At 36.2% G+C, this 72,089-nt stretch overlaps 4 non-coding genes across 4 annotated transcripts; 1 reads left to right on the forward strand and 3 right to left on the reverse strand.

Annotated features, from left to right (window-relative positions):
* Positions 1-14,678: 14,678 nt before the first annotated feature.
* On the forward strand, positions 14,679-14,785 carry LOC128282342 (small nucleolar RNA R71). Its single transcript, XR_008272596.1, has one exon. It is a non-coding gene; the product is annotated as a small nucleolar RNA R71 (small nucleolar RNA).
* Positions 14,786-25,283: 10,498 nt separating this feature from the next.
* Positions 25,284-25,390, reverse strand: LOC128281885 (small nucleolar RNA R71). Its single transcript, XR_008272166.1, has one exon. It is a non-coding gene; the product is annotated as a small nucleolar RNA R71 (small nucleolar RNA).
* Positions 25,391-37,548: 12,158 nt separating this feature from the next.
* On the reverse strand, positions 37,549-37,655 carry LOC128282585 (small nucleolar RNA R71). Its single transcript, XR_008272912.1, has one exon. It is a non-coding gene; the product is annotated as a small nucleolar RNA R71 (small nucleolar RNA).
* Positions 37,656-71,773: 34,118 nt separating this feature from the next.
* Positions 71,774-71,880, reverse strand: LOC128281566 (small nucleolar RNA R71). Its single transcript, XR_008271800.1, has one exon. It is a non-coding gene; the product is annotated as a small nucleolar RNA R71 (small nucleolar RNA).
* Positions 71,881-72,089: the final 209 nt, after the last annotated feature.

Below are 72,089 nucleotides of genomic sequence, written 5' to 3' on the forward strand. Positions count from 1 at the left end.
GACATAGAACCTTGCTTAAGCTCAAGAAATTCCTTCCGTTTTTGATCAACAAATCTCTGACTGATATACTTTTTCTGAAACTCAGTTTGGAAAAACTCCCAAGTTACTTGCTCTCGGGGCACAACAAAAGTCAGAGTACTCCACCAATAGTAGGCGAAATCGCATAGCAAGGAGATAGTACACTTTAGGCATTCATCGGTGTACAAGATAGCTCATCGAGTGCGGGATAGTGTTGTCCAACCAAAATTCAGCTTGCTCGGCATCGTCGCTATCCGTAGCTTTAAATTGATAGCCCCATGTTTTCGATTACATCAACTGGGGCTTATTTGACCTTATTTGGTTTCTGGGAGGTATTGTAGGTCTTGAGGGTGGTATTTGTCGAGAATGGAGGTTGTGGAACAGCCGTATTAGTTCGAATGTATTGCTTGAACCAATCATTCATCATGCTATAAAAAGCTTGCCTAGCCTCATCATTCGGATTACTAGCATTAGGTTGAGAGTCCGCCGTATTTGTCCCTTGTCTTGAGAGCGGCGCTACACTCTCAAGATCATCACTACCGCTTCGGTCGGGATCGGGATCCATTACTATAAATAAACACATTTACAAATGTCAGAAATCACCACACTATCAAATAATCACATAAAATGGCATGGATAGCTAGACCCAAACGCATTACGGTAGTCCTAGAATCGACTAAACCGTAGCTCTGATACCAATAAAATTGTAACACCCGTGCACTGAGTCCGTTCTTGTGTGACCTTAAAACGACCCTAGTCGGAATGTGGTTTCGGGACCACAAAACCGAGGCATAAAAATAATTTAATATTTATTTTATTGCCTATAATATGTGTTAACTCATGTGTGACATTTTGATGTTTTAATTTAGAGTTATAAATGTGAATTTCACTAGAAAGGACCTAGTAGAAAACTTGAAAGTATGATGGGGAAATGTGTGATGACTAATTTAAAGCATGCATGCAAAACAATGGACTTGCATGTCAAATTCCCCCCCCTAATAGCTAGTGGCTGGCCATGACAAGGAAATATGGGCAAGACATGTCATGAAACATGTTTTGTAAGTGCATTATGTAAGGAGAAATAAAATAAGATGCATGGGTAATAAAAAAATAAAAAAAATTGTGTGTGAAGGCTCTCCCCTCCCCATTCTTGTGAGTAGAGGAAAGAGAAGAAAAATTGTTGTTCATCTTTTTTCATTTTCTTTGAGCTGAAATTCTAAGGAAGAAGGAAGGGTTCTTGCTTCATGCTTGGTTTGGAGGGATTAGGAGGAAGTTTGGCCATACTTGTGTCAAGATTAAGGTATGTTTGAGGTTGTGCCATGGGATTCATGCATGTTTTTAGTTGCTAGCTTGATGTTTTATTAGCCCATGGTTCAAATCTTTGCTATGTCATGGAATGATATTCGCCAAAGTGGATGTGGTGTTAATGCCATTGCATGCTAAATATCAAGCTTGATAATGATACATGTGATGGGGATTGAGGACTCTTAGATTTTCTTTTAGCATTTTTGAATGAGATACTAAGTTCTTTGTTTAACCATGACCAAATTGAAGCGGTATGGTGTGGTGGTGTATTCGGCCATGGTATATCCATAAGTCGATTCATGCATGTTGCATGGTAAGTAAGATTTGAGCTTTGGATATGTGTTTATATTTGGATATAAGCAACTTGAGATTTGGCCCTTGCACCTACATGAATATATGTTTGCACATGATGTATTGGTATGACATGTATACTATTTCAAGGTGTATATTTGCTTGTGATGATGTTTGGTTATGAAGGAAATGATAGATGTGTATTGAGTTACAATATGGAATCGTTAGTTAGTAAAATGTATGCTGTTTTTTTTGTGTGGTATTAAGTGTATAATTGGCCTCAACATGGACATGCATATTCGGCCACATGAGGGAAATGGTGTGCATGCATTGGTTAGAGGCAAGCATATTGATGCCTATTCTTGGCTTAGAAAATCCGGCTAAGGAGAGTACTAACTAATGTGTTGAGTTGATTCATGATTTCCGTACATATGTGACTTTAATGTCTAATGAAAATATGTGGGCTAAGTAACTTGAATTCCTCTTCGATGCTCAAATGATAAAACCAATTTATTTGTTAAATTAAGCTCAAGAGCAAAGGGAGCTAAATCCGATAAGGGAAGGCAAAAGTCGTCGAATAGCCGTCGAAATCGTTCGACCACGTCCGAGGTAAGTTCTCGAGTAATGGAACTTAGATTATGATTTGATTAGATCATGCTCTTTGTGTGTGGCTATTGAGCGAAATTGCAAATGTGATAAGTGACTTGTGTTTGAATTTTTCTAATGAGAATGAAATACTGAATGTGTCATGATTTATTGATAATTGTGCTTGGCTATTTGAATGATGTCGGGCTAAGTCCCAAGGCTTTGTGTTAAGTGACCATATCCGGACTAAGATCCGAAGGCGTTAAATGCGAGTTAATAAATCCGGGTTAAGCAGAAGGCATTTGTGCGAGTTACTAAACTGGGTTAAGTCCGAAGGCATTAAATGCGAGTTACTATAACCGGGTTTGTCCCGAAGGCATTTGAGCTAGTCGTTATATCCGGTTAAATTCGAAGGTACGTGATTCGAGAACGGCGTTCTTGCTGTAAAATTTCAGTTAATACGCTTGAAAAATTCCAGCAATGAGGTATGTTCGTATGTGCTTGAAATTAGTTGATTCCTTGAATGATATTAAGCTCGATCGAGTAATGAGCTTCGGTATTTGGCTAAGATGATCCCTTATGTATGAATATAGGGGTTGGAATGTGAAATAAGTATGACATTGAGAATTTGTTCATACGAAATTATCCGTTAGCTATATGATTGCTATGCTTTTGTTGTCTTGGAATCCTTGCTCAAACTTACTAAGCATAAATTGCTTACTCGTTTCTCTGTTTCTCTGTTTTATAGATTTTGCTCGTTAGCTATCGGATTCGGGATCATCGAGTCGAAGTCATCCACACTATCAAAGCCCTTTTGGTATTCTTTTAGTTGAACTCGGATATGGCATGTATAGGACTACCCTTTGCTGTTTTTCAAATCGTTTTGTGATGTATGTGTGTACTGACCATGCGAAAATGGCTCGTAAAAGTGGGGTATGGCATTAGACTATTTGTGTTTATGTATATATGTATGGTTTCATGATGTGAGCATGGACTGGAATGGAAGTGTTAGGCAAATGATCAGCCATTGGAATGGCTAAATATGAGTATATGTGGACCTATGTATGACAAAACTCTAGTTGGTCCATGGAAACCACGAAATAGGTAAAGTTTACCTTGAAAACAGATACGGACAGCAGCAGTGGTGAGCATTTGAAAAATCACTAAAATTTGTAGGAAAGGAATTAAATAGTGAATAAATTATGTAAATGAACCTTGATGAATCTACTTTCATATGGAAGAAACGAAACTGTCATATGAGTTATATGTTAAGAGATATTAAAGTTCTCGTGAAACAGGGCCAGAACAGTTTCTGGATCCCCTATTCCGACTTTGGAAGTTCATTGTAAATTAACCAGAGATGATTAGGAGTCATGCCATATATGTATAGATTCCTCTTTGAGTCTTGCTTCTAAAGAAACAAACAGCATCAGTATTGAAGACCTGTACGGAAGATATCAATTAAGTAATGCATAAAGGTCAGTGTAGTCGAACCTTGGAATAGGGAGACTTTAACTAATAAACTGTACTAATTGGCTTGACCAATAATTCTAGAAAAAAATCTGTAGATGGACATATGAGTCTAGTTTAGGGAAAAATTACGAAACTGATTTTGAGTTTGAAACTCAAGATATGATCTTTAAAGGCGACAGTGGCGCAGTAATCAGCTTGTCTGGAAATTTTTAAATGGACGGTGAAAATGATTAAGTTAAGTTTGTGTGCACCTTGTGTTCGACTCGATAACGGACTCAGTGCACGGGTGTTACGATTACTGGAGTCGAACACAAGGTGCACATGACTTAACTTAATTATTTTCACAAATCCATTTAAAATTTCCAGACAAGCTGGTTACTGCATCACTGTCCCCTTAAAAATCATATCTTGAGTTTCAAAGCTCGGAAATCAGTTTTGTAATTTTTCCCTGAAACTACACTCATAATTCCATCTACATATTTTTTTCTAGAATTTTTGGTTGGGCCAATTAGTACAGTTTATTAGTTAAAGTCTCCCCTAATCCAGGGTTCGACTACACTGACCTTCACGCATTACGAATTGGATATCTCCCTGTACAGGGCTTCAATACTGATGTAGTTTGTTTCTATAGAAACTAGACTCAAATAGGAATCTATACATATATGGTATGACTCCTAATTGTCTCTGATTAATTTATAGTGAATTTCCAAATTCGGAACAGGGGATCCAGAAACCGTTCTGGCCCTGTTCCACGAGAACTTTAATATCTCCTAACATATAACTCATATGACCATTTCGTTTCTTCCATTTGAAAGTAGATTCATCAAGGTTCATTTACATAATTTATTCCCCATTTAATTCCATTCCTACAAATTTTAGTGATTTTTCAAATCCACACCACTGCTGCTGTCAGCATCTGTTTTCAAGGTAAACTTTGCCTATTTCGTGGTTTCCATGGACCAACTAGAGTTTTGTCATACATAGGTCCACATATAATCATATTTAGCCATTCCAATGGCTGATCATTTGCCCAACACTTCCATTCCAGTCCATAGTCACATCATGAAACCATACATATATACATAAACACAAATGGTCTAATGCCATACTCCACTTCTACGAGCCATTTTCGCATGGCCGTACACACATACATCACAAAAAGTACTTGAAAAACAACAAAGGGTAGTCCTATACATGCCATTTCAAAGCTCAACCAAAATTGTACCAAAAAGGGGGCTTTGATAGTGTGGGAGACTTCGACTTCCAAAAATCCCGAGTCCGATAGCTGACTAGCCAAAATCTATAAAACAAAGAAACAAAGAAACGGAGTAAGCAATTTATGCTTAGTAAGTTTGAGCGAAGAATTTAAGCACAACAGAGGTACAACATACATATAGCTAAACGGATAATTTCGTATATACATACTTTCAAATCATTTCTACTTTACATTCCAACCCCTATGTTCATACATAAGGATCATCTTAGTCAAATACCGAAGCTCATTACTCAAGCGAGCGAATATTATTCAAGGAACTCAACTATTCCAATGCACATACGAACATACCTCATTGCTGGAATTTTTCAAGCGTATTAATTGGGATTTTTACAGCAAGATTGCTCATTCCCAAATCACGTACCTTCGGAATTTAACCGGATGTAGCGACTAGCTCGATTGTCTTCGGGACATAGCCCGGTTATAGTAATTCGCACAATTGCCTTCGGGAATTAGCCCGGATTTAGTAACTCGCACAAATGCCTTCGGGACTTAACCTGGTTTTGGTAACTCGCACAAATGCCTTCGGGACTTAACCCGGTTTTGGTAACTCGCACAAATGCCTTCGGGAATTGACCCGGATTTAGTCACTTAGCACAAAAGCCTTCGGGACTTAGCCCGGACATCATTCGAATATACATGCACATTTAACACTAAATCATGACACATTCGTATTTCATTTTCATTAGCAAAACTCAAATACAATACACTTATCACTCTTGCACATTTCGGTTCAATATCCACACACAAAGAGCATGATTTCTATTTACTTGAGACATGATCTAATCAAATCATAATTTAAGCTCTATTACTCAAGAACTTACCTCGGATGTTGTCGAATGATTCCGATGGCTATTCGACCACTTTTTCCTTCCCTTTATCGGATTTAGCTCCCCTTTGCTCTTGAGCTTAATTTAACAAATAAATTGATTTAATCATTTGAGCATTGAAAGAGGAATTCAAGGTACTTAGCCCACATATTTTCTTTGGACATTAAAGTCACATATGTACGGAAATCATCAATCAAACTCAACACATTAGTTAGTACTCTCCTTAGCCGAATTTTTCTAGGTCGAGATAAAGCCTTCAACATGCTTACTTATGGCCGAACAACACATCAACCTATGTACTCATTCATGTGGCCGATTATGCATGTTGATGTTGAGGCCAATTACATGTTTAATACCACACATGAACGGCATACATTTTACTAACTAATGCATTACATATTGTAGTTCAATACACATCTATCATTTACTTCATAACTGAAACATCATCATAAGTAAATATATACCTTGAGATAGTATATATGTCATACCAATACATCATGTGCAAACATAGATACATATAGGTGCAAGGGCCGAATCTCAAGTTGCTTATATCCAAATATAAACATATATCCAAAGCTCAAATCTTACCTACCATGCAAGATGCATAAATCTTACTTATGGATATACCATGGCCGAATACACCACAACACCATACCGTTTCAATTTTGGTCATGGTTAAACAAAGAACTTAATGTCTCACTCAAAAATGCTAAAAGAAAATCCAAGAGTCCTCAATCCACCATCACATGTATCATTATCAAGCTTTATATTTAGCATGCAATGGCATTAACACAACATCCACCTTGGCCGAATACCATCCCATGACATAGCAAGGATTTGAACCATGGCTAATAAGAACATCAAGTTAGCAACCAAAAACATGCATGAATCTCATGGCACAACATCAAACATACCTTAATCTTGATACAAGTATGGCCAAACCTCTTCCTAATCCTCTTCCAAACCAAACATGAAGCAAAAACTCCTCCTTCTTCCTTAGAATTTTCGCCAAGAGAGAATGAAAAGGATGAACAAAATTTTTTTCTTTTCTTCAACTCACGGCAAGGGGGGAACACGCACCATTCTCTTTTTTTTCTTCCTTCCATTATTCAATTCCCATGCTCATTATTTTATTTTTTCTTACATACACCATTGTCACAACATGTTTTATGACATGTTTTGCCCATAATCCTTGTCATGGCGGCCACTAGCTATTAGGGGGAAATTTGACATGCAAGTCCTCCCTTTTGATTACATGCACTATTAGGTCCTTATAGATTAGCCTATCACATTTCAAAAATGTCACACAAGTCCTAATAACTGAATTCACATGCAATCGACTAAATCGAAGCTTGAAATTTTCACACATTCATAAATACATATTATAGACAATAAATATTACGCTCAAACATTTCGGTGACTCGGTTTAGCGGTCCCGAAACCACTTCCCGACTAGGGTCAATTTTGGGCTGTCACACTATCGATTGGCTTTGCCATCAGAATTGTTAAAGATTCACGACGTATTTCATGTGTCCATGCTACGTTGATGTAGATCAGACCCTTCACACTTGATTGCGCCGATAGAGATTGAGATTCATCCGGACATGACTTACGGTGAAGAGTCAGTCAAGATATTGGCTCGGGAAGTCAAATAGTTAAGAAATAAGAGTATTGCACTTGTGAAAGTTTTGTGGCATAGAAATGGAGTCGAAGAAGCCACATGGTAACCCGAGGAGACTATGAGAGATCAATACTCGAACTTATTCGCTGGTAAGATTTTTGGGGATGAAAATCCCTAAAGGGAGGAGAAATGTAACAGGCTGATTTAGGGCCTAGTCAAAATAGTGGTCTCGAGACCAAAAATTTGTAGTCGAATAAATTATTTTATAATCTCTTAGATGTTATAGCATGTTTTTAGGAGTGCATGAAAAATTTGGTGAGTTAATTGTGACGTTTGTGAGCCCGAATGTTAAAAAGGACTAAATCGCATAAAATGTAAAAGTCCTATTTTGATTTATAAAAGTGCCAAATAGATAGACAACTTAAATTAGGGGTCTTTAAAGGGCAATTAGGCCCTTTAGGGAGGCATGGCCGGCCATAGAAGATAAGGGTGGTCAAATTTTCTAAATTTGGTAGGTTAGGTGGCTTATTTTGACTAAAATAAGAGAAATCAAAAGAAAGATCATATCATCCTTTATTTTTTCATCCTCTTTCTCCACCAAAAATCAGCCATTGAAGTAGGTTTGAAAGATGAAAACTTTTAGCAACTTTAAGCCTTCACAAATCAAGAAACACCGAATCTAAACCTAAATCGGGGAAAAGCCAAGCAAAGCGACTAAATCGACTAGTCGCCACATTTTGTAATCTGAGGTAAGTTGTATGTAAATAATACAACTGCATTGATAATATATGCGTTTGAATTGCATGGAAATTATTATAGCATGAATTACTTGATTATGGAAATAAGATAATATGAGAGAATAGAGATAGTAGAATTCTCGAATGAACCTTAGGAAATAAATTGGATATTCATGCCATGACGTTTCGGCCACATTATGAAAGCCAGTGTAAGACCATGTCTAGATATTGCATCGGCATTGAGATGAGTGCTAGTGTAAGACATCTCAGGGACGTGCATCAGCCTCGAGACGTAAGCCAGTGTCAGACATGTTTGGGACATGCATCGGCCTCAAGAGGTGTCAGTGTAAGACCATGTTTAGGACATGGCATCGGAACAGATATGCTAAAGCTTGTGTAAACCCATGTATGGGACATGGCATCGACACCTGCACCAATGTTTGAAACTAAATGAGTATCTGATAATGTCCCAAATGGTTCAATGGTGAAAGTATGATTACAAGTTAACAAGGAAAGTATAACCGTGTTGTGAGTGGTATAGGTACCTATATGATATGTATGAAATGTGAGCTCAATATATGCTACATGAGGTGTATTGAATATTGATGAGTAAGTTTTACTTATGCCACTTGTGTATTATGATGCTTATTGATGGATGATAAAGTTATGTTGTATATTTATTTATGTGCAACTTAATAAGCTTTATGCTTACTCCCTCTCCTTTTTCATTTTCTTATAGTGCCACCTATCTAGCTTAAGGACCAAAGGAAGTCAGAAATATCGATCACACTATCTATCGAAGTTTTCGGTATAGTTTGATTTATGTTTTTGAATATGGCATGTATAGGGCTTAGACTTTACTAATTTTTGTGTCATTGAGAACTGGCCAAATGCGTTGGCTTGGGTTGGAAACCCTTCATTTTGTATTAAGCCTTGAATGCTGTCTATTATTCATTTTGATTTAGATGCAAAGTTGTTATTTTCATGGATGAGTAAAATGTACAAATGGAATGTTATTTATTGTGGCTGATTTGGTTGTATGAGATAGCTTTATAATGGTTATGGTTTTCATTGAGCAAGTTGTGTAAATAAGGGTGGCTAAAAGGCTTTGTAAATAGCCTTATATTGTCCACACTGGTAGACACACGAGCGTGTGTCTAGGCTGTGTGTGACACACGGTCTACCTTATGGGTGTGTGGTCTGGCTTTCAAGTCAGTATGCATGATAGTAAACACAAGGGCAGAGACATGACTGTGTGTCTCAGCCGTGTAGCGAACGCGGCCTAGCACACGGGCGTGTGCCTTGGCCTTGTGACATTTTGGGGATGCTGACATCTGAAATAGAATGTCCATGTTTTTGCACACGAGCTAGGACACGGGCGTCTGCCAGGCCGTGTGAAAACCCTTTTAGGTATGCATTTAAAATTAATGGCTACACGAGCGTGTTGCCCTTCTACACGGGCATGTGCCCTGTTCCAGAGCCAGATTTTCTATAGATAGTTTAAGAACCCAGGTTGATCCCGAATAGTTTTCAATAGTTGATTTGGGGTTTGTAGGCCCATAATAAGAAGTTTAAAGTAGAAATTGAAAAGTTCTTAAGTGGACCAAGTCTTGACGACTTAGGGAACGTTTATGTACATGAGATCGAATTGGGTAATGCCCAGTATTACACTCCAGGGTGGGTTATGAGTTTGGGGTGTTACAATTAATTATAAAAAATAATAAAAACAAAATGAAAGTAAAAAAATTAAAGAAATGAAAAATAAAAACAAAACTGTTAACTCAAACATCTCGGAGGTCAACGGATAGCTTGTCACGATCCACGTGAGATCCCCAATAGTGCTTTAAGTGTTGTCCATTAACTTTGAATGCGACCCTCATTTTTAGGTATTTGATATTAACAGCTCCATGCGGGTATACTTAAGCTACTTCAAATGGACCTGACCAGCGAGATGTTAATTTACCAAGGAACAATTTAAGCCTAGATTTTAACAACAACACCTATTGCTCTAGTTCAAATTGCCTTGGCATAATTTTGTTATCATGCCAGTGCTTGGTCTTCTCCTTGTATAGTTTATCATTTTCGTATGCATGTGCCCTGAATTCTTCCATTTCATTCAGCTCTAACAACCTTTTATGGCCAACAGCGACCCAATCCATGTTCAGCTTTTTAATAGCTCAAAATGCTTTGTGCTCAAGCTTAATAGGTAGATGACATGGCTTACCATAAACAAGGTTAAAAGGTGACATCCCCAATGGTGTTTAAGTACAGTACAATAGGCCCACAAAGCTTCATCCAGTCTGGAGGACTAATCCTTACAAGTTGGGTTCACCACTTTTTCTAGAATTTTCTTAAATTCTCTGCTAGAAAGCTTAGCTTGTCCATTTGTTTGGGGATGGTATGCCATGGAAACCTTATATTTCACCCCATACCGATGCAAGTCATTAGCCACTAGCCTACAGTCAAATTGAGATCCTTCATCACTAATAATGGCTCTAGGCTTACCGAATCTTGTGAAAATATTCTTGTGCAAGAACTTCATTATTGACTTTGCATCATTAGTAGGAAGCGCAACAACTTCGACCCACTTAGAGACATGGTCCACTGCCAACAATATGTACAGGTTGCCCACTGATGATGGAAATTGACCCATAAATTCCATTCCCCATACATCAAACAACTCAATCTTCAGAATGACTTGCAGGGGCATTTCGTGTCTCCTACATAGATTTCCTATCCTCTAACAATAGTCACACGAATAATAAAATTCACGAGCATCTTTGAATAGACTCGACCAATAAAATCCTGACTGAAGTACTTTGGCAGCAGTTCTCATTCCTCCAAAGTATCCTTCATAAGGAGCTAAATGAAAATGCTACAGAATGCTATGTATTTCTTTATCAAGGATACACCTCCTACTTATCTGATTAGCATAATGCTTAAATAGGAAGGGTTCATCCCAATAATAGTGTTTGGCATCATAAACAAATTTCTATCTTCTTTGGTTGTTGAGGACAAGTGGCATCACACCACTTACTAAAAAGTTCACTATATTAGCATACCAATGTAATGCCATGGTAACTAACAACTACTCATCTAGAAAGTCTTTATTAATAAGTTTGTCATTGCCATCTTCATTTCCAGATTCTAACCTTGACAATTGATTAGCCACATATTTTTCAGTCCCTTTTCGATCTTTAATTTCCAAGTCAAACTCCTGCAACAAGAGTATCAACCTAACCAATCTTGGCTTGGCATCTTTCTTGCTCACCAAATACTTAATAGCAAAGTGATCTGTGTAGACTGTGACATTGGTACCAACTAGATAAGAGTGGCATTTATTGAATGCGGACACCAGAGCCAATAACTCATTTTCTATGGTGGTATAGTTTAGCTACGCATCTGTCAGGGTTCTACTCGCATAATATATTGCACGTAGTATTTTATCTTTCCTTTACCCCAACACTGCTCCCACAGCATAATCACTGGTATCACATATGAGTTCAAAAGGTAGTGTCCACTCTAGAGCTATTACAATTGGTGCTGCTACCAACCGTTTCTTCAATTCCTTGAAAGCAACCAAGCAATGTTCATCAAAATTGAAAGGTCTATTTTTCTCCAGCAAGGTGCACAAGGGCTTAGATATCTTCGAGAAATCCTTAATGAATCTTCTGTAAAATCCTGCATGACCTAAAGAACTTCGAATACCCTTAACACTAGTGAGAGGTGCCAATTCTTCTATTACTTTAATTTTTGCTTTGTCCACTTCAATCCCTCGCTGCGATATCCTACGCCTCAGAACAATTCCTTCACGAACCACGAAGTGACATTTTTCCCAGTTCAAAACAAGATTCATTACTTCATAATGACACAAAACCAATTCCATATTTTTTAAACAATCCTCAAAATCATTTCCAAACAAAAAGAAATCGTCCATGAAGACTTCAAAAAAAGTTTCCACCATGTCCAAGAATAAGACCATCATACAACGTTGAAAGGTTGAAAACATAACCCGAATGGCATTCGTCAAAATGCAAAATTTCTATAAGGACACGTGAAGGTGGTCTTCTCTTGATCATTAGGAGCTATGGCAATTTGATTATACCCTGAATAACCATCCAAAAAGCAATAGAAAGCCTCCCAAGCTAATCTATCTAACATCTGATTAATAAATGGTAGAGGAAAATGGTCATTCCTAGTTAAGCTTGCGATAGTCCATGCATACTCTCCAGCTTGTGACAAAACGAGTCAAAATAAGCTCATCATTATCATTACTCACTATTGTGACACCTCTTTTCTTGGGTACACATTGTACAGGACTCATCATGAGCTATTTGAAATTGGATAAATAATGTTAGCATCAAGCCACTTGATAATCTCTTTCTTGACAACTTATTTCATGATCGAATTCAGTCTTCACTATTGTTCAATAGAATTGCTATGGCAATCCTCCAACAAAATTTTATGCATGCAGAGAGGAGGGCTAATTCCCTTTATATCACCAAAGGTCCATTTTAATGCCTTCTTAGATTGCTGGAAGACTTCAACAACTTGACATCTTGCTCGGGTGTCAACTCAATAGAAATTACTACTGTCAAAGTGTTGTTGTCTCCCAAATATGCATATTTTAAATGTTATAGCAAAGGTTTCAAGTCCAGTGTGGGAGGTTCCTCTATAGAAGGTTTAGGAGGATTAAAAGTGCAACTTGATAAATCCAAGGATTCAAACTTCTTCCCTGGTGTAGCCACAAACTGTTTGGCTTCCATAAGTTCACCAATGTCCTCAAAAATTACTACGACACTCCGCTTAAGTGAGTCTTTGTCACTATTAGAATTTTTGTGGAAAATATTTGTAAACTCTTCCTCTACTATTGTTTCTATCAACCCAATGGCGTGGCATTATTCTTTCTCAACAACACATTTCAAGGCATCAAATACATTGAAAGTAATCTACTAATCATTTACATTCATCATTAGTTTGCCTTTCTGTACATCAATTAAAGTTCTTCCAGTAGCAAGAAAAGGTCTTCTAAGAATTATTGACATATCCTGGTCAGGGTTACATTCTAAAATAAGGAAATCTACAGGAAAAATAAATTGATCTACTCTTGCTAGCACATCTTCAATTTTACCTTCTGGATGTGCGTCGGATCCTTCGGCCAGTTGCAATATAACCGTAGTAGGTCTTGCTTTCCCAATTCCTGGATCCCTAAAAATAGACATAGGCATTAGATTTACACTCGCTCCTAAATCAGATAATGCCTTACGAACATAATGATTTCTAGTTGAACATGGGATAGTGAAACTCCCTAGGTCCTTCAACTTTGGAGGTAATTTATTCATCAACATTAATGTGCACCCTTTAGTGAGAGCAACAGTCTCAAATTCTTCTAATCTACGCTTCTTTGATAGTATAGCTTTCATAAACTTCACATAACTAGGCATCTGCTCCAAAGCTTCTACTAGCAATATGTTAATGCAGAGTTGCTTAAAACCACCCAAAAATCTTTTCAACTGGACATCCTGTTTAGCATTATGGAATCATTAAGGAAAAGGTAGAAATGGTCATCCTTGAGGTTACTGATATTGTTTTGCTATGGCATTTTTGTAGGCAACATGATCTGATTCTACTACGACATTCTTCTATTTACCCTTTTTAGGTGCAATATGATTTTCAGTTGATTTTGAATTCTTTCCATGGTTGAGTTCGGAGTTGTCCTCTTCTATAGTGGTGTCTTGAACAATATCGTCCAACTGTGTCTCACTTCTAAGAGTAATGGCTTTGCACTATTCCTTCCTTTTTGTTCTTGGATTCTCGTTATTCTTTGGTAAGGCTCCATGTGGCCTCGATTTTAAAGCAAGCGCTATCTGCCCCAATTGATTGTCAAGAGCTCTGAGGGACGCTGCCTGGCTCTAAATTAGAACATCATTCTTGGCCATGTATTCTTTCAATAGGGCTTCAATAGAGGTAAAAGATGATGCTTGACCCTGTTGAACATTTTTCCTCAGTATAGGATGATTACAACCAAGCAATGCACTATTAGCATTTTGTCTTGCAACATTGTTTAAATTCCCTACAAAGTTCAGATGCTGTTTCCACCCTCGATTGTAGGTGTTGGAATAGGGGTTATTATTTCGGTTAAAATTACCCATGTAATATACAGATGCTGGGTTTGATAGGCATCCATCAAACACATGATCTTCATCGCAATAAACACATGATAGTTTAGCCGATTTTAATAGTTTAGCCGATTTTATCTTCTGAACTGTAGTGGGCCTCTTCAATGTTTTGATCATAGTAGCTAAAGAAAATATTTGGGCTATCAACAAAGTGATTGCATCCAACTCCATGGTACCAAAACTTTCTTACCCGTCTCAACTCTTGTAGTAGCATTTTGATAATCATAGTTGGCATATTTTTCCAAAATCGCATATTGTTCATTATAAGATTTATCCAACAAGGTACCATTGGCGGCAGCATCAACTACCATCCTTGTATGTGCATTCAACCCATTATAAAATATTTCTATCTGTGTCCAATGTTAGAATCTATGCATCGAACATTTCTGGAGTAATTCTTTAAATCGTTCCCAAGCTTTATATAGCATTTCATCCTCCAATTTTCAAAAAGATGTGATGTCATTTCTAAGCTTGGGATTCATATTTGGTGGATTATACCGTAGAAAAACCTCTGGGAAAGATCATTCCATGATGCCACTATTCCTGATGGCAAAGCATTCGGCCATTCCCTTGTACGGTCTCTTAAAGAATATGGAAACAATTTAAGCTGCAAGGCATCGTTAGGAACACCCTGTTGTCTAAATAAGTCATAGACTTTTAGAAAAAGTCTTAAATGCAGTTTTGGATCTTTAGTGGGTAATTTACCAAACTGTCCTACTGTTTGCAACATCTGATCCATTACTGGTTTCAACTTGTATTGTCGAGCTTGTATGTTTGGTCTTACTATTCCTGGATTCAAATCATCTAAAATTGGAACAACATGTTCCCAAATTGGTCTATCTCGATCATCTATCACATGATGAAAAAGAGGATTAACATCCTGACCAATAGGATCATCATTGAAACCAGGATCATTTCCTTCCCTATCCATATTACGAAACTCCCTTTTTCTCCTTTGCAAAGTTCTTTCAATCTTTAGGCCAAAAGGATATTCTTTGTTAGCAGGAATTCCTTTTCTCATAAACTGACAACAAACCTATGGAAATTAAATACAACTAAGTTAAATAGGACTAAGAAAACAAAATAAAATTTCAAAACTAAATTTCACCAATCGCCAATCCTCGACAACGGTGCCAAAAACTTGTCATATGTGAATACGATATGCAAATTGTGCAAGCGTACATGTCGAGCAAGTAATAAAGTGATGAGTGGGATCATTTTCATAGGGGTCAGAATAGTATAATTTGGTTGAGTTATCAAAGTAAGGTATAATTAATTTTATGACAAATAGAATGATAAGAATATTTTGGTGATTTGAAGGAATAATGACGTGTGCAATATGTTTAATTGATAAATACTGGAAAATGTAATGGAAAAGATACTATGGCAAAGGATAGAGGGTCTACGATCTTGATTTAGAAGGTCAGGATTACTCAAAATCTACCCTTATTGGCAGTAATGCCTTGGCAAAACCATACTCAATCTACCGCTTAGAAGAGTTCAAAAATGGTCTATTTCTTTCGAGAACAAGACCTCAAGTTACCTTGCCTTAAGTGATATATGTCTATAGGCCTTTAGCACAGTACTAGAAACACAAAAATTTACACACTTTTTCATACCCTTTTTAACTTAAATTCATGCAAATTCGGTTAAATTCTTGTCGAAAAATAATTAATTTTTATAAAATAATTAAAGTACATGTAAAATATGAACATGTTGAAATTTATTTAATTTCATAATTATTTTTTATGAATTTTGGTTATTTTCGATAGATTTGCGCAAAGGGCGAAAAATGGCTCGACAAACACTACTAGAAGCACAAAACTGAGAAGCAATTTGAAGTATCGAGGCAAATTAATTTCCAGCCTAAGACGGTCTAATTATGTATATTAATTCATAATATAAATAAATTTAATTTATACCTAATTTAATTTGGGCTAAATAAATTATTATTAATTAATTATGGAAAAAGTGGTCCAGTTGAACCGAACCGATTGAACTGAACCGGCCAAGGATTGGGCAGCCCAAAACCGTCCATATGCTGATCGAAATCAGATAATTATCTGATTAATTATCTTGCAAAGAAGCCCTTGAATACTTGTCAAAGTTGCATTCAAGCCCCTCCACAATTGGTGGCTTTATGGATTTGCCCCAATCCACATTTAGCAAAGTTGAAGCCATCAACTTTGCCACATAGATTGCCGGCCAAGGGGTGGCTCTTTGGCTGCCATTTTTAGAAAATTTTAGCTGCCACATTCAGCTATAAAAACTCCCCCTTGGCTGATCATTCAAGGCACACCTCCATTCATTCACATCTCTTCTCTCCTCTCTCACTTTCTCCTCTAATTTTTCCATTTCAAGTCCCTTGCTCTTATGTCAATTTCTCCCCTTGGGAAAGGTTTATTCTTCAGCCATTTTATAGCAACATTTAAGTGTTCATAGCAGCCCTGATCAGCGAGGACAACAAAGAACAAAGACGAAGCAACCTAGTCAAGCCACGAAAAAACACCGGATTTGATTCTTATTCCCTATCTTTTTAATTTTTGTTGCTGTTATGATGAACATATGTATGAATATTTATGTTTTTGGAATGGTTAATTTAATCAATTTAGCTTGAATTTAATTCGTGTTGGTTTGATTGCATTTCATCTACTTAAATTATTAAAATTGTGTTTATGCTGTTATAGACCTCGGTAAAATGCTTGATTAAGTAAAATCATGTAACACCCCGAATTTGGGCCTAAAAGTATTCGGCCTTGAGTGTGGGTCCGTAAGGAGGTTGTATATAGGTATTTAATTGTGCAATGAAATGACACAAATAAATGTCTACTTTGGTGGTTAATGGCCCTGAGAAGTGTAGGAGAAATCTTGGGTTCAAACTTGGGCTTTAGCAAAAATTTTGGTATTAAGTGAATAAACCCTGGATGCTTGGATGATGGCCTTTTAAATTATTGTGTTAAATAAATGACACAAAAAGCCTAGTGGTCTATTTGTAAATGGCATGTGGAGTGTACATGGGGTCTGAGGTTCAAGTCTTGGCTCTTACAATTCATTTTGGTTTTTCTCTTAAGTGAATCTAGATGCTGGCACATATGTCTTAAAGTTAATTGTGGACGTTTTTAACACAGAAAGAGCTTGTGGTGGAGTGGCAAGGTGGCGTGTTGTATAACTGTGAGGTCTAAGGTTCAAGTCTTGGGATGCACAGTGGAGTATTTATTTTTCTATTTGAGCTATGTAGGAGGTGGAGTTGGACTGAAAGAATGAGGAATTTTCCTATTGATTGAAAGTAATCCCACATTGGGAAGTTAACATGAGAATTGGTGAGAAGCTGGCTTTAAATAGAGCGAACCAGATGAGTTGTGAGGAAGACTAAATGCAAGATGTGCCAAGGTTGGTGATCGTCGACTTCGGCGTGTTCTCATAAACAGGTGTGTATTTCACACTACTCTAGCTGTAGAACGGCAAATGCTGGAATGCCGAAATGCCAGTCACACGGCGATGGCAGCCACACCAGTGTGCGAGCGCATGTGTGGGAGCTTTGACGTGATGGTTGAGGAAATCATGAGAGCTCTCGTGGGCTTAGGTTGCTTTGGGCCGGGAAGGGCCATGTGGGCCCAATGGTCCTATGGGCCCAAGTGGATAAATTGTATATTGTCTAGTAAGTAGGGGTGTGCAAAATTTAGGTAAAACCAAAAAAATTCGATTAATAGACCGAATTCGGTTAATCGTCGGTTAACCGAATTCTTTCAGTCGGGGGTCGATTAATAATTTTTTAAATTTTTGGTTAACGGTTAATTCGGTTCGAAACCGGTCGGTTAACCGAAAAAATTTCGGTTAACCGAAAAAATAACAAATAAAATCATAATATATAAATAACTTATTATTTACCCAAACCCAATCCAACATAAAAACCCAATCTAATATTTAAACCCAACTACCCAACTACCCAACCTAATTTCCCAACCCAATAAATTTTATTACAAATAATAATAAATAAAAATAAAAATCTAAAAGTAAAAGCTAATAAAACAAAAACATAGACAGACACTCACTAGTCTCTACTATTGTCGACAGAAAGCAAAAGCCCCCAACCTTTCAAAGTTTCAAATCCCTAATTGCAAAATTAAAATCTCTCAAAACTTTCAAAATCTCCCAAAACAGTAAAACCTTCAAAACTTTGAGCTAGGGCTGGCCGCTGGTGAGTGGTGACTGGTGTTGTCGTCGAAGCAGTCAAGCCGCTATTACCTGTACTCGACTCCAGGTAAGAAAACTCTTTGTTTTCTTGATTTTTGAGATTTTTTATGATCTTATTTAATATTTTTTTAATGATATTTAATCATATTTGTATTTAAAATTTAAAATCAAGTATCAATATTGAATATCTGATTTATTAAGTATAAACCTAAAAAATAATTTTTTATTGTTGTATGAAATGATGAGTATGTTGTATGCCAAACTGAAGAGCTTGGGGCTATTGACAAAAACCTCAAAGATTCCTTTAATTTTTATTACTAAGTATCAAGTGTCATGGCTGAAACAAAAGCCTATTGACAAAAGCCTCTTTCAGCCCTTGGGGCTACATTTTTCGGTTTGTCATTATTTATAGCACTCATATTTTCTGTTTATAAACTCAAAAATCCGAATGCATTTCATTTGATAAGAAATTGATATCCCTTAATCAAAATTTCAATTCAAGTATCATATATATATATATATATATAAATCAATAAATTTTGTTCCCAATTTAAGAAACTTGAATATTACCACAAATCTTATTATATATAACACATAATCAAAACAGTTTCCTTATTTAATACTTATAGTCAAAGTTCATGGAAAAACTATGGGTCTTGTACTCTGCTTTCCTTATTTACAATCTTCTAATTAAATTTATTTAGTTTAAGATTCATTGACTTATTGTTGTAATTTTTTCTTATTTTTATTTTTTGTCGAAGGGTAAATTATCCTATTAACGTAATTTATTTATTTTAAGATTAATTGATTCATTGAGATCTGTATGTATGTGTTGTAAAAAAAAAATTATGTGGCTGTTAATATATGTGCCTGCATTATCCTATTAACTATTTTTTTTAACAAATTGGCTTCTTGTTTGCAAGAAGTTATTAGACATGGATAAAAGCAGAATTTATTTCTCTAAAACTCAACATCAAATGTTTAATATTATAAATGTATTTTAATTTATTATATAATTTTTTTCTTGCAGAATGTCCACCGAACCAATAACTATTGAGGGTAGTATTAGACCTCTTACTTCGATAGATTCTGAAAATTCGGGAATTGGAGCTTCAAGCCAAGCAAAGGGGACTACTGGGAAAAGAAAAGCCACTCCTCAAAGGTCAGAAGTTTGGTCTCACTTCACTAATATTATTAATAGTGAGGGTGCAAGTAAGGCTAAATGTAATTATTGTCAAAAGGAATTTTGTTGCGATATGAAAAAAAATGGTACAGGGTCATTGAAATATCATATTGGTTCATGTAAGAAAAATCCTAGCAATGTTGTTGACACTAGTCAAGGACAATTAGTTTTACCTAGAAAGGGAGTTGAAGGGGGGGGAGGGGAGGGCATCTTTCAACTTGGAGATTTGATCAAGAAGCATGTAGGAAAGGATTAGCACAAATGATTGTGATTGATGAATTACCTTTCAAGTTTGTTGAAAGTGAAGGCTTTAAGAAATTTATGTTTGTGGCATGTCCTAGGTTTCATATTCCTTCACGAACTACTATGACTAGGGATGTTTATCAATTGTATTTAGATGAAAGGGTCAAGATAAAACAACTTTTGAAAAGTTCTTGTTCTAGAGTTTGCTTAACTACTGACACATGGACTTCTTTTCAAAGAGTTAATTATTTGTGTATCACTGCTCACTTTATTGATAACGATTGGAAATTGAATAAAAAGATTTTAAACTTTTGTCCAATTTCTAGTCATAAGGGTGAGTCCATTGGGATGTTGATTGAGAAATGCTTGTTGAATTGGGGGATTGATAAGTTGTTTACTGTTACTGTTGATAATGCAAGTTCAAATGATGTTTCTATTGGTTATTTAAGAAAGAAATTTAACCCTCGAAGGGGTTTAGTTCAAAATGGTAAATATCTTCATCTGAGATGCATGGCACACATTGTGAATTTGATTCTTGTTGAAGGCTTAAAGGAAATGAATAAATCTGTTGAACGTGTTAGGGGGGCTGTTAGATATGTGAGACAATCTCCAGCTAGATTACAAAAATTTAAGGAGTGTGTTGTGGTGGAAAAGATAGAGTGCAAGAAGATGTTGTGCCTTGATGTTTGTACTAGGTAGAACTCAACCTACTTAATGTTAGACACTGCACAGAACTTTGAGAGAGCTTTTGAGAGATTTGAGGAGCAAGATACAAACTTTAGGGCTGAACTTGAAAGAGGGGAGGGTTGGCCTAGTGTGGATGATTGGGATAATGTTAGAAACTTGAGGGATTTCTCGGAACACTTTTATGAAGTCACTTTGCGTTTATCTGGCACTTCATATGTCATGTCCAATAATTTTTTTGATGAGCTTTCTGAAATTGATATTCTTTTACGAGATGCTCAGTTAAATAGTAATGTTGATTTCAATGTTATGGCAATCAAGATGAAAGAGAAGTATGATAAGTATTGGGGTGATATTGATAAGATGAATTTGCTTATGTTTGTTGCTTGTATTTTGAATCCTAGAAAAAAACTGAAGTATCTTGAATTTGCACTTAGTGAAATGTCTAGTTCTAAAAAAGCTTGTGAAATGATGCAAAAATTGAAGGAATCTTTGTATGAATTGTTTGATGAGTATAAGCCTCCACTTCATAGTACTTGTAGCCAATCGAGTGTGCCAACACATGTTTCTCGGGGTAAACCACAACAAAAAATGAAAAGGCGAATGAAAGCTTTGTATAAAAAGCGTGAGCTGGAAATTTGTGGTGAGGATAAAATGTCTAAGTTGGATAAATATTTAGCTGAGGCTAATGAGGAATTTGTTGAATATTTTGATATTTTATTGTGGTGGAAAGTGAACAGCCCTAGATTTCCCACTCTTTCAAAAATGGCCAAAGATGTGTTAGCTATACTGGTTTCTACGGTTGCTTCGGAGTCTGCATTTAGCACCGGGGGACGTGTGCTTGATCAATATAGGAATTCTTTAACTCCTAAAATTGTACAAGCTCTTGTGTGTACTCAAGATTAGATTCGAAAATCATTATCACAAGAAGACATAAAAAAGATTGAAGAACAAATCCAAGAGCTTGACAAGATTGAAAATGGTATATTTATTGTTTTATTTTAATAGTTTCAATTTTTTTACCATATCACTCCTATTTATTTAATTGATTCAATGTTTAGACTTTTCTTGGAATGCATCGAGCCTACCCTAAATTCATGAGCTTTCGTGAGTTGAAGGGTATGCTTACTTTCTTATTCTTGTTAACTTATAATCTATTTGTTTGTTTATATTATTTGATTTTTTTAAATGCATATATTTCTATTATATGCTATTTTTTTTGTAGGTTTAATGCAAATAGAGATATTTGGAGAGAAGAAACGGATACAAATGGAGAATATTAAAGACTTACATTTCAATTATGTGTTAATTTCAAGACTTATGTAATGTTTTTAATTATGTTGTGATTCAAAGACTTATGTAATGTTTTTTATTATGTAGTGATTCAAAGACTTATGTAATGTTTTTAATTATGTAGTGATTTAATTCGGTTAATTCGGTTAATTAAGTTAATTCGGTTAATTCGATTAATTCGGTTAATTCGGTTAATTTTTAACCAAAAATAAAAAACATATAATTTTCGGTTAATTCGGTTAACCGATCGAATTAACCGAAAAAATTTCGGTTCGGTTATTTTTTTCAAAAAAAATTTGGTTTGGTTAACAGTTAAAAATTTTAAAAGGTCGGTTAATTCGATTAATGGTATTTCGGGTCGGTTAACCGACTAAACACTCCTAGTAGTAAGTATAGGATTAGACTATGTGAATCTCATATCTGTAGGATAGAATTACTGAAATGGCCCTGTAGGGAAGAATTACTGAAATACCCTTGGTTTACAAAATTACCGAAATATCCTCGATTAGCAAAATTACCAAAATACCCTTGGTTTGTAAAATTACCAAAATACCCTTGGTTTGTAAAATTACCAAAATACCCCTAATTTGTGAAATTATCAAAATACCCTTGACTTGTAAAATTACCGAAATACCCTCAATTTGTAAAGTTACCAAAATACCCCTAATTTGGAAAATTACCAAAATACCCTTGATTTGGAAAATTACAAAAATATCCCTGATTTACAAAATAACAGAAATACCCATGACTTTCAAAATTTATAGAAATACCATTGGTTTGCAAAATTATTGAAATACCCTTGGTTTGTAGATTTACCAAAACACCCTTGTAGGGTGAAATGACTAAAATACCCTTAAAATGTAAAAAGACCGTAATGCCCCTGTAGGGTAAAATAACCGTAAAGCTCCTGTAGGGTAAAGTGACGCTAATACCTTTGTATGGTAAAATGACGATTATACCCTTATGTTCCATATGACTGATGTGCTTGGGATTTACATATATGATTGCACTGAGTATGACTTTCCATACACATAATATTTATGGCACGACATACTGCATGGGGTAAGGATTTTGATATGGAGGAAGTTCTGTACGGGTGAGTATGTCACATTCACTGTTACTGGTGGCTATGCCACAATTACTGATACAGGTGGCTTTGCCACATTTACTGTTTCTGGCAGCTATGCTACATCATTATTTCTGGTAGCTTTGCTGCGGTATTGGTGTGATGGCTGGGTGGGTCGATTTATATCCCCACATGGTGTGTTGGTTGGCACGGGCGTGTGCTGGTTGGATTTGGGTGGGATTCATAATTGCATTACATCGTCTTCAGATTATTCTTGCATTGGGCTTAGGCCTACATCACTCTTGTATAGGGCTTAGGCCCGCATCGCTTGATCTTGAATAGGGCTTTGGCCTAGACTGTACTGATACTATATTATTCACTATTTGTTTGTTATTGGGATTACACACTGAGTTTTCGTAAACTCACCCCGTTTCTAACTGTGCAGGTAATCCCTAAGCTTAGATGGTTTGGAGCTGCGAGGGACTCGGAGATGGCCAAAGTACTGCTTATGTTTCTTTTATTTGCAATTAGATTTCGTTTTAGGTTTTAATTTATGTAATAAAGCCGTTGGTGGGTTCTAATTTTTAATTTTGATTTTGATTTCTTATACTCAACTACTAGTCTAGGAAAACACGAGTTTTGAAAATAGCACGACTTTCTAAAGAACACGAGCTTTCAACAACAAAGTCTTTAAAATGCTTCCGCGATTTAAATTGAAGTAATATACCAAAGGCAAACAAATTGGTAAACATTTTGATCGAGAACTTTTGTTAAATAATAATAAAAGGATCTAGATTCAGTAACGGATTCTTACCGGAAAGATCAAGTTTTGAAAAACACTTTGATGTGACTCGCCAGATTCGGCCATAACGTCTAGGTTGGGTTTGGGGTGTTACAAATCATGCCTAAGTTATTCTTGCATTACAATTGTGAGGTAGCTAATGAATTAATTATTTAAACGGATTGAAATTGTAATTAATTGACACAATACTTAATCAGTGCATGTTTATTCTTCTAAGGTAGCTGAAGGTTAAGTTAGCAACGTATCTGGCGATACACTTGCCTTGCATAACTTGCAAGATTATTGTAATTAAATAGTTTCAAGGTAACAATACCTTGTTACCTCACGTAGTCTTTTATATGCTCTTTAGATTTTATTAATTATTTGAATTGACATAGGGATATGCAAGAGATTAGTTCAATTTAATGAGTATGTATGTGCCATAACATGTTTGCTTATTAAAATATGTTTAATCATTTGAATTAACATAGGGATATGTTAAGAGATGAATGGATTTGTGTAGGTGAATATGTTCATAAGTTAGAAAATTACCGAGTTGCCATGAATTTATTCTTAACAACATAAGCATGAGCTTAATAATTGTAAGTTAAAGAAATGTAATTAAATCAAAACAATTATGTCATCTTGATTAAATCATATTTTGAAATCGTGCATTTGAGATTTGTTTCTTTAGTTAATTAGTTTAAAATCTTATTTTTCTTAATCACCCTTTTTAAAATGAAATATTTTTCTTCACCAAAGTGTTTTAAATTTTGTTCATAAATAATCCTTTTCACACTCCCTGTGGGTATGATAACTCGACATTTACTTGTCACTTTGTTACTTGTTGTGATTGTGTACACTTGCACATATCCGTCGTTCCAAGTTTTTGGCGCCATTGCCGGGGACTGTTTTAAAAAGTCATTATTTGTGAACATTTTGGTTTATTTTTCCCGTTTAATTTTTAATTTAATTAATTTTTCTGTGATTATTTCAGGTGTTTATGAGTAATGACCGAATTATTGACCTACTCCCTATAAACCCTGAGATTGAATGAACTTTTCGATAGTAAAGAAGACAAGCAAATTAGAGAAGAACCGAAGATATGGACTTCAAAAATTTGATCCAAGGAAATGGAGCAAAACCTGCTCAAAATCCTATCCTTATTGCTAATGATAGGGATAGAGCTTTAAGACAGTATGTCGTGCCAGTATTTAATGATCTTAATCTGGGTATTAGGAGACTTGAAATTGAGGCACAACAGCCGAGATGCTTTAGACAGTGGGCCAATTCAGTGGAATGTCTACCAAAGATCCTCACCTACACTTAAGACTATTTATGAAGGTGGGCAATTCTTTCAAATTTGCCAGAGTACCTGAAGATGTATTACGATTGAAGTTGTTCCCATATTCACTGAGGGACAGAGCTCGAGCCTGGTTGAACTCATTACCACCGAACTCAATTTTCACTTAGCAAGAGTTAGCAGAAAGATTCCTTATAAAGTATTTCCCGCCTAGCAAGAATGCTAAGTTGAGGAACAAGATCACTACCTTCCAACAAATGGATAATGAGTCCTTGTATGAGGCATGGGAAAGATACAAAGAGTTATTACGAAAGTGCCCTCATCATAGAATCCCGTATTGCATCCAACTTGAGACATTTTATAATGGCCTCAATGCTCACACAAGGATGGTAGTGGATGCTTTTGCTAATGGTGCTCTCTTTTCTAGGTCTTATAATGAGGATTATGAAATCATTGAAAGGATTGCCAGCAACAATTACCAATGGCCAACTAATCGAGTAACATCAGGAAGACGAGTTGCTGGAATACATGAAGTAGAGGCTCTTACTTCACTCGCATCTCAAGTATCATCAATATCCTCAATGTTAAAAAACCTTACTAGTAATGGGTCTAATAGTTTTGCAGCACAGCCACCAACCCAATTTGAAAGTATAGCCTGTGTTTACTGTGGGGAAGGACATTTGTTCAAAGAATGTCCATCAAACCCAGAATCCATGTACTACATAGGTAACCAAAACCAAAATCGAGGAAGACAATCTAATTTTTATAGCCCATTGTGGCGAAATCACCCCAATCTTTCCTGGAGTAACCAATGGGCTAGAACCATTAACACTTATGCCCACCCTGGACCAACCCAGCTACCTAGTTTTTCCCCAACAAGTTTAGAAACCAACCTAAGCTGAACCATCCAATAGCTTAGAAAATCTATTGAAGGCATACATGGTCAAGAATGATGCCTTAATCCAAAGCCAAACAGCTCTATTGAAAAACCTAGAAAATGAAATGGGCTAGCTTGCAACTGAACCCAAGAACTGACCACCAGGTGCTTTATCTAGTAATACGGAGAATCCAAGGAATTCGGGGAAGGAGAATTACAAAGCATTGACATTGAGGCGTGAAAAGACAGTAGAGCCCAACACCATCGAAGCTAAAAAGGAGCAAGCTGACGTTCAAGATTCAGAGGAAATTCAACCGAGTGTTGAAATTCCAGTTTCACAAGAACAAGAATCTGTAAAACCCGTCAATGTAATTTCAGAATAAACTAATTCTGATCAACTAACAACTCCGTTAGATGCAAAATTGCCACAAAGGATGAATCAACCAATTTCAGTAAAGAAACCACTACCACCCCACCCTCAAAGACTTTAGAAGAAGAAGTAGGAAATTTAATTCAAGAAGTTCCTAGACGTACTCAAGCAACTTCATATCAACATTTCGTTGGTTGAAACACTTGAGCAAATGCCGAACTACGTCAAATTCATGAAGGGTATCCTGTCCAAAAAACAAAGACTTGGAGAATTTGAGATGGTAGCTCTGACGAAGGAATGTAGTGCATATCTTCAAGACAAATTACCCTCAAAGTTGAAGGATCCTGGATGTTTTACCATATCTTGCAACATTAGGGCAACAAATTGTGGTAAGGCATTATGTGACTTAGGTGCGAGTATTAACTTAATGCATATGTCAATATTTAGGGAGTTGGGGATAAGTGAAGTTAGACCAGCTACGATTACACTTCAATTAGTAGATCAATCTTTAGCACATCCAGAAGGAAAAATCGAGGATGTATTGGTACGTGTAGATAAATTTGTCTTCTCTGCTGATTTTGTTATCCTAGAATTTGAAGCAGACAAAGAAGTGTCAATTATCTTAGGAAGATCATTCTTAGCAACCGGAAGGACCCTTATTGATATACAGAAGGGCGAGCTTACTATGCGTGTTCAGGATGATCAAGTAACATTTAACGTTTTTAAGTCTATGAGATTTTCTGACACAATTAATAATTGTTCTGCAGTGTCCGATTTAGAGGATTTAATAGTGAAGAAGGAGCTGAACTATGTTGAGGATCCATTGAAACAAATTTTGACATCAGATCCTCTGAATAATGAAGAGGAGGATGAGTACTTTAGCATTGTTACAAGCTAATCAAAAGCGATTTAATCCGCAATCCTATTTTGAATCTTTGGAATTAGAGAAAAGGGATTATGCCCAACCAAAAGTGTCAATCGAGGAGCCACCTAAATTAGAACTCAAGGTACTACCTTCACATTTGAAATATGTTTATTTAGGTAACGCTTCTACTCTACCTGTGATTGTTTCAGGAGAATTAACTAGTGAGCAAAAAGAGAAACTCATCTTTGTATTGAAATAATTTAAGAAGGCTATTGGATGGACCTTAGTCGATATTCATAAAATTAGTCCATTTGTATGCACGCACAAGATTATCCTTGAAGATGGCGAAAAAGGGACGATTGATGGAAACGAAGATTGAACCCCATCATGAAGGACATAGTAAAGAAATAAATCATCAAGTGGTTAGATGCAGGTATAATTTGCCCGATCTCAGACAGTTCATAGGTAAGTCTGGTCCAGTGCATGCCAAATAAAGAAGGTATCACGGTCGTTGAAAATGAGAATAACGAGTTGATACTGACTAGAACGGCTACGGGATGGAAAATTTTCATCAACTACCAGAAGCTGAACAAGGTAACTAGGAAAGATCACTTTCCTTTACCGTTTTTGGACCAGATGCTGGATAGACTCGCAGGGCGAGACTACTATTATTTTCTCAATGGATACTCGGGGTATAATAAGATTACAGTAGCACCAGAAGATCAACACAAGATAACATTCACCTGCCCGTACGGTACATTTTCTTTTAGACGCATGCCATTTGGTTTATGTAATGCACCTGCTACATTTCAAAGATGTATGATGTCTATTTTTACTGATATGGTTGAGAAGTATTTGGAAGTTTTTTGGATGATTTTCCACTAGTTAGAGACAATTATGACAATTTCTTAGCCAATCTACTGAAGGTACTAAGGCAATGCGAAGAAACAAACCTAGTACTCAATTGGGAAAAGTGCCACTTTATGGTACGAGAAAGGATTGTTCTAGGGCATCAAATAACAAGACATGGAATAGAGGTTGATAAAGCAAAGGTAGATGTTATTGAGAAACTCCCACCTCCAACATCTGTAAAGGGTGTTAGGAGCTTTTTGGGTCACGCCGGTTTCTATCGAAGATTTATCAAGACTTGTCCAAAATTTCTAAGCCCTTATATAAATTATTGGAAAAGGACTCGACGTTCAAGTTTGATGAAGAATGCTTAAAGGCTTTCAAAGATTTGAAAAGTCAATTAGTTACAGCAACCATAATCATCACACTGGACTGGGATTTTCCATTCGAATTGATGTGTGATGCAAGTTAGTTCGCGATAGGAGCTGTCATGGGCCAGCGAAGGAACAAAGTTTTTCATCCCATCTACTACACAAGTCGAACTCTGACAGAAGCTCAACTAAATTATATGGTAACAGAAAAAGAGTTATTTGCTTTTGTGTTTGCTTTTGACAAGTTCCGATCTTATCTTGTAGGTACCAAAGTGACTGTCTATACGGACCACTCAGCAATTAAGTACTTACTTTCTAAGAAAGATGCTAAGTCGAGGTTGATCCGATGGGTTCTTCTACTTTACGAGTTCAATTTAAAAATTCAAGATCGAAAGGGAGTGGAAAATCAAGTATCAAATCACTTGTCCATATTAAAGCCGTAAGAAGGGAACTCTCCTCTTATACCAATTCAAGAGACGTTTCTGGATGAACACATACTGAAGGTAAATCATGTCCATAATACCCTTTGGTTTGTTGATATTGCTAACTATTTAGCTTGTGGTCTGATGCCGTTTGATAAGATATATCATCAAAGGAAAAAGTTTCTTCACGATGTGGAGTACTATTTCTGGGAAGAACAATACTTGTTTAAAAAGTGCGCAGATCAAATGATCAGGAGATGCATGGAAAAAGATAAAGTAGAAAAGATTCTATATCATTGTCACTCAGCTCCAAGTGGGGGACACTTTGGAGGTACTCATATTGCAGCCAAAGTATTGCAAGCTAGATTCTTTTTGCCAACACTGTTCAAGGATGCATATGCGTACGTAAAGAGTTGTGATCAATGTCAAAGGGTTGGAAATGTCACCAATAGAAATGAGATGCCTCGAACAAATATCATTGAGGTAGAATTGTTTGATTTATAGGGTATTGACATTCTTGGTCCTTTTCCACCGTCTTTGGTCACAAGTACATATTAGTAGCAGTAGACTCTGTGTCTAAGTGAGTCGAGGCTGAAGCTTATCCAACAAATAATGCTAAGGTTGTAATTAAGTTTTTGTAGAAACACGTGTTCACAAGGTTTGGAACCCCAAGAGCTCTTACAAGTGATGAAGGGTCCCATTTTGTGAACAAGTGGTTGAAATGGTTATTGGATAAACATGAAGTGAAACATAAGGTCGCTACAGCTTACCATCGGTAGACAAATGGGCAAGCTGAACTGGCAAAGAAAGAGATCAAAGGCATAATTGAGAAGGTAGTTTGCCCGGACCGACGAGATAGGTCCAAAAGATTAGATGATGCTTTATAAGCTTACAGAACAACATACAAGACACCTTTAGGGATGTCACCCTACAGGTTGGTCTTTGGGAAAGCCTGTCATCTACCCTTGGAGTTAGAGCACAAAGCTTACTGGGCCCTACGACAACTCAACTTGGATTCGAAGCTTGCTAAAGAGAAATGGATGCTCCAACTCAATGAGCTAGAGGAAATCTGAATGTTCTCATATGAAAATGCCAAATTACTTAAGGAGTGTGACAACCCGAATTAGGGCCTAATCGGAATAGTGGTTTCGTGACCACAAATCCGAGATAGAAATAATTGTTTTATAATTATTTTGGGGTTTATGATATGATTGCATGATTGTGTGAAAATTTCGTGATGAAATTTTATGCCTAAAGTGCTTAAATTGAAAGTAGGGACTAAATCGAATAAGTTGCAAAATTTGCATCCCAGAAGTTTTTAGTATGAAATTGTTTTGGAATATTAATTAGGAGGTCTTAAATAGAAATTTGACCAATTTTAAGTTCATGGACAAAATTAGGACATGGAAGGAATTTTTGAAAGTCTAGTAAGGAAGGGCATTTTGGTCATTTGGATATTAAATGAAATAAAATGGGAAAAATAACACAAAATTGATCATCATCCTCCTTAGTTGCTGCGAATTCTCCCTCTCTCCATAGCTAGGGTTTCTTCAATTTTCAAGCTCCATAGTAAGTGATTCCAAGCCCGCTTTTAATGTTCTTTACGTTTTTGGAATCTCGGAAGCTCGATTAAGCTTATGCTAGTAATAATTTAACTTAGGGTTCACATTTGGAAAAATACCCATAGGTGAAATTTGTGTATTTTGATGTTTTATGATAGAATATGAGGTTTTAAATTATGTTAAATAACTTGTGCTACTCGGTTTTAAGTGAAAGCGAGTAAAAGCAAGATAATCGGTAAAAATACCTATTGTTCATAACTATATGATAGAGTGAGAATTTGATGTTGTTGTAGAAGAGAAAATGTTCAGCATATCATAAAATATAAGCATAAGGGCTGAAATTAAATTCCGAGCCTAGGGGCAAAATTGTAATTTTGAAAAGTTAGGGGCAAAATGTAATTTTTCCATGATGTGATTTTGGATTGAAATAAATAGTATGAGTATTAAATGAGCTAAATGTGTTATTATAGATCAAGAAAGACGCGAATTGATCTCGAGCGGGGAAGGAAAAAGTTTTGGACTAAATTGCAAAATTTCCACATTTTGCACCAAGGTAAGTTTGTATGTAAATATTACAATAATTTCATGTACATTCTTATATTTCAGCCTATTATATAAATATACTAGCTGATGTTAAAATATAAATCGACTATTGGAAGAATGGAAATAAATATAGAGAGAGATCCGGTTGAACATTCTGGAGAGATCGAATGAAATAGAGGGCGTAGCTAGGTCACATGTATGATCTTGAGTGCACATCATGTGTACAAGAAAGCTACGAGACACCTGTAGTAGCTAGGTCACATGTGTGATACGAGATGTATCCCATGTAGACAAGAGAGCTACGTGAAAGATAAATGTAGCTAGGTCGCATGCGTGATTCCAAGTGAAGGACACCATGTAGACAAGAGAGCTACGAGACAAATCGGTTGGGTCACATGAGTGGTACTAAGTGTTCACCATGTGTACAAGAGAGCCGAACTAAACGAAGTATGATGGTGGGGCTATGTGCTGAAACCATTAAATATCGAGGATTGATCCGAATTGTTCAACGGGATGGTTTTGTGGTGATATTGTGGTTTGGACCTACACTTATGGTGAATGAAATGTGGTGAAAATGATTTGTGGTATATACATATATAAGATAAAATGAGGTTAGCATAAAGAATGTGTGAAAGAGTGAAATTAGCATTAAAACTGTTTTTAGATGGTAGCAGTGACGTGATTTTGAAAAATCACCAAAAATAGGAGGAATATAATTAGAGGTTGAATGAGATTTGAAATTAAAGTTTAATGAGTCTACTTTCATATAAAAGAAACAGAGCAAGCAAAGGAATTCTATATTTTGAGATATTTACAATTGTATGTGACTTGCTCAGGATGAATACGTGATCCCCTGTTCCAACTTTGAGAAATCATTAAAAATTGTACAAAGCAAATTAAGAAATATAGTTTACATGCCTAAATTCCTTATTGAGACTAGTTTTAAATGAAATAGACTTCAGGGTTGTTTGAATTGTGTACTGAGAGAAATTAAATTTGTAGTGAACAGAGGTCAGATCAGTCGAGCTGTGTAACAGGGGAAAATTTAACTAATAAACTGTACTAATCGGCTGAACCAAAAATTATAGAAAAAAATTTAGCAAAAAGCTTTATGAGTCTAGATTCAGGGAAATTTTACGGATTTGAATTTCGAGTTTTGTAACTCGAGTTATGATTTATTTAGTGAATATGACGCAGCAGAGACAGCTTAATCAAAGTGGAATGAATAGTGAAGTTAAAGTAGATATACTTGAATTGTTGTGTAAACATGTTAGATTTTTTTTTAATTAGTATTTACATACTTACTTACTAAGCTATAAGCTTACTTTGTTTCTTTCTTTTGTCTTATAGTGTTCTTGACTTGCTCAGAGTTAAGGATCGTGAAGATCTACCCGCACTATCATACTTTAGGGTATTTGAACTAAACGTTTTGAATTATGGCATGTATAGTAGGCTTAATTATTTTGTTACGTGTCATATTTGTCTAGGTTTAAAATATTAGTTACAGTACTCGACCAGCTAATTTGTACAAGCCATTAAAGTTGACTAATATTGTTCAAGACATATATTATACGATGCACTATCAAATTGGATGACATATTTATATTTCGGTTATGTTTAATGGTATGTGTTATGTTCTGGTAATACCTTGTATCCTGTTCCGGCGACGGTAACGGGTAAGGGGTGTTACAAGGAGAGACTTAAGAAATGACATGACAAGCACATTCGAGTTCAAGAATTTGAAGCAGGTTAGCAAGTCTTGTTATTTAATTCCAGATTAAGGTTCTTTCTAGGTAAATTAAAATCACGTTGGTCCGGTCCATTTACAATTCATCAAGTCTATCCATACGGAGTTGTTGAACTCCAAGGTAAGGGAGGTAATTTTCAAGTTAATTCTCAGCATCTGAAACATTACTGGGGAGATAAGACTGAACAGAATCAAATTTTGTTCATTTTATCAGATGTTTAAATTTTCTTATTTTGCTTTTTAATAAATGATTTAGGGTATATTTTTGGAAATAGTATGTTTAAATAAATTCTGTCTAGGAGATTGGAACTTAAGCGGGACCGCTTGTGACTCCCCAATCATTCTTGGGAATTGATTTTAACATAATTTTCCGAGAAACTATTCTCTAAATAAAATTAAATTTTTGGTTTTTTCAAATAAGAGGGTCAATTTTTATCCAAGTTTTAAATTGCAACTCAATTTCAAATTTTCATTAAGTCTAGGGACTTAATTGAAGTGTTTTTAAAATTTGGTTGCTCTTTTGTAAATAATAAAAATTAGATGCCTCTTTTGTAAATATTTTTAAAAGGCTTCTAGAAAAAAATTTAGTTAAAATGATAATTATTAATATATAATTATATCCATTATAATATATATTAATTATTATCAACTTTATCTGAGTTAGGATTAGTTTTAATTTAATTATATTTTATTTGATAAGTTTTTTTAAGATGATAATCTTTAATATATAATTATATCTATTATAATTTATATATTAATTTTATCAATTTAGCATAAAATTAGGATTAGTTTATCTTATTTTTAAATAAAATAATAGCGTTAATAAATTAATATGCATATATTTAATTATTAATTGTTGTTAACCTGGATTAGAATTAGAACTTAGAGTTTTTACCTATTAAATTTCTCTAAGAATTCTATTTTTAAGTCCTATTCTCTTCATTATAAATACCACTTTTTCATCATTCATCACTCAAAATCCTAAAGCACCAAAAATCTTCAAGTGCCAAAACCTCCTAGCTAAAAAGCAGCCATTTGGCCAGTAGCCCTAGCTCCATCGCATGTCAGCAGCCCACCTCATGAACAATCGCAGACACTTGCCTGAACGCAGCTTGCATTGCTGGCCGCCGTCTGCTGCCCACACCAGGGCCTCATCCTGCACATTGCTACCTGCGACCAGGTCCCGCGCGCACTCACGCTAGGTCTGTTCGACTAGGATCTGCATGCTGCTCGTATATCCAGCCTAGCATGCGCGCATTGCTGCTTACTCCAACACCTACTGCGCACTACTACCTCACACACCCGAACGACACCACCCTCTCACCCATCCTTAGCCAAATCCTCCAACCTACTTCCATTTTACCTCTTTTTCTTTCTAACTATTTATTTTTTAGGAGTTCTACAAAAAAAAAAAAGTGGTAAGACCGAATTTTCTCTTAAATTTTTAATTTGATTTAATTATTTAATTTTTCAATTTATTGAATAATTAATCATTTTTATTTAATTAAATTTTTGAGAAAATAAATTTTTTCCATCTTTTTTTCACGTTAATCATGCCTCACAAGAGAATTCGTACCTACACCCAAATTGATGAAACACAAAACAAGTTCCATTGTAAAGAAGCCAAAGCAAGATACGAGAGTATCTTCAAAAATCAACAGATACATCTAGAGAAAGGCTTTACATTGAAAGAGAGCAACTACAAAGATTTTATGGCACGTATTCATCAAGTTGCTGAAACCCTCAATTGGAAATTGTTTTGTGAGAAGAGACCTAGTGTGGATGAGGAACTAGTTCGCGAGTTCTATGCGAATTTAACCTCAAGCGAGTTGACAGAAGTTCCAGTTCGCAGAATCAAGGCACCAATAACTTCAAATGCTATTAATGAGTTCTTTGAATTACCTAATTTAAAAAAAAAATGATTATTCTTCCTTGATGAGCAAATCAAGCCTGAAAATTTGCAAGATATTCTTGAGGAACTTACAGTTCCAGCTTCTAAGTGGATTGTGTCAAAGCAAGGAATCCACACTTGTTGAAGAGAATATCTGACACCACTCACAAAGGTATGGATCTATTTCATCCATTACAGCCTTATGCCTAGCTCACATAGGACTACAATTTCATTAGAATGAATGGTCTTATTATACTCGATCTTAACTGGAAAGACCATTTATGTAGGAAAAATCATCCTGAGAGAGATAGGGAAATGTGCCGTTAGACATTCTGGCCCAGCCTACTTTCCCTTTACGATAATAATTCTGTGCTTGAAAGCTAAAATTCTTGAAAACGTAAAGAAGACAGGTTATAGCTAAGGCACAATCACAGATTGGGACCTTTACCGAATAGCTGAAGATTCTATTCTTCAACAGTGAATTGAAGAAAGTGAGGATCCTGAAAAAGAGAAAGAAGATCCCACAGAGATCGAACTAATCCAATCGGCTAAAGTCCCTTATAAGGTGGAACCACTGGAACCAGAAGTTGAACCTGATGATGAAACCTCAATGATCAGAGCTCAGCCGCCTAGCCCAGATCTTCGAGATGAGATGTCAAAGTTGATGGACATAATGTAGCATATGGAATGGCAGCAACAAGCTTACTGGAGATACTAAAAAATAAGGGATGACTCGATGAGAAGTGCTCTTAAAAAGATTTACAATGACCCATTTAGTTTTGGGCCTGAATTTCCAGATTTTATATTTGAACCATGGAGCCCATTATCAAAGAAGGAGAAAAGTGATTCATGCAAAGGCAATAATGATGGAGCAAAAGATGAGTCAAATTCAGAAGGGTCTGCAAATAAATAAAAGGGGGGATCTTGACCTTATTTTATATTTGTTCTTAGGTCATGATAAATCGTAATTTATACATATTTTTACCCCATGTTTAATGCAATTTATGGATGATTTTCCATTAGAATTGGTGAATTCGATGCTTCTAATGCTTTATTTTCATGTTTTATACTTAAGAGAGCATATGAGAGCAAAAGGAACGAGAAACGAGCCAAAAACGGAGAAAATAGGCCAAAGTATGAAATCAACATGGCCTGAACCTCCTCACACAGGCAGACCACACGACCGTGTCAATTTGGCAGGCTCGAGCACGGCTTGAAGTAATCGCACAGGGGCGTGTCCCTGTCGAGCCCAAGTTGAGTCCAATTTGGAAAAGGCTAATTTTGAGGATTTCTAGGCATTCTAAAGCCTATAAATACACCCTAGAAGAGGAAAGTAAGGGACATACAGGGAGAAAGGAAGGAATTACTCAAAGGAAGTCAATTGATCCATCTTAGAAGCCGGATTCATCATCAAGACTGAATATCTCTCCTTAATTTCCCCTTCAGGAGTTTTGGGTTTTCTTTATGTTTTGTACTCTTTATTATTCTGAGATGTTTTCTTATTTAGTTATGAACTAAATCCCCTAAATACCTAAAGGGAATGAAACCTAAAATGAATCTTGTTATTTTTTTTTGAATTGTATGATAAATATTTAACTTGTTCTTAATTATGTGTTCTTAATTCTTGTTTTGATATCCCAGGATACTGATTCAAGATAAGTTCTTATTTAAAAGAGGAATAGACCCTGTCTAAGAGTACATTTGTCATAATTAAGCGGAGTTGTTTGCGCGCCTAGACATAGGGTGACAAGATTTTGCTAGATTAGGGTGAAACCTAATAAGGAGATCCATAGATCGAGTTAATGCAACCCTAGGGTGTTAATTAGAGAAAGGTCTCAATTATTCAATCTAGGGATTAGATGTTATTAGTCTTGAATAGGGATAATAACATAACTTAGGGATCTCTACGGAACAAGTTAAATGAATAAATTGTCCGATTCAGAGCCAGAATAACAAGTACATACTAGGTGGATTTTTCCTTAGGTATTGTCTTAATTCAATCTATTTTCCCAAAAGCAACTCCCTAATTCCATTCTCTGTGAATTTTTAGTTTAGATAATTAGTTAGTTAAAACAAAAACCTCTTTATTCTTAGGCTAGATAATAAAAAGACAGTCATTACTAGTACTTTTAGTTCCTTTGGGTTCGATAATCCGATCTTGCTAAAACTATACTACTGTTCGATATGTACACTTGCCTACATAGCGATAATAGTTAGTTTCAAGAACGATTAATTATAAATATTTAAAACTTATCACGGAATCACGCGATCAAGTTTTTGGCACCGTTGCCGAGGAACTAAGATATTAGGAACGCTCAATTTTTATTACTTTAGCCATTTATTTTTCTTGCAATTTAATTTAATTTTTTATTATGTATTAATTTACTTTTTCTTTCTCTTGGCAGGTTTTTATAGTTTACGACTAGAAGAAACCCATCAAGACCACTACTTTTTGACGAAGAAATCGATCGCACAGTTCGCAGAAACGAAAGAAAAATAAGGCGAAGCTTAAGATACAGAGAGTACGAGCAAGAGGACGATACTCAACCCCCAACCAAAGAGATGGCTGAAAACCAAGACAATCAACTACCTCCTATAATTATGGTTAATCAAAATCCTTCCCCATGCACTATGTATGATTATGCTAAACCTTCTTTAAGAGGAACTGAATCGAGCATAGTTAGACCTATTGTAGTTGCAAATACTTTTGAACTAAAACCTAACACTATTCAAATGATACAGAAATTTGTTTAGTTTGATGGTTTGTAGGATGAGGATCCTAACACTCACTTAGCAAACTTTTTGGAACTATGCGATACATTTAAAATTAATGGTGTTTCTGATGATGCCATTCGTCTTCGGTTATTCCCTTTTTTCATTGAGGAACAAAGCTAAATAGTGATTGAACTCATTACCACGAGGGTCAATCACTACTTGGGAACAAATGACAGAAAATTTTCTATTAAAATATTTCCCACCGGCTAAAACAGCCAAGTTACGTGATGATATCTCTTTGTTTGTGCAGATGGACTTAGAAACTCTTTACGATGCATGGGAGAGATACAAGGACCTACTGAGAAGGTGCCCTCACCATGGGTTACTGCTTTGGCTTCAGGTTCAAACATTCCATAATGGCCTGAATCCTTTGACTCGGCAAATGGTTGACGCAGCTACTGGTGAAACCATCAATAATAAAACACCTAACGATGCTTATGAGTTTATAGAGGAGATGTCACTAAATAACTATCAGTGGCAAGTCATGAGGACAAAACCAACGAAAATAGCCAGTGTTTATAACATCGATTCAGTCACTATGCTCTCTAATCAGGTAGAACTCTTGAATAAGAAAATTGATGGTTTTCTTAGTTCTTCACAGGTTCACCCAGTAATGCAGTGCGAAGCAAGTGGAGGTGGATCACATTCGGAATACCAACCTTATGGCCACAACATGGATAATGAGCAGTTAAATTACATGGGTAATAATTCTCGATCTCAAAACAATCCATATAGTAACACTTACAATGCAAGTTGGAGGAACCACCCAAATTTCTCATGGGGAGGCCAAGGAAATCAGAGACCACCTCCAGGCTACCAACAACCACCCTACCAATAGGAAAAGAAGCCGAACCTTGAAGACATGCTCTAAAAGTTTATATCGGTGTCAAAAGCTCATTTCCAGAACACCGAGACAGCACTCAAAAATCAACAAGCATCGATCCAAGGGCTCGAATCTCAAATAGGCCATCTTTCTAAACTAATCTCCGAATGACTACAAGGTAGCTTGTCAAGTAATACTGAACCCAACCCAAGGAAACAACTCAATGCGATTAATGTTCAAAATGAAGAAGGATTCGTTGAACCTGAGCCAGAACCGAGGCAAGAAAATATGGTAAGTAGAGGTCAAGGTGAGGTAGGTTATAATAAAAACAAATTAGTGAATGTCGAATATAAACCTTGTGTGCCATACCCCAACGCGACAAAGAAAGACCGCTCAGATGAACAATTTGGTAAATTCCTTAAACTCTTAAAAAAATTACACATTAACTTACCGTTTATTGAAACCCTATCGCAGATGCCAAACACAATGAAATTTTTAAAGGAGCTTTTAGCAAATAAGCGGAAGTTGGACAAGGCATCGCATGTCGAGCTAAATGCAGTTTGCTTAGCTATTCTGTAAAATAAGCTACCAAACAAATTAAAAGATCAAGGGAGTTTTACAATTCCTTGCTTAATTGGTAGTTTAGATGTTAATAATGCATTAGCTGATTTAGGGGCTAGTATCAACGTCAAGCCATACAAAATGTTCAAACAATTAGGTCTTGGGAAACCCAAACAGACTAGGATGAGCATTCAATTAGCAGATAAAACTATAAGATTTCCTAGGGGTATTATTGAAGATGTGCTAGTTAAAGTCGATAAATTTATATTTCCCGTGGACTTCATTATTCTAGACATAGAAGAGGATAGCAACACTCCTTTAATTCTAGGAAGGCCCTTTTTAGTAACTGCTAAAATAATCATTGATGTTGGCACAATTGAACTCACACTCCGTGTGGGAGACGAAACAATCACCCTTCAAGCTCGCAATTCTGGCAACACATCAGAAATTGAAGGTGATCATTTACCCCATTCTACTAAAACTGACAATTGGTACAACCTACTTTGCAGGAAATGAGTCTGAAGGAAGCACATGAGTCATTCTCAAGCATTAGTAGAGGACCTACTCGTAAGGAACGAAGGCTGCAAATAGAGGAGCTAGATGAATGGTGAACACATAAATCGAGAACACACGATAAACCAAAACTACGCTAGAACGAGCTCGATACCTCTCCAAATCAACTTAAGGTTGGAGATAAAGTCTTACTAGATACCGCAGATCCTCACATTGTCACTACCACATTGAATGAAGAAATCGCTCTTACGGTAATCAGCATTTTCCCGTTCGGTACAGTCAAGGTGAGTCATCCCAAGTTCGGCACTTTTAAGGTAAACAACACCCGTCTAAAACCTTATTTTGATGAGATTAATAGCAGGAATGAGGAGAATAAACTCCTCAAACCACCATGATCATTCAACGGAGAGGTAAGTCAAGCTTAGACTATAAATAAGTGCTTCTCGGGAGGCAACCCAAGCGCTAACTGTATTAACTTCTTTTAAATTTAGTCTTCAACACCTAACTTACTAACGGAGCTCTTGAATATAGGTTTTCCACAGAGACACGACCAATAACACAGGATTGCTTAGGACTGTGTGAACACAGGGCAACAATTCTCCCAAACACGAGCTACGATAAAATGCCACGGCCATGCTACATGGCCATGTTCAAGCTTGCCAAAACAACATTGGTGTACGACACGTCCGTGTGGAAGAACCGTAGGTGAACTTGTTAAAACAGCACGGGCGCGCGACACGCCTGTGTCTAGCACCCGTGGTTGAACCTGTTAGATTGACACGGGGGTGGGAGAAGCGGACAACGCCAAAAACGGTTGTGCGACACAACCGTGTGCACCCATACGCCCAAAGAACATGGGCATGTACTAATTGTCAGACGCACCCAAATTCAAAATTCGCGAATCACACGGGCTGAAATTGGGGAACACGGGCGTGTTACCTGGCCGTGTGCCCCAAAATCTATAAATACCCTACACTATTCATTGTCTTCCCCACGCAAAAACCCTAACCCTAGCCGCTACAAATCCACACGACCTCCCCGCCATGCCCGTGCGCCACTCCCAACTTTGTTCTCGACACTTAGTCTCTTTCCTTTAGCGTTTGTTTACTCCTTTCTCTTTTATTTCATGATTTATAATGCTATTTATCATAGTAATCTATATTTTTCATGTTATTTTCATCTTTCTATCACACAAATTTCATTTATAGAACAAGTTATCATCTTTTTCATGTTCAAATTCTTACTCATTACATGATTTCTTTACTCCATTTAATTAGTTAGAAGTGAATATTCATGGTTAGGATAGTTGAAATAATCATGCCTTTTGTGTTGACATTTCTATTCTTTCATATCGTATGTTGCATTCCATTCTTTGCCATTTTTACTTATATCACCATGCTAATGCCACAAAAATAGGTCATTGAACTTATTGTTTTAGTTAAACTTAGTAGTTGTGGCTGAACATATTTATGCATTTTTATTTCAAATTTAGTCACATTTTTTTCCTTGTCTACTCATCAACACGAATTAATGTTTCCACTAGCAGGTATACAATGTCATCTTCACGTGGTAAAAAGGCCACTGTCCCTGCTTCAAAGAAAAGGAAGGGAGCGTCATCTTCCTCTGGTCCTACCGTGGAAGTTCGTCACCCTTTCCTGAGGTTCCCCATCTGACCCTAAGAAGAACTATTCCAAATACTCTGGACCCGACCTTTAATTGCGGTCCGTTGCATCAACTGGGCTACAGTAGAACAAGTTCAGTTGGCTAAAATGATTCGGGCCCTCTTAACCACTGACCCTTGGGAGCTGTTCTTTTGGATCATCGAGCTAACATACCTCGAGATCATGATGGAACTATGCTCAACATTCCATCTTCAGACCGTAATGATGAACTACGATGATCTCGGCATGGTCCAATTTCGCCTAGGCAGATTAGTCAGCCAGCTCAGCATCCCAGAATTCGGTACGGTGTTGGGTTTATGTACGGAGCAATTCAAGGAGGAGAATGACTTACATGCTCTCAACTGCCACATCCATCATTATCCTTTACTGTGTTGGGATGCACTAGTACCAGGTGGGGCCACCTATAATCCTAGCCTCTCCAAAGCATGGGCTCTCCCTCCATCTTTGAGATACCTACACGCCATTTTGGCTCACACGATTACAGGATGGCAAGAGAGCACTAGCATCGTCAACACTCACGATGCCTACTTTTTATGGTGTATGTTGCACAGGTACGTCATCAACCTTGCCTATTTCATCGCCTTAGCGATTCAGCACCAGACGGAGTGGCATCGGAAGGGGGTCATCTCTATTGGCCCCTAAGTTACTCAATTGGCTCGACACTTCGGGCTCCTCAGCACCGCAGCCCAAGAATCATCCTTAACCCTCATTGGCCAGATGTCTCCACAAGGCATCTCAAGCATGCTTAGCATGAGGATGATCGAAAAGCACCGAGGAACCTACCCTCCTCAATATTGTCTCACCCAATTTACCGAAGAGGAGGCCTACAAGGATATTCCTGATGATGTCCCTCCACAGCACGAGGACCAATCGACTCAGCCACCACCACCCTCTTGTCTAGTTCATACGCGGCTTCATATGCTGACATCTTTGAGCATCTCACTCGATTTGAGCAATAGTGTTTTCAACGATTTGACAACATTGATGCTACTTTATAGCAGATTTGTCAGCACCTCCACATCTCATCGCCAGCCCCACCTCGCGAACCATCCAGTGATGAAGATGTTTAAAAACATTTAGTTATTATTTTATGTTTTTAATTTTTATTAAAACTACTTTTTATTTTTATTTAATTTTAGAATTTTATTTTTAATTATCAATTTCGGTTATTTCTTTATGAGTAATTATTCTTCCTAATATCCTCTAAAAAGTTCCTAATTTTATCACAGTTATATAGAGCTCTTAAGCTCATCATCGCATAGGAACTACAAACTCCACCAGGAAAGGCTCTCCACGACTGCCATGTCCTGATCGACCATGACCATAGCTACCACTAGATATAATATTCTTTTGGCGCAGGACTTATGGACTAATGAACCTCTACCACCGTCGAAGTATCCTCCTCCACTCTCGCACCGATTACTCTCCAAAACTCCAGTTTGAGCAATTCATCATACAAAAAGTTTCACTTCTCTCCCTATCATATTTTTATATTCTAATATCTATCTTTGTACATTGAGGGCAATGTACATCTTAAGTGTGGGGGGTATTTATTTCATTATCAGAAAAATCCCTGAATGACTGCCTTGTTCTCTTGAAATGCTCTCATATCATATTTAGGATAAATTTTGATTGATTTATGATTTTGATTGATATAACTTGAATTAAAACATAGGAATTTATGCATTGATTGTTTAAACTTTAAGACATTAGAGAATCAAACATGATAAGTTGATTTTTAAGAATTTAAAATCTTAGGTTGTTTCCCCAAAGTTTAGGTATTACTTTGAGTTGGAATTCACAAGTTTTAAACATCAAAAAGCCATAATTCTTGTGAGATTTTTAGCCTTTTGAGCATCTGTTAATTCTTTCATGCTCACTTTTATTATTTCTTTGAGTGCGTCAGTATCAAACTGTTATTCTAGAACTTGCTTGATTATGCATGTCAAGACCACACCATTTGATTTGATATGTCAAAGTGATTAAGGCACTTAGGATTAACCCACTCATGTCGTGAAAAGCCTACCTCCACAATTAACCCTTAGTAAACCTCGTTGAGCTAACAAGCCATTTCTTGTATTACCCTTAATATTAACCCTTAACCCATTATTGTTGAAATCCCCTAAATTAATTTAATCCCTATTTTTGTCGAGATTTGAGTTGAATAAATTGCTTAGCTATGTCTTGTTCTTAATAGTTAGTCTATGTTATTTAACTCGTTCTTAAAAAAAAACATGTATACATATTAGTAGTGATCTTTTGTTTGTAAGCTTTAGTATTTAAATTCCATAGTCAGAGAATGAGTTATGTTGTACGTAAGTGATGATTAAATATTTTTCTAGTTAAGTAATTTTTCAACTCATTCTCGATTCTAACCCTTTCTTTTAGCTTGTGACTACACCCCCTATCCAAGCCTGACTACAACCATCTAAAGACCTTTTGATTGATATGTCATCTCAATTTATAGTGGTGGAGATTTGATTTTCATGCAAGCCTATGGTAATGACTTTTCATTATTGACTATTGAGTGCTTCATTTATTGTCCTTAAACACCTCGAGTGATTTGAGTGAATCGTTAGTGAGGATGTAAAACTCTGTGACATTTTGAATGCAAGGTAATTACCTAGACGAGGGGAGAAGCCTATGTTTTCAAAATAAAATGCTCAACTTGGAGTGTTTGAAGCTTTGATGTTCTTTAAGTTGAATTCTCAATGTATGATTACCTGTGGATTATTTGAGATATAATCGACAGAAATTATAAGTTGAGAAGAATTTATTTTGATTATGAGTTGAGAATTTTGCTTGAGGACAAGCAAATACTTAAGTGTGGGGGTATTTGATAAACCGTAATTTATACATATTTTTACCCCATGTTTAACGTATTTTATGGATGATTTCCCATTAGAATTGGTGAATTCGATGCTCCTAATGCTTTAATTTCATGTTTTATACTTAGGAGAGCATATGAGAGCGAAAGGAACGAGAAACGGGCCAAAAACAGAGAAAATGGGCCAAAGTACGAAATCAACATGGCCTGGACCTCCTCACACGGGCGGACCACACGTCCGTGTCAATTTGGCAGGCTCGAGCACGGCCTGAAGTAATCGCACACGGGCGTGTAACACGGGCGTGTCCCTACCAAGCCCAAATTGAGTCCAATTCGAAAAAAGGCTAATTTTGAGCGTTTTTAGGCATTCTAAAGCCTATAAATACACCTTAGAGGAGGAAAGTAAGGGGCACACGAGGAGGAAGGAAGGAATTACTCAAAGGAAGCCGATTGATCCATCTCAGAAGCCGGGTTCATCATTAAGACTGAAGATCTCTCCTCAATTTCCCCTTCAGGAGTTTTCGGTTTTCTTTATGTTTTGTATTCTTTATTATTCTGAGACGTTTTCTTATTTAGTTATGAACTAAATCCCCTAAATACCTAAGGGGAATGAAACCTAAGACAAATCTTGTTATTATTTTCTGAATTGTATGATAAATATTTAACTTGTTCTTAATTATGTGTTCTTAATTCTTGTTTTGATATCCCAGGATACTGATTCAAGATAAGCTCTTATTCAGAGGAGGAATAGACCCTATCTAAGAGTACATTTTTCATAATTAAGTGGAGTTGTTTGCGCACCTAGACATAGGGTGAGAAGATTTTGCCGGATTAGGTGAAACCTACTAAGGGGATCCATAGATCGAGTTAATGCAACCCTAGGGTGTTGATTAGAGAAAGGTCTCAATTATTCAATCTAGGGATTAGACGTTAGTTGTCTTGAATAGGGATAATAACATAATTTAGGGATCTCTACGGAACAAGTTAAATGAATAAATCGTCCGATTCGGAGCCAGAATAACAAGTACAGTTTAGGTGGATTTTCCTTTAGGTATTGTCTTAATTCAATCAATTTTCCCCAAAGCAATTCCCCAATTCTATTCTCTGTGATTTCTTAGTCTAAATAATTAGTTAGTTAAAACAAAACCTCTTTATTCTTAGGCTAGATAATAAAAAGACAGTCATTACTAGTACTTTTAGTTCCTTTGGGTTCGACAATTCGGTCTTGCTAAAACTATACTACTGTTCGATAGGTACACTTGCCTACATCGCGATAATAGTTAGTTTCAAGAATGATTAATTATAAATATTTAAAACCTATAACGAAATCACGCGATCAAGTCATTTTAGGATTAGGTTTAATTAGAAATTTTTACTTTTACAGAATAAGAAAGGAAAATCATAAATAAAATTTGAATAAGCCGCAAAGTATAAAGTGTGGCAATAGGTATATACATATCTAGGATTGGATCTAGAGAGAGCTTGGTACTTAAGCAGTCAATTTGACTCACCTCCTCTTTTCTAGAATCCTACTTAGTGTATAGTATCTATTCACTTTACACAATGAGGACATTGTTCATCTTAAGTGGGGGAACCGAAAAATTGAATTTGAATTATTTCAACTCAGAATAAAATTTTTCTTTTAATTATGATTAGGGTATATTTTGTTCAATAATTTGAAATTTTGTTAAGTATGCTAAACTTCAGTATAAATAAAGTTCTATTATTTCAATAAATTATTATGTTAGCTTAATAATGATATGAATATATTTCTAATAAAGCATGCAGATCGTACCATAAATTTTTAATGCCTTACCAAAGTTAGGTGTGCATGAAAGTTTAAATCTTTAGAATTGACTTAGTAGTTTCTCGAGGTGAAATCCTAGGAAGCATGGAACATTGAAAATGATTTAGGCAACTTTTGTTAGACCGTTTGAGCCTTTGAAGCCAACCATGATGAAATTTTTATCCTTTGAAACCTGACTTTGAGACTATATGGCGTGATTTTATTTGAACCCTTGCAAATTTAGCCATCACTTCTCTCTTAACTATCTTAAAATTGTCCCAAACACTAGACTCAGTACTATTCGAAGTATTCTTTAAAAATAAGTTTGAGGGAGTTGAAAAGAAAAAAAGAAGTATTGAATGCTCTAAAATTGTACTACATTCAGCAAAATGCTCGATCTAAAAAAAAAGAAAAATAAAGAAGAACATGAGTTCTTAAAATAAGATGTACAAAAGAGCATGTGAAAGCAAAGAAAGTTAATGTATTGAAGGTAATTACTTCAAAGGTCCGATGCAAGTTGAGTCTAGGGTTTAAAAGCCCAAATTTATCTATCTTTTACCTACCCTTAAGCCCAACCATGTTACAACCTTGTTAAAGACCTATTGATTCAAAAGTTCCAATGCTACCTACATTAGTGGAGAGAAATTGCTACGTACAACATATGAAGACATAAGTTAAACTTAATGATTGTAGCTTAATCTTGAATAAAGGGAATAAAATCACATTGGTAAGGTTTAACATGACTTTCTTAGGAAGCGTTTAGTCTAATTCTTGCTATAATAATAGTTGTTGAGATTAATTTGAACGATATGTATACTTAAGTAGCATAACTATCAAATTTCTTGTCTTTGAGCACAAGTATATTAAATTCATAATTTTAGGAAAAATGTTGTTCTGAAGGAATTTTTCAAAGGTGTTTCCGAGAAATTCTTTACAAAATTTTTGCATTACTCGGGACGAGCAATGAATTAAGTTTGGGAGTGTGGAAACACAAAAATTTGCACACTTTTTCATACCCTTTTTAACTTAAATTCATGCGAATTTGGTTAAATTCTTGTCGAAAAATAATTAATTTTTATAAAATAATTAAAGTGCACGTAAAAAATTAACATGCTGAAATTTATTTAATTTCATAATTATTTTTGATGAATTTTAGTTATTTTCGACAGATTTGCACAAAGGGCGAAAAATGGCTCGACAGACACTGCTAGAAGCACAAAATCGAGAAGCAATTTAAAGTATCGAGGAAAATTAATTTCCAGCCTAAAACGGTCCAATTATGTATATTAATTCATAATATAATTAATTTTAATTTATACTCAGTTTAATTTGGGCTAAATAAATTATTATTAATTAATTATGGAAAAAGTGGTTCAGTTGAACTGAACCAATTGAACTAAACCGGCCAAGGATTGGGCAGCCCAAAATCGTCCATATGCTGACCAAAATCAGCTTATTATCTGATTAATTAAGCTTGTGAAGAATCCGTTGAATACTTGTTAAAGTTGCATTCAAGCCCCTCCACAATTGGTGGCTTTATGGATTTGCCGCAAGCCATATTTAGCAAAGTTGAAGCCATCAACTTTGCCACATAGATGGCCGGCCAAGGGGTGGCTCTTTGGCTGCTATTTTTATAAAAAATTTTCTGCCACATTCAGCTATAAAAACCCCCATTGGCTGATAATTCAAGGCACACCTCAATTCATTCACATCTTTTCTCTCCTCTCTCACTTTCTCCTCTAATTTTTCCATTTCAAGTCCTTTGCTCTTGTGCCGATTTCTCCCCTTGGGAAAGGGTTATTCTTCAGCCATTTTGGAGCAACATTTAAGTGTTCATAGTAGCCTTGATCGGTGAGGACAACAAAGAACGAAGACGGAGCAACCTAGTCAAGCCACAGAAAAACACTAGATTTGATTCTTGTTCCCTATCTCTTTAATTTCTGTTGTTATTATGATGAACATATCTATGAATATTTATATTGTTGGAATGGTTAATTTAATCAATTTAGCTTGAATTTAATTCACATTGGTTTGATTGCATTTCATCTACTTAAATTATTAAAATTGTGTTTATGCTGTTATAGGCCTCAGTAAAATGCTTGATTAAGAAAAATCATGCCTAAGTTATTCTTGCATTACAATTGTAAGGTAGCTAATGAATTAATTATTTAAATAGATTGAAATTGTAATTAATTGACACAACACTAAATTCGTGCATGTTTATTCTTCTAAGGTAGCTGAAGGTTAAATTTAGCAACGTATCTGGCGATACACTTGCCTTGTATAACTTGTAAAATTATCATGATTAAACTATTTCAAGGTAAGAATACCTCGTTACCTCACGTAGTCTATAAGCTCTTTAGATTTTATTAATCGTTGACTTGACATAGGGATGTGCAAGAGATTAGTTCAATTTAATGAGTATGTATGTTCCATAACATATTTGCTTATTAAAATATGCTTTAATCGTTTGTTTATAAGTTAGCAAATTACCAAGTTACCATGAATTTATTCGTAACAACATAAGCATGAGCTTAATAATTCTAAGTTAAAGAAATGTAATTAAATCAACACAATTATGTCCTCTTGATTAAAGCATATTTTGAAATCGTGCATTTGAGATTCATTTCTTTAGTTATTTAGTTTAAAATCATATTTTTCTTAATCACCCTTTTTAAAAAAAATATTTTTCTTCACCAAAGTGTTTTAAATTGCATTCATAAATAATCCTTTTCACAGTCTCTATCGGTACGACAACTTGATATTTACTTGTCACTTTATTACTTGTTGCAATTGTGTACACTTGCACATATCCATCATTCCAGGTACTCTATACTATTTTATTTTCTCTCCGTGTGAACGCTACTCTATGTCTAGAGGCTGCTACAAGTATTCGGTCGAACATTTGCTCATATCATTCAATTTTGAACTCATTAACCTAACCTTGTTAGAATCAGATTAATTTAATGAACATCTTGTACATTCATCTACATCTAGAGTTTGCAAACATGTAATTTTATAAAAAAAAAACCATTGAATGAAACATTATATTAAAGCAGATCTATGCTTCAGTCATTAAAGAAAATAAGAGTTTCATCAAGTAATCTCAACCCTATGATGTTTAGCTCATGGGGTGGAAATTAAAATTCAAATCTAAAATAACATTCAACATTATTTTCATAAAATTAATTCACAAAGAGTAATCAAGAAATAACAGAAGAACTTCGGGAAGAGAGCTTTCGCTTACTCAACCCACACTCCAGCAATGCACTGTCTTGTGGTGGCTAAGAGGGATTGCCTTCATCTTTTGCTTTTCATCTCTATTCAACCACTGCCCTCTATTCCCCCCTTCTACGCTACCTTCAGGGTTTCTTCTTTTGGATTTTATAATGGTTTTCCCTAGGGTAAATCAAATAGTTCATGATTTTCTTTTCTTTTTGTCGAGTAGATATATTTAGTACAAGTTCAACTGGGCCTAAAACCGGTATGCTTTGAGAGCTGACTAGATACTTCTTGGCATTTCCAAGGCATTTTTGTTGAAAAACTATCCAACCATTTGCCTCGGCAAACCTTTACTCCATTACTTCTTGTTTCTGAACCTGCACCTGCCAATACACCACCACACACAACCCTTCCAAAAGCAATTAAAAAAAACTAACATTGAAGTACAGTCCAAGCTCCTAATAATAATGTTAAAACAAGAAAAATACTAATGAAATGTCCTAAAATTCAACTAAATGTACTTAAGTATAGGCAATTAGCTAGATCTAAAGGCATGAAATATAACTCTTTTCAAGAGTTATAAACAAACCTATAAGTTTTAATGGCAAATGTGAAGAGTACAAAGTGTGCAAGTTACTAAGATCCATTTATGTTCTTAAGCAACCCTCTAAATAGTGGCATATAAGATACCATCAAACTATCATTTCGTATCATTTTTCTTTGGCTGAAGTAGACCACCATGTGTTTGTCAAAAGAGAAAATGGTAAGTTTCAAATCTTATCACTTTATATGGATGACATACTATTGGCTGGAAATGACAAGGAGTACATAGCAATGGTAAAAAGTTGGTTGTCCTTCATTTTTAAAATAAAAGACATATGAGAAGTGACTTACATTCTTAGGGTAAAGATTACTTGAGATATCTTTTAAAAAGCTAGTAGCTCTTCCAAAGTAGTCATACATTAAGAATATCCTCGAGTGATTTAAAATGCAAGACTACAATCCAATTGATAGTCTTATTGTAAAAGGCAAAAGCTTGAGAAAATGTCTTAAATGGAGAAATTCCTTACTCTAATGTAGTTAGAAGCTTTTTATATGCAACAATGTGTACAAGGCCTAATATTTGTTATGTTGTTGGATTAGTAAGCATATATCAATTTAATCCAAAACAACCCTATTGGAAGGTAGCAAAAAGTATACTAATGTATATGAAAGGCATTACAAATTATTCTTTGTGTTATCAAGAATGTGACTTCAACCTAATAAAATATAAAAAACACTAATTGGTAAGGAGATTTGGATGAAAGAAAGTCAACATCTAGATATGTTTTCTTATTAAACAATGGTGCAATCTCCTAGAGTAGCATGAAACAAACTTATATTACATTATCCATAATGGAAGCTGAGTTTATTGCAATTTTATTTGCAATGCAAGAGGTTGTTTGGCTTAAATGACGCTTGACTCATTTGGGATTCAGTAAAAATGCATCAAGAGTGGTAGTAAATTGTAATATTCAAGCTACAATTGATTCACTAAAGATCTCAAATACTATTCAAGAACTAAACACAGAGATATGAAGTACAATTTCGTACAAGACATGGTTGCACATAAAGAATTCAAAATATAATATATATATATATACATATATATCTACACAAAAGTTTGTTGTAGACCTATTTACGAAAATAATTGCTAGAGTTATATTTAGTGAGCATCCTAGATCTCTAAGGTTGCGTAAAAATTTGATATACTAGTTGCATTGAGTATCATGAACAATTTTCCAATCATAATGCCTACTAAGTTTAATACTTTATTTCATGAAAGCATACACATGTGCTTATGCATGTTAAATACATATATAAGATTAAAAGTATGTTGTAACACCCCTTACTCGAGTCTGAGGCCGGGACTGAGTACGAGGCATTACTAAACTTAAACACATCCATTCCAACATTTACAAATCATAAAAACTTGATCAAACTTAAAACATTTCAAACCTTGTCTAGCATTCTTTATTACAGGCCTACGAGGCCCAAAACAAGCTTTAAGGACGATTCGGAACCAAACCGGATCCTTCTTAACATGGCCGTATTGAAGGCCCGTGCAGGTCACACGGCCTAAAAACATCGGAACACATCCGTGTCCCTAATCCATGTGGAATTAATTCCTAACTCAAACCTACAGGGGTTTTCACATGGCCTGGCACACACCCGTGTCCATGGCCTGTGTCCCTCACACAGCCATGACACGCCCGTGTCTCAGCTATATCCAAAAACCTTGACATTCTATTTCTGATGTCAGCAACCATTTAAGGGCACACGGCTAAAGCACACGCCCGTGTGCTAGGCTGTGTGGTGAATTTAAATTCCACATTTAAGGTGCAAACTTCGTACGGGCTGGGCACACGTCCATGCCTAGAGGCTGTGTCCTCGATACGGCTAAGACACATGGTCGTGTCTCTACCCGTATGTTTACTACCATGCATACTGACTTGAAATTTTAAGGTGTAGGGGACACATGGTCGGACAACACGCCCATGGGGCTGATCGTGTATCACACACGGCCTAGACACACATCCGTGTGTCTACCCTTGTGGACAAAACAAGGCTATCTACCAAGCCTTTTTGCCAACCTTACTTGCACCAACCTATACAACAACAAATATCTCCAATTCTCTGTAACACCCCGAACCCGAGACCGTCGCCGGAGTCGAACACGAGGTGTTAACAGAGTTCAAACCACTTATTGAGAATTTCCCAGACAAGCTGCCAATCTGTGTACTAGTCGCTTCAAAAATCATATCTTGAGTTTTACAACTTGAAAATAAGTTTCGTAATTTTTCCCTGAAACTAGACTCATATGTCCATCTACAGATTTTTTTCTAGAATTTTTGGTCAAGCCAATTAGTACAGTTTATTAGTTAAATTCTCCCCTGTTGCAGGGATCGACTACACTGACCTTTGTGCGTTACGAATTGGATATCTCCCTGTACAGGGATTCAATACTGATTTCGTTTGTTTCTTTAGAAACTAGACTCAGAGAGGAATCTACACATATATGGCATGACTCCTAATTATCTCTGGTTAATTTACAATGATTTTCCAAAGTCGGAATAGGGGATCCAGAAACCGTTCTGGCCCTGTTTCACGAGAACTTTAATATCTCTTAAAATACAGCTCATATGGTCGTTTTTTTTCATCCATATGAAAATAGACCCATCAAGCTTCGAGGACGTAATTTTTTTAGCTATTAATTCCACTTCTACTATTTTTAGTGATTTTTCAATCTCATCTCACTGCTGCTGTCCGCAACAGTTACTGCAGTAGACTATGCCAATTTCATGAATTTTTCCTTGGCCTTAATCATCCATCATACATGACACAAATTATGGCCACCTTAACAAAATTTGAGTTTCTAAGACTCGTGGCTATAGGTTCTACCATCCCACTCGACGACCACATGGGCCATTTTCACATGGCTTAAAGTTTACAACCCACAATTCGACAAAATATAATAGCCTATACATGCCAAATGTTCTTCAACAACAAAAAAACAATACCACAAGATTTCAGCCGGTGTGATGACTTCAACGACGGTTCCGAGCACGCAACAATACGAGTCCAAGAGACCTAAAATGGGTGACAAGAAAACACCGAGTGAGTTTACAACTCAGTAAGTCATAAGCATTCGTCAATCCACCGATAAAGTTACTACTACATGTACAACAAATGAGGCTAGGTACTCGTCCATATCGAATCTATACCATAATACCTCGGACCTTTCGGTCCAATCTCGCACTAATTCATACATCCACATTTCATATTCTACACAACAAGATAATCAAGCATTTTTACACATTAACTCAATTTCCAGCACAACCATACAATTTCAATCATCACATAGATTTAAGGCTTACCAAATTCAACCCCGAGCATGAACATATTTTCTATTCGTCAAGAGCTCGAGGTACTTACCCGATCCGCTGTCCGGATTAGCTCGATAATGTCGCACACTCAGTGCCAATTGTAATGCAAGAACATATAGTGAATCCGCACACTTAGTGCTATATGTATTCAACTCGCACACTTAGTGCTATACAATCAAACTCGCACACTTAGTGCTGTACAATTTTAAACCCGCACACTTAGTGCCAATCTTGTCACCGTGTCCATTTATACCCGCACACTTAGTGCCGAGACCAATACCTTATGTATTTTGCTGCCTTTATACATTCAACAATGGCATCATTCCATACACATACATTTCCATTTACACACCAACTCATTTAAACACATTTGCATATATATATTGATCATTTAAATCAACACCAAATATACGCTTAATGACTTACCTTGTGTTGGGTAAAACAGTCCAAGTCGGCTACTCGATGACCTTCGTCTTTCCCTTGCTTGATTCTCCTTCTTTAACTCCTTGAGCTTAATCAATAAATCAACTAGTTTAACCCTCTTGCTAAACATTCATAATTCAATTACACATGCATATGTATGTTTGTATATTCGGCAACCATCCTCACTTATTACCCATTTGGTCAACAATCTAAGCCAAGATAAGGCTTCAATATGGTTGCCTCTAACCGAATACATGCTCACCAATTTCCCTTCATGTGGCCGAATATGCATGTCCATGTTGAGGCCATTTATGCACTTATTACCACACAAAAACAACATACATTTTACTAACTAATACCTTTCCATATTGTAACTCAATACACATCTATCATTTCCTTCATAACCAAAACATCATCATAAGTAAGTATATACCTTAAGATAGTATATACGTCATACCAATACATCATGCTCAAACATATATACATATATGTATGCTAGAGCCGAATCTCAAGTTGATTGTAACTAAACATGAACATGATTTCGAAACACAAATCTTACTCTCCATGCAAAGAGCATAAATCACACTTGGGGATGCACCATGGCGAATACATCACAACACCATAATTTTGGTCATGATTACACAAAGAACTTAGTATATCATTCAAAACGCTCAAAGAAAATCTAAGAGTCCTCAATCCACCATCACATGTATCATCATCAAGCTTCATATTTAACATGCAATGGCATTAACTCAAAATCCACCTTGGCCAAATACCATCCCCATGATATAACAAAGATTTGAACCATAGGCTAATAAGAACATCAAGTTAACAACCAAAAATATGCATGAATCTCATGGCACAACATCAAACATACCTTAATCTTGATGCAAATATAGCCAAACCTCTTCCTAATCCTCTTCCAACCCAAGCATGAAGCAAAATTCCTCCCTTCCCCTCTAGTATTTTTGGTCAAGAGAGAATGAAATGGATGAGCAAAATTATTTTCTTTTCTTTTCTTCCATGTACGGCAATGGGGGTTTCACTCACACACACATTTTTTTTTTTACTACCCATGCTTATTTGTTTATTGTTTCCCTAATGCACCAACAAAACTTGTTTCATGACATGTTTAGCCCATACTCCTTGTCATGGCCAGCCATCACTTGTAAAAGGGGTATTTGACATGCAAGGCCATTGTTTTGCATGCATGCTTTAATTAGTCATCATACATTTCCCATCATACTTTCAAAGTTTTCTACTAGGTCCTTTCGGTGAAATTCACATTTATAACTCTAAATTAAAGCATCAAAATGTCACACATGAGTTAACACATATTATAGGCATCAAAATAAATATCAAATTATTTTTATGCCTCGGTTTTGTGGTTCCAAACCACATTCGACTAGGGTCATTTTAAGGTGTCACAACTCTCCCCACTTAAGAAATTTTCGTCCCAAAATCTTACCGTAAATAGGTTTGGGTATCGCTCCTTCATAGAGTTCTCGGGTTCCCAAGTAGCTTCTTCCATCCCGTGTTTGAGCCATAACACTTTTACTAGCGGAACCCGCTTGTTTCGCAACTCTTTCACTTCTCGTGATAGGATACGAATCGGTTCTTCCTCATAACTCATATTAGCCTGAATTTCAATTTCTGATGGACTAATCACGTGCGATGGATCGGATCTATAGCGTCAAGCATCGAAACATGGAAGACGTTGTGAATCCTTTCAAGTTCGAGGCAAAATCAAACGATACGCGATCGACCGACTCGTTCAGATATTTCATATGGCCCGATGAACCTCGGGCTCAATTTTCCCTTACGGCCAAATCTAAGCACCTTCTTCCAAGGTGAAACTTTGAGAAAGACCTTGTCTCCAACCCGATATTCAATATCTTTTCTTTTCAAATCCGCATACGACTTTTGGCGATCCGGCGACTTTCAAACTTTCACGAATTACTCGAACTCTTTGCTCGGCATCCTTAACCAAATCAACCTCAAGAATTTACCTTCACTAAGTTCAGTCCGAATAATGGGGTACGGCATTTACGATCGTATAAAGCCTCGTAAGGCGCCATCTTAATACTTGATTGAAAGCTATTGTTGTGCGAATTCAATCAAAGGTAGATACCGCTCCCATGAACCACTAAACTCAAGGATACAACATCTCAACATATCCTCGAGTATTTGAATTATCCGTTCGGATTGACCATCGGTTTGGGGGTGAAAGGCGGTCTTTGAAATGCAACTTGGTACCCAAAGCTTCTTGCAACTTTTTCCAAAATCGCGAGGTAAATCTCGGATCTCTATCCGACACGATAGAAATAGGCACCCGTGTAATCTCACAACCGAGAAACGTACAATTCCGCTAATTTGTCCATTGAAAAATCCGTGCGACGGGGACAAAGTGGGCCGACTTAGTCAATCGATCTACCACGACCCAAACCGCATCCTTCTTACTTGCGACAATGGCGGTCCGGATACAAAGTCCATTGTGACTCGATCCCATTTCCACTCGGGTATCGTGATTGGTGAAGTAATCTCAAGGCACTGATGTTCCGCTTTCACTTGTTGACATATTAGACATCTCAAACAAAGTCGGAGATGTCTCGCTTCATACCATGCCACCAAAACCGACGTTTCAATTCATTGTACATCTTCGTACTCCCGGCGGATTGCCATTCGGCTACAATGGGCTTCATTCGAATTATCGAAATGAGTTCAATTCTTTGGGACACACAGACGACTTTTGAACCTCAAACAATCGTCATCGTCGATTTGAAACTCCGAGTCCTTGTTCGAACACATGCAGCCCGTTTGCAACCAACTCGTCGTCGACTTTCTCGAGCTTCTCGAATTTGGTGTGTCAATAATGGTTTGGCTTTCAATTCAGCCACTAACACACCGTCGAATCGGACGGACAAGTGCACATTCATCGCTCGTAAAGTGAATAACGATTTACGACTCAAGGCATCCGCAACCACATTCGCCTTTCCCGGTGATAGTCAATGATCACTCATAATCCTTTAACACTCGAGCCAACGTCTTTGTCGCAGATTTAAGTCTCTTTGGGTCATCAAATATTTGAGACTTTTGTGATCCGAGTATACATGGCACCTTTCACCAAATAAGTAATGTCGCCAAATCTTTAAGGCGAATACGATGGCGGCCAATTCGAGATCATGAGTCGGATAATTTTTCTCATGTGGCTTTAATTGCCTCGACGCATAGGCCACAACTCGACCTTCTTGCATTAATACACAACCTAACCCAAGTAGAGATGCGTCACTATAAATGACAAACTCTTTGCCCGATTCGGGTTGCACTAGAATTGGGGCTTCAGTCAAATAAGCTTTCAGTTGATCGAAACTTTTCTGACATTTCTCCGTCCATTCGAACTTAACATCCTTTTGGAGTAGCTTCATCATTGGCGTGGCTATCGTCGAGAAACCTTTTACAAATCATCGGTAATAACCGGCAAGCCCCAAAAAGCTCCTAACTTTGGTAACATTCCTTGGTGGTTTCCAATCGACTATGGCCAGAATTTTGTTCGGGTCCACCCTGAACCTCTTTACAGCCGAGAACGGAGCTTTACTCGTCGATATTTTACGGTAATCTCTTGCTTCAAATTCAGCCTTCTTCTTCTCCTTCCCAAGTTCTTTCGCCTTGCAGGCTCGTTCGACTAGTGTCACGAACTCCTTTATCTCCAAAATTCCCACTAGTAACTTTAACTCTTCATTCAATCCTTCTTCAAATCTTTTGCACATCGCAACCTCATCAGCCACACACTCCCGAGCATACCGACTAAGTCTTACGAACTCATGTTCAGATTCAGATCTGATCATCCGCCTTGCTTGAGTTCCAAGAATTCCTTACGCTTCGATCGATGAACCGTTGACTAATGTATTTCTTTCAAATTGGATTGGAAGAAATCCCAAGTAACTCATTCATTTGGGACTATGGAAATTAAAGTCCTCCACCAATAGTAAGTCGAGTCTCATAACAAGGATATAGCACACTTAAGACATTCGTCGGTGTGCATGACAGCTCATCTAACACTCTAATGGTGTTATCGAGCGAACTCGGCCTTTTCGGCATCATCAAGAACTATGGCCTTGAACTCCTCGCCCCACGCTTCCTAATCAAGTCCACGGTGGTTTACTCACCTCACAGGATCGATGAATCGGAGGCATTGCGGGCTCTTGGGGTGGATTATTTAAATTTTGGGAATGGTTGGACAGTAGGATTGGTTCGGGCATATTATGCGACCCACTCATTCATCATGGTGAAGAAGGCTTGTTTTGCCCCTTCATCTTGATTATTCGCGGATGACTGAGGCTCAACAGGCGGTGTCCCTTGCGCAGGAGCAGCCGCTACACTTTCAACGTCATCCGCCAAGGGTCTCTCTACCCCGGGTTCCATTTGCTAATCAAAACAAAAATTTCAACCGTCAGAAGTCATCACATTATTAAGCGCTAACAATTTGGCATGTATAGCTAGACTCACACGCGCTATGGTAGTCCTAGAACCGACTAAACCATAGCTCTGATACCAATAAAATTGTAACACCCCGAACCCGAGACCGTCGCCGGAGTCGAACACGAGGTGTTAACAGAGTTCAAACCACTTATTGAGAATTTCCCAGACAAGCTGCCAATCTGTGTACTAGTCGCTTCAAAAATCATATCTTGAGTTTTACAACTCGAAAATAAGTTTCGTAATTTTTCCCTGAAACTAGACTCATATGTCCATCTACAGGATTTTTTATATAATTTTTGGTCAAGCCAATTAGTATATTTTATTAGTTAAATTCTCCCCTGTTGCAGGGATTGACTACACTGACCTTTGTGCGTTACGAATTGGATATCTCCCTGTACAGGGATTCAATACTGATGTCGTTTGTTTCTTTAGAAACTAGACTCAGAGAGGAATCTACACATATATGGCATGACTCCTAATTATCTCTGGTTAATTTACAATGATTTTCCAAAGTCGGAATAGGGGATCCAGAAACCGTTCTGGCACTGTTTCACGAGAACTTTAATATCTCTTAAAATACAGCTCATATGGTCGTTTTTTTTCATCCATATGAAAATAGACCCATCAAGCTTCGAGTACGTAATTTTTTTAGCTATTAATTCCACTTCTACTATTTTTAGGGATTTTTCAATCTCATCTCACTGCTGCTGTCCGCAACAGTTACTGCAGTAGACTATGCCAATTTCATGAATTTTTCCTTGGCCTTAATCATCCATCATACATGACACAAATTATGGCCACCTTAACAAAATTTGAGTTTCTAAGACTCGTGGCTATAGGTTCTAGCATCCCACTCGACAACCACATGGGCCATTTTCACATGGCTTAAAGTTTACAACCCACAATTCGACAAAATATAATAGCCTATACATGCCAAATGTTCTTCAACAACAAAAAAACAATACCACAAGATTTCAGCCGGTGTGATGACTTCAACGACGGTTCCGAGCATGCAACAATACGAGTCCAAGAGACCTAAAATGGGTGACAAGAAAACACCGAGTGAGTTTACAACTCAAGAAGTCATAAGCATTCGTCAATCCACCGATAAAGTTACTACTACATGTACAACAAATGAGGCTAGGTACTCGTCCATATCGAATCTATACCATAATACCTCGGACCTTTCGGTCCAATCTCGCACCAATTCATACATCCACATTTCATATTCTACACAACAAGATAATCAAGCATTTTTACACATTAACTCAATTTCCAGCACAACCATACAATTTCAATCATCACATAGATTTAAGGCTTACCAAATTCAACCCCGAGCATGAACATATTTTCTATTCACAAGAGCTCGAGGTACTTACCCGATCCGCTGTCCGGATTAGCTCGATAATGTCGCACACTCGATTGCCAATTGTAATGCAAGAACATATAGTGAATCCGCACACTTAGTGCTATATGTATTCAACTCGCACACTTAGTGCTATACAATCAAACTCGCACACTTAGTGCTGTACAATTTTAAACCCGCACACTTAGTGCCAATCTTGTCACCGTGTCCATTTATACCCGCACACTTAGTGCCGAGACCAATACCTTATGTATTTTGCTGCCTTTATACATTCAACAATGGCATCATTCCATACACATACATTTCCATTTACACACCAACTCATTTAAACACATTTGCATATATATATTGATCATTTAAATCAACACCAAATATACGCTTAATGACTTACCTTGTGTTGGGTAAAACAGTCCAAGTCGGCTACTCGATGACCTTCGTCTTTCCCTTGCTTGATTCTCCTTCTTTAACTCCTTGAGCTTAATCAATAAATCAACTAGTTTAACCCTCTTGCTAAACATTCATAATTCAATTACACATGCATATGTATGTTTGTATATTCGGCAACCATCCTCACTTATTACCCATTTGGTCAACAATCTAAGCCAAGATAAGGCTTCAATATGGTTGCCTCTAACCGAATACATGCTCACCAATTTCCCTTCATGTGGCCGAATATGCATGTCCATGTTGAGGCCATTTATGCACTTATTACCACACAAAACAGCATACATTTTACTAACTAATACCTTTCCATATTGTAACTCAATACACATCTATCATTTCCTTCATAACCAAAACATCATCATAAGTAAGTATATACCTTAAGATAGTATATACGTCATACCAATACATCATGCTCAAACATATATACATATATGTATGCTAGAGCCGAATCTCAAGTTGATTGTAACTAAACATGAACATGATTTGAAACACAAATCTTACTCTCCATGCAAAGAGCATAAATCACACTTGGGGATGCACCATGGCGAATACATCACAACACCATAATTTTGGTCATGATTACACAAAGAACTTAGTATATCATTCAAAAACGCTCAAAGAAAATCTAAGAGTCCTCAATCCACCATCACATGTATCATCATCAAGCTTCATATTTAACATGCAATGGCATTAACTCAAAATCCACCTTGGCCAAATACCATCCCCATGATATAACAAAGATTTGAACCATAGGCTAATAAGAACATCAAGTTAACAACCAAAAATATGCATGAATCTCATGGCACAACATCAAACATACCTTAATCTTGATGCAAATATAGCCAAACCTCTTCCTAATCCTCTTCCAACCCAAGCATGAAGCAAAATTCCTCCCTTCCCCTCTAGTATTTTTGGTCAAGAGAGAATGAAATGGATGAGCAAAATTATTTTCTTTTCTTTTCTTCCATGTACGGCAATGGGGGGGTTTCACTCACACACACACATTTTTTTTTTTTACTACCCATGCTTATTTGTTTATTGTTTCCCCCTAATGCACCAACAAAACATGTTTCATGACATGTTTAGCCCATACTCCCTTGTCATGGCCAGCCATCACTTGTAAAAAGGGGGTATTTGACATGCAAGGCCATTGTTTTGCATGCATGCTTTAATTAGTCATCATACATTTCCCCATCATACTTTCAAAGTTTTCTACTAGGTCCTTTCTGGTGAAATTCACATTTATAACTCTAAATTAAAGCATCAAAATGTCACACATGAGTTAACACATATTATAGGCATCAAAATAAATATCAAATTATTTTTATGCCTCGGTTTTGTGGTTCCGAAACCACATTCTGACTAGGGTCGTTTTAAGGCTGTCACATTTGCACAGCAATATAAGACTAAATCAACTACAACGTGACATTCAAATGCAAACCTTATAACACTGTAACAACTGAACATGCACTTGATCATTCATAAATTTGCTCATCTAGGGAAGCATATCATTTGCAATTATCAATAATGAATATTAACCATTAACCATGGCCTTATACAAAAAGAAGGTTTTCGTCCCATGCCAACACAATTGGCTAACTTAACAATATGACACATAACAAAAAGACTCAATCCCTATACATGCCCTACTCAAGTTAATAAAACTAACTATACCAAAAGCTCAGAATGATAGCGTGAGTGATGCCTCTGACGTTCTTTGATCTACGGGCTGATTTGGTGACACTACAAGAAAATGGAAAGGAAAAGGGTGAGCACAAAGCTTAGTAACTTGCCTGTAAATATCCAAATAACAACTATGTTACCACATGTGATCATACTCCCAATAAATCATAACTGGCATAAAGAGTAATTGTTCATAACAAATCGTACTCATGTTCATTCCTCGCTATTCATACAATAAGAATAGAGTTCACATATCATCAATTTCATTTAAGTACATGTACCACTAACAACATGGTCATAAGCGCTATCATTTTGACATAAACCATAAACTTCTTGTTGAACCATTTGGAATACCACAGGATAATCACCACATCTCAAACATAGGGTACGACGTCTACGCCATGTTCCAAACATGGTCTTACACTGGCTCTCACATCTAAGTCGATGCCATGTTCCAAACAGGTCTTATACTAACTTACATACATTGAGGCTAATGCCATGCCTTAGACAGGTCTTATACTGGCTCTCACTTATCTATGTCGATTCCATATCCCAGACAGGTCTTACACTAACACACCTCAAGCTGATGCCATGTCCCAGATAGGTCTTACACTAGCTCTCACTTATCTGTGTCGATGCCATGTCTCAGACAGGTCCTACACTGACATATACATCACCCAAATGTCATGGCTTGGATATCTAAATTGTTCCTAAAGTTTAACCGGGAGTCTCTACTACATCAATTCTCATCATGCACATTCACAGCAATAGCCCACAATTTATGCCATATTAATTATACAATACATAAATACAAATAAATTACATTATTTACGTACAACTTACGTCGATATACAAAATGTAGGCGACTAATTGTATTTAATCCGCTTGCTTGGCTTTTCCCCGGTCTATGTCCGGATTGCGTATTTCTTGATATATAATAATAAAATTTCACTCATTTAATCATCACATTAATAAAAACATTCTACAATACACAATTCAGCAAAATGACTGTTTTGCCCTTAACTTTACAAAAATTATAATTTTTCCCTTAGGCTCGTAAATCAATTTTTATCGAGTTTCCTCATTAACCAAGCCTAGCCGAACTCTTTTTATACCTATAGAAACACAATTTCAAACATTTCACACAATTACCACCTATTTTACAAGCTTTACAAAGTAGCCCATTTAGGTGTTTTCATGAAACCCTTTTACAAAAGTTAACAACCAAGATTCATTTTCTTCCATAAAATTTTAGCTAACCACATAATTGCTTTAATGGCAAAACCCTAGACTCTCAACCATTTTGCAAAATAGTCCCTCATTAGATAGCTTATGCTACAAGGGTCCCAAAATTACAAAAATTATCAAGAAAAGTCGTCAAAATCACTTACATATGAGAGAACTTGATGGCTAAAATTTTTAAGCTTTCAAAAACCCCTTTCTTGCTGAAAATTTTGGTGGAGAAGAGAAGAAGAGAAAAAGATGATAGCTAGCCTTTAAGTTTATTATTTATTTATAAATTAAGTCTCCTACCCTTTGACTACCCATGAATAAGGCTCCATGTCCAGCCACTAACATTTTATTGGTTTATTTACTCAATAAGGACCTCTACTTTAATGCTCCATAGCTATTTGACAGCTTTAGTTAGTAGAACAAAACTTTCTCACTTTATACGATTTAGTCCTTTTTTGGTAATTGAGCTCCCAATCGCTAAAATTAATTCACCAAAATTTTCGTGCACTCATATAATAACACCAAAATAATAATAATAATTATTTCTCCTACTCCAGAATTGTGGTCCCGAAATCACTATTCCACTAGGCCTAAACTCGAGCTGTTACAATTCTCCCCCTCAAGGATTTTCGTCCCCAAAAATCTTACCAGCAAAAAGATTTGGGTATTGGTCTCTCATAGTCTCCTCGGGCTCCCATGTGGCTTCTTCGACTCCATGTCTATGCCACAAATCTTTCACAAGTGCTACACTCTTTTTCTTTAATTGCTTAACCTCTCGAGCCAAAATCTTAACCGGCTTTTTGCCCTAAGTCATATTTGAACGAATCTCAACCTCTGCTGACGAAAGAACGTGCGAAGGATCCGAACGATAACGACGCTGTAACACCCCTCACCCGTATCCAACGTTGGGACAGGGTTTAAGGCGTTAACGAACTTAAACATTCACAACAACACATAACATATTACCAACCATGCATGGAAAACAAGCATATGCACATCACCAATATCAGACATAACATGAATAGCTAGATTTATAAGTTAGAATCATTTACTCACTAAAGACCAATATATTTGGCCAAATCATAATAACACATGTTATAAAAACTAGGTCCCTATACATGCCACTCACTTGATAATTCTAGCATATGTGTTTATACTGTCAAGGTGTTGGCTTCATAGTGTGATGCTGCCTCCGACGATCTCCAACCTCGAGTTAACCTGACAACACTAAAAGAAATAGAAATGAGGGGGTAAGCTTTACACTTAGTAAACTCGCATAAAAATAATAAGCAATTTACTAACATGCTTTCCATAGTAAAACTAACTCAATTGTACATTTAGACATGTTCTGGTTAAGCTAATTTCTTGAGTCATAGTCACTAAATCATTTATATTTGGAGTTAAGGAACTGAAAATTAAGATCCGTAAATTTTTCCAGAAACTAGACTCATATATCTGTAACACCCCTTACCCGTATCCGTCGCCGGAACAGGGTACGAGGTATTAACAAACTATAGTATATACTATTAAATAAAACCCAACAAAAATATGGCGTGCAATTTGATCATAGATCATTATAACATATGCCATTAACAATACAAACCAATTTCAAAGGCTTCGTACAAAATGATTAGTTTGATACTATAAGTAGTAATTTAAACCTAGACAATTATGACACGTAACAAAATAACTAAGTCTGCTATACATGCCATATTTCAAAATGTTGAGTTCAGATACCAAGAGTATTGATAGTGTGGGCAGATCTTCTACGATCTCTAACTCCTGTGCTAGCTGGATGACACTATAAGACCAAGGAGAGAAAAGAAAGTAAGCTTATAGCTTAGTAAGTAAGTATATAAATAACAAATAAGGAATCTAATATGTTTACAACATAACTCAATTATATCATATTTTTAATTTTACTGTTTACTCCAATTTGATCAAGCTGTCCCTCCTGCGTCATGATCACTAAATAAATCATAAATCGAGTTACGAAACTCGAAATTCAAATCCGTAAAATTTCCCTGAATCTAGAATCATAAAAATTCTAACTAATTTTTTTCTAGAATTTTTAGTTCAGCCAATTAGTACATTTTATTAGTTAAAGTTTCCCCCTGTTACACAACTCAACTGATCTGACCTCTGTTCACTACGAATTGAATTTCTCTCAGTACACAATTCAAATAACCATAAACCTGTTTCATTTAAAACTAGACTCAATAAGGAATTTAGGCATATAAACTATATTTCTTAATTTTTTTTTTTAAATTTTTAATGATTTTTCAAAGTTGGAACAGGGGATCACATAGTCATCCTGAGCAAGTCACACGTAATTGTAAATATCTCAAAATATAGAATTCCTTTGCTTGCTCTGTTTCTTTTATATGAAAATAGACTCATTAAGATTTAATTTCACATCTCATTCAACCTCTAATTAAATTCCTTCTATTTTTGATGAATTTTTAAAATCACGTCACTGCTACTGTCCAAAACAGTTTTAATGCTAATTTTACTCTTTCACACATTCTTTATACTAACCTCATTTTAACTTACATATATATATACCACAAATCATTTTCACCACATTTCATACATCACAAGTGTAGGTCCATGACTACAATGTCACCACAAAACCATCCTGTTGAACAATTCGGATTAATCCTCGATACTTGATGGTTTCAGCACACAGCCCCACCATCATATTTCATTTAATTCGGCTCTCTTGTACGCATGGTGAACACTTAGTACCACTCATGCGACCTAGCCGATTTGTCTCGTAGCTCTCTTGTCTACATGGTGTCCTTCACTTGGAATCACGCATGCGACCTAGCTACATTTATCTCTCACGTAGCTCTCTTATCTACATGGGATACATCCCGTATCACACATGTGACCTAGCTACTACATAGTATCTCGTAGCTTTCTTGTACACATGATGTGCACTCGACACCATACATGTGACCTAGCTACGCTCCCTCTATTTTATTCGATCTTTCCGAATGTTCAACCAGGATCTCTCTCTCTATTACTTATTTCTATTCTTCCAATAGTCGATTTATACTTCAACATCAGCTAGTATATATATATAATAGGCTGAAATATAAGAATGTAAATGAAATTAATGTATTATTTACATACAAACTTACCTCGGTGCAAAATATGGGAATTTTGCAATTTAGTCCAAAACTTTCTCCTTCCCTCGTTCGAGGTCGATTCCACGCCTTTCTTGATCTATAACAACATATTTAGCTCATTTAACACTCGAACTATTTATTTTAATCCAAAAATCACATTATAAAAAAATTACATTTTTGCCCCCTAACTTTTACAAAATTACGATTTTTCCCCAAGGCTCGAAAATTTAATTTCAGCCCTTATTCTTATGTTTAATGACCTACTGATCATTTTTCACTTCTATGGAAACATCAAATTCTCACTCTAACACATAGTTATGAACAATAGGTATTTTTATCGATTATGCTTGCTTTTGTTCGTTTTCTTAAAATCGCTTAGAAAAGATTGTTCTCCTAACTTCAAACATTCATATTCTACCATAAAACAAAAAAATACATGCCTATCATTCATGGGTAAATTTTTAAACATAAACCCTAACTCAAAATAATGGTAGAAATAAGTAATCAAGCTACGAGGATTTCAAAAATGTGAAGAACATTAAAAACGGGGCTTAAAATCACTTACTATGAAGCTTGAAAGTTGAAGAAACCCTAGCTATGGAGGAAAGCAATTTTCGGCAGAAACTAATGAAGATGATAACCAATTTTGTGTTATTTTTCCCATTTTATTTCATTTAATATACAAATGACCAAAATGCCCTTACTACTAAACTTTCAAAAAAATTCCCTCCATGTCCAGCTTTTGTCCATAACTTAAGAATGGGTCAAATTGCTATTTAAGACCTCCTAGTTAATATCCCAAAGCAATTTCATACTGAAAACTTCTAAAACACGAGTTTTACAATTTATTCGATTTAGTCCCTAATCTCAACTTAAGCGCGCAATGCACAGAATTTCATCATGAAATTTTCACGAAATCATGAAATCATATCATAAACCCCAAAATAATTATAAAACAATTATTTCTATCTCAAATTTGTGGTCACGAAACCACTATTCCGATTAGGCCCTAATTCGGGTTGTCACAATATCTTTCCACCATAAAATTTTCAGAATTTTTGGTCCAGCCAATAAGTATAGTTTATTATTCAAATTCTCCCCTGTTTCACTACAATTTATTTATCTCATAGTACAAGACTCAGATAATGTTCCCGTCTCTTTCTCCTGAAAGTAGACTCATTGAGGATTCTAAAAATATAAATTATAACCCATAATTATTTTTCTACAATTTTTAACAATTTTTCCAAGTTAGAACAGGGGATCTCAAATTCATTCTAACACTGTCTCACAAAAATTATAATATCACATAATATATAACTCTTTTGCTCCTCCTGCTTTTTTTATATGAACATATACTAATTAAGATTTAATTCCATAATATACTCATTAAGATTTAATTCCATAATTTATTTGAAATTTAATTCAACTTACACAATTTTTGGTGAATTTTCAAATTCACACAATTGTTGCTGTCCAACACTGTTTTACTACTAAAATTCACTCTTACATAATTTCACTTAATCCATTTTCTCTTATCGAAGTTCACTCAAATATCGAGCATATTGCTCAAAATTTACTTAAACATATACCGCACTTATTCATCATATAATCATGTTCACATATATTTTTACTTAATCAATTTTCCGTTGAACTCTTGAATAATAACGATACTCGCTTGTTCGCATATTTTCACACTTGTAGCCAAAGCTATCTAGCACGCATAGTAGCTTGCACTTAGTACTACACATGCGACCAATTATCCGCAGACACGTAGTAGCCTGCACTTAGTACTACACACGTGACCTAACCATCTGATACACGTAGTAGCCTGCACTTAGTACTACACATGCGACCAATAATCTGGTACACGTAGTATCCTGCACTTAGTACTGCACACATGACCTCACAATATATCATTCGTATCGTTTCTATTCTGAAGGCTCAACTGGGAAATTACTCACTTTCCAACATGTTACAATTTATTCATAGTCCTTTTTCAATTTGCAATTTACAACAAAAAATCATTCTATAGGCAGCCACATTTCATATGATAACAAAATATAATAAAATAAAAATAATTGATAAATTATTTACATACAAACTTACCTCGGATCCAGAAATGGGAATTTACCATTCTAGTCCATAACCTTGTATTTTCCCGATTTAAGCCCAAATCTCGATTTCCTTGATCTATAATATCACATTTAGCCTAATAATTAGTCACAATATTCATATGGGTCTTAAAATCATATTTTTAAAAATTTTCATTTTGACCCCTAAACTTTTGGATTTTTCACTTTTGCCCCAAGGTTTGGAAATTAAACTTCTTCCTATTTTCTTATGTTTTATGACATGCTGATCATTTTTCCCTTCTATGGAAACATCAAATTCTCACTCTAACATGTACTTATGAACGTTAGGTATTTTTACCAATTATGTCGTTTTACTTGTTTTCAAGTAAAATCGCTTAGCAAAAGTTGTTTAACACAATTTCAAGCTTCATAGTCTATCATTAAACATCAAAATACATGCATATCATTCATGGGTAATTTTTTAAACATAAATCCTAGCTCAAAATAATGGTAGAAATGAGCAGATCATGTTACTGAGATTTCAAAAATACATAAAACATTAAAAATGGAGCTCGGAATCACTTACTATTAAGCCTGGAAGCTTGGCCAAACCCTAACCATGGCTAATCTTGGTACATTCTGCTGTAACAAGAAGAACGGGACACATTTGGGGTTTAAAATTTGTCTTTTAATTCATTTTACCCGTAAATGACCAAAATGCCCTTTTTACTATTCTTTCAAATTTTACCCAAACAAGGCCATTTTTGTCCCAAAAGTTATACAATGGTTTAATTATCATTTAAGGACCTCCCATTTAAAATTTCATGACAATTAGACACCTCTAACATGTAAAACTCAACTTTTTCACTTTTTATAATTTAGTCCTTTTTACTAAATTGAGTGCTCAAACATCGAAATTTTTGAACTAAATTTTCACGAAATCATTTTGTGAAATCGTAGACCATAAAAATATAATTAAAATGAAATTTTGCTCATCAGATTTGTGGTCCCAAAACTACTGTTCCGACTAAGCCCAAAATCAAGATGTTACAAACGCAACATCGACACATGGAAAACATTGTGGATCTTTTCTAACCTGAATGGCAAGGCAAGTCGATATGCTACTGGTCCAATTTTCTTCGTCACCTCATACGGTCCAATAAACCGCGGACTTAATTTTCCTTTCTTACCGAATAGGAGAACTTTCTTCCACAGGGACACTTTTAGAAATACCTTATCACCGACTTAAAATTCAATTTCTTTTAGTTTTAAATCAGCATAAGATTTCTGTCTATCCGAAGTCGCTTTAAAGCAATCTCTAATAACCTTTACTTTTTCTTCGGTTTCTCTGACTAAGCCGACCCTATGAACCTGACCCACTCTAAGTTCAATCTAATATAAGGGCTTTCGACACTTACGTCCATACAAAGCCTCATAAGGCACCATTGTCAGACTTGACTGATAACTATTGTTGTAGCCAAACTTTACCAGCGGTAAATACTTTTCCCAACTACCTTGGAATTCAAGAACACAACACCGCAACATGTCATCAAGAATCTAAATTACTCACTCTGACTGGCTGTCAGTTTACGAATGCAAAACCATGCTAAAATTTAATTTCGTCCCTAATGCCTCTTGTAACTTCTTCTAGAACCGTGAGGTAAATCTCAGATCTCTACCCGAGATAATCGACAAAGGCACTCCATGAAGTCTTACAATTTCAGAAACATACAACTCGGCTAGTTTATCAAGCGAGTAGTCGGTACGCTCCTAGATAAAATGTGCTGACTTTGTGAGCCTATCAACAACAACCCAAACAATCCTTTTTCTTTGGCGTCAAAGGCAACCCTGACACGAAATCCATGGTTATCGAGTCCCATTTCCACTCAAGAACCATTACGGGTTGAAGCAAACCTGAAGGTACTTGGTGTTCAGCCTTCACTTGCTGACAAACTAGACACTTAGAAATGAACTCTGAAATGTCTCTTTTCATTCCCGACCACCAATACATTTTCTTCAGGTCATTATACATTTTAACACTACCTGGATAGATAGATAAGCAACCACTATGTGCCTCATGCAAAATCCATAAAATAAGCTTATCGTCTTTAGGTACATGATAAACGCCAAATTATACATAACTACGCCCCAAATACTTAGTTTAATTATGGATGTTTATTACTAGATTTGTGGATTTTGGTGCTCTTAATTCGATTATTTCATGTTTTGTACCCAGGAGAGCACCAAGAGTCGAAAGGAGCCAAAAACGAGCTACGAAGGGACAAAAAAGGACCAAATTAAGAAGATGACATGGCCTAAGCCTTGCGACACGGGCATCTCACACTCCCGTGGCCTTCAGGGGTGTCGACCAAGGTTTTCACGATTCACACGGCCTGGCCATTGAGCCAACACGGCCCTGTGCAATTCAATGGATCGAACACAGCCTGGTAATCACTTCACACGGTTGTGGCACACGGGCGTGTCCCTTTTTCAACGAGTTGTATTTTACATGGAAAAGGGTACTTAGGGAGGAAGAAAGCCAATCCAAAGCCTATATAAACACCCCAAGTGTGACATAGAAAGAGGCCGCTTTTTCCAGAACTTTTCTAGAATACAGGACCACTGGTCGGGAATTACTTGAAGGAAGCCAGACAATCCATCTCAAAATCAGGAGCTACTCCAAGACTGAAGATCTCTCTCAGAATTCCTTCAGGGGTTTTAGAGTTTTCTTTATGTTTTTTTATTTTCATACTTTTGAGATGTACTCTAATTTTATTATGAACTAAACCCCTTAGATACCTAAGGGGGATAAAACCTATGATGGATCTTGTTATTATTATTTGAACTGTATGGTAAATACTTGATTTGTTCTTAATTATGTGTTCTTAATGCTTGAGTTAATATTCCGGGTATTAATTCATGATTTGATGTGCTTATGCAAAGGAGGAATAGACCTTGCCTAAGAATAGATTTGGCATAATTAAGCAGAGTTAATCGAATGCCTAGAAATAGGGTTACGAGATTTTGCCAGATTAGGGTGAAACCTAATAAGGGGATCCATAGATCGAGTTAATGCAACCTTAGAATGTTAATTAGAGAAAAGTCTCGATTATTCAATCTAGGAATTAGACATTATTAGTCTTGAATAGGGATAATAACTTAACTTAGGGATCTCTACAGAACAAGTCAAGTGAATAAATCGTCCGGTTCAGAGTTAGATAACAAGTGAAATCTATGTGGATTCCTCCTTGGGTGTCGTCTTTATCAATTGCTTTTCTTCACGTCTTTTTCCAAATTTTCTCTTTGCTTTAATTAAATCAGTTAATTAGTTTAAATAATTAGTTAATTAAAACAAACCCTTTTATTCTTAGGCTAGATAATAAAAAGATAGTTATTGCTAGTACTTTTGGTTCCCTTGGGTACGATATCCCGGTCTTGCCGTTACTATACTATTGTTCGATAGGTGCACTTGCCTTTTCATCGTGATAATAGTTAGTCTATGTTTGATCTTCAATATAAATATTTATTACCTGTTACTAATCACGCGATCAAGTTTTTGGCGCCGTTGCCGGGGAACTGAAATATTAGGAACACTAAATTTTTATTACTTTAGCCATTTATTTTTCTTGCAAATTTATTTTATTTTATTATTTATTAATTTACTTTTTCTATCTCTTGGCAAGTTTTTATAGTTTATGACTAGAAGAAACCCATCAGGACAACTACTTTTTGACAAAGAAATCGATCGTATAATTCGCAAAAATCAAAGAGAAATAAGACGTAGTTTACGAAAAACAGAGAACGAGCGAGAAGACGATACTCAAACCCCAACCGACGAGATGGCTAAAAACCCAGGCGATCAGCTGCCTCCTGCAATTGCAGCTAATCAAAATCCTGCTCCACGTACTATGTATGATTATGCTTAACCTTCTTTAACAGGAACTGAGTCTAGTATAGTTAGACCTGCTATTGCTGCGAATAATTTCGAACTAAAACCTAACACAATTCAGATGATACAGTAATTTGTTCAGTTTGATGGTTTCAAGGATGAGGATCCCACCACGCACTTGGCGAATTTTCTTGAATTTTGCGATACATTCAAAATCAATGGCGTTTCTGATGATTCCATTCGTCTTCTGTTATTTCCCTTTTCACTGAGAAACAAAGCTAAGCAGTGTTTGAACTCGTTACCGTGAGGGTCTATCACTACTTGGGAACAAATGACCAAGAAATTTTTATTAAAATATTTTCCGCCGGCTAAAACAGCTAAATTACGTATTGGTATCTCTTCTTTTGTGTAGATGGATTTAGAAACACTTTACGATGCATGGGAAAGATACAAGGACTTACTAAGAAGTTGCCCTCACCATGGGTTACCGCTTTGGCTTTAAGTACAAACATTCCACAATGGTCTGAATCCCTCGACTCGACAAATGGTTGACGCAACTGCTGGTGGAACCATCAACAATAAAACACCGGAAGATGCATATGAATTTATAGATGAGATGTCACTAAATAACTATCAGTGGCAAGTTATGAGGACAAAGCCCACAAAAAAATTTAGGCGTCTATAACATCGATTCA

Source organism: Gossypium arboreum, chromosome 1 (assembly GCF_025698485.1).
Source record: "Gossypium arboreum isolate Shixiya-1 chromosome 1, ASM2569848v2, whole genome shotgun sequence".
Classification (NCBI taxonomy): Eukaryota; Viridiplantae; Streptophyta; class Magnoliopsida; order Malvales; family Malvaceae; genus Gossypium; species Gossypium arboreum.